Raw genomic sequence first — 72,089 nt, 5'->3', positions numbered from 1 at the left:
TGAATAAGCTCTGTCAGTTCTGGAAATTTGATGTACAGCATGGTGGCTGTACTTAATGTAAAACTGTATACTTCCACTTTGCTAGGAGAGATCGCCAGTGTTCTGAGCACACAAAGAAATACAAAAGATGGTAACTATGTGAGTTGATGGATATGTTAACTACCTTGATTATGCTAATCATTTCACAATGTATACATATACCAAAATATCCCATGTATACACCCTAAATATATACACTTTCCATTTGTCAATCATACCTCCTTAACGTATTAAAAATAAATATGACAATTTAAATTTTTTTTAACGTTTATTTATTTTTGAGACAGAGAGAGACAGAGCATGAACAGGGGAGGGGCAGAGAGAGAGGGAGACACAGAATCTGAAACAGGCTCCGGGCTCTGAGCGGTCAGCAAAGAGCCCGACGCGGGGCTCGAACTCACGGACCACGAGATCATGACCTGAGCTGAAGTCGGACGCTTAACTGACTGAGCCACCCAGGCGCCCCAACAAATATGACAATTTAAAAAAATATGCATATGAAGCCACCTCTCTCCTCTCATATAAGTGGGTGAGATCAGAGGGCTTCTGATCTGAGGGAAATACTTACACCTTATTTGTGAGGAATAAGCTTGGGAATTCCCTGAGCTTGCACCAATGGGTTAACAAGGTTATAAAGAATTAGAAAGCCATAGCATGTACACACGCACGTTTGTGTAAACAAGATTAGGTAAATAAGATTAGGTAAACCGGGCAAAGGCCCCCAGGATAGGACAAAGGTATAGGAATAGGGAATCTCAGGATGAAAACACCCAAGATGAGATAAACAAGATTAGGTATTCATGGCAGAAATGCCCCCCAATTTAGTACTATAGCAGAAAGCTGCTTTCACAGGAAGGAAGGACCAAATTAGGTAAACAGGTAAATAGGGCTATAGACCCCAGTGGGGTGACGTTGCCCAGAGCAGAGCTAATTAGCGAAAGAAAGATGCTTTGCTGACCCTGAGATAGCATGCTCTGTTTTTCTTGTCCCCTAGGCCAGTTTAGGTAAACAGAGGTGGGGCCTCATGTTTGCTGTAAAGAACCTTCCATGTAGCACCAGAATCTTGTTTTGTATTGACCCAAATCCCTAACACCACATATCTCCAAAATCCCCCTTTCCCCACACCCATGAGTTAATGTTCCCGGTTTGATTGTCTCTCTGTACACACCCATCATGCTTGTAAGCCTTCTGATCCTAATAAAAAGGGAGCAAGCACCCTTACTCAGGGCTCTTGTCTCCTCCTGGACATTAGCCTATCTTGCATTTTCAATCCTGTGTCCCACTGTCTTGATGGACAAGAGAGAACTCCAGACCCAGAGTCCACAATACTTATTGAGTCCATGAATTTTGTCACATCTGCTGTGTCTGTTCAGAAGTTGTTTATACATGGTTCCTGGTCCTTTATGTATTCAAATGAGATGTTGCTACTGAAAGACAGCTTGAGAAGAGTAAGATTTTGCTGTATTCACACACACACACAGACACACACACACACACACACACTCACTCACACACAGTGTAGTACATTCCAAATTTAATTATGTAGTCTTGGAATAGTTATTGTGAAGCATTCTGGATAACAAGAGTTTAATTAGGAAACCCATATTGTTACAATAGCTTATAAAGAAGCTAATATTTATTAAGTGCCTATTCTATGCCAAGGACTTGTATATCACACCATATACAACATCTCATTCAGTTCTCATAGCACCAGTCTACATTTCATAAGTGAGAAGAGCAAAATCAGAAAGACTGGCAAACTCACTCAATCTTGCACTCTGAATAACAGACAAAGGGAGGATTTGAACCCAGACCTTAGAATCCTAATGTCCACCTCTGTACCATACCATACTCTTCCCTTATTTCAGTCCTTGCTACAGAAAATTACTGGAATTTAAGTGGCTCTTTAGGTCTGCTTTTGTAAAACCAGGCAGACACATAGCATGAACTTCTTTTCTGAGCGATGACCCTTCCAGACCATGGGATCTCACCCTTATCAGCATTGAATAGGGAATTAGGCTAAATACAGATTAAGTTTTACTTGTGTGTCAGAAGGCTTTGGGTACTTCTTAATGACTAAATCCCTGATTTGCTTTATTTGGCCCATTTTTCTTTTCCTTCTTTACTCTCTCCTAAAAATAAAACCTAAGGCAACGATTCTAGTTACTTGGGTCCTGCTTCTTAACTAAAGGTTTTTATACACAGATATATACCCTTTCCCTGCTCCCTCCCAACAGGAAGCCAATTACTATGGCACATTTGTTTAGCTAAACCTAAATTTGTAAAATGTATTTCTACAAAATAATGGGCTAATTTGTATATAATTTTTGTATTAGATTCAATAAATATTGGCTTATTGGAGAGACCATGCAGGAAGCACATTTATATGAGAAAAGGTCCTGCTCTGCCCTGCCCTCACAAAGCTTAAAATCCCTTATCATCCTTGGTATGAAGAAAAGCCTTTCAAGGAAGTTGGAGATGAAGAAACAGATGAAAGGGACTACATTTGTAATCAAAATGTGAGTAAAAAAATGTATTTTGGCAAACAGCATTGACTACTTTAGAGAGAAATCTTGTTTGCCACTCAGGGAGCCTAAATCTCTTGTTGATATGGGAAATAAAAGGGAACTTGAGAACTAAAAGCAAGAAGTAGTCTATCTGCATGTCCTCTCAGGCCAACATGATCAGGTGCAAGGATATTCCAGCGTCTCTACTTCTTCTGTAAAAGGAAGCAGGTAGAAGTCTCTTAGATTTCTAGAACCAGATATCTTGAAAAAGAGTCACTTATCATGGTTCAAAGTCAGAGGGAGCCCTGGCCTGACCCTTGCTCAGCTCTTGCTAATGGGAAGAAGACAGGGAGTGAAGAGGGGAGATGGTAGACATTAGAAAAGAGGGATATGAGCCAAAGCAAGAAGGAAGAAAGATTAAAATGGTATGTTTGTCACAGAACCCAAAGTAGCCCTGGCATAAAGGCAGAAAGCAAAGAGAGTTCTTCTAAAACTCAAAAACTATCATCTATCTATCTATCTATCTATCTATTTATCTATCTATCTATCTATATAAATCGGAATTTCCAAAGAAGGTATCCTAAAGGCAGCCCTTAGCAGCCAATGAAATAGGCTTGACAGAGCAGTGGGTATGGATCTGTCTCCAGGATCATCAGTGCCCATTTTAATGAAAAACAATATGCAGAAAAATTTTCAACCTCTCATGCTATATACACATAGTTTGGAAGGTTGACATGAGAGAGAGAGAGAGAGAGAGAGAGAGATTAGTGTCTGTGTTTCTATGTTCAGTAATCCTACTGAGCCCCAGCATCTTGTGCATCTTGTGCTAGATACTTGAGATAGAGATAAAAATCAGACACAGGTCTGAGAAACTGTCACAAACAAGAGGAATCTAAGGAGATATGATAACTCATTCTAATGTGGTGTCCTAAATGGGATAATAAAACAGAAGAACATTAGAGGAGAATCAAAATAATCTGAATTAAAGTATAGACTTTAGTTAATAATAAGGTATCCATATTGATCCCTTCATTATGACAAATATACCAAACTAATGTAAGGTGCTAATAATAGGAAAACTGGATGTGGTATATATGGGAACTCTGTACTATCTTCTCAATAATTCTGAAAATCTAAAACTGTTCCAAAAATAAAAAAGCTATTTTTAAAAATTGGATTACACATTGAATGAAACCCAAATCCCTTATCATTACTATCATGATCTGGCCCCTGCCCACCTGTTCCACCTCACCTCGCACATTTCTCCTTTTAGCTCAATAATCTGTTTTGTTGTTGTTGCTGTTTTTTTGGTTTTTTTAAGTAGGCTTCATGCCCAGCATGGAGCCCAACACGGAGGTTGGACTCATGACCCTGAGATTGAGAGCTGAGCTGAGATCAAGAATCGGACACCCAATTGCCTGAGCCATCCAGGCACCTCATTTGTTCAATAATCTTTAGCCAGATCACTCCATCATGTTTTTTCTGTGTCAGGGCCACCACATGTACTTTTATAGCCTCTGGGGATGTTTTTCTCACTGACATCAATCACTCTTCCTCATCACTAGGGTCTCAGTTCAAGTGTCTCCCCCTCAGGAAGAAGCCTCTCCTGAAGTCCCAGTATAAATCATATGCCCCTAACTCTGATACCCTCTCTCTCTCATAACTCTATATGTCTTTGTCTTCACATTTACTATTGGTTGGAATTATCTGTTTACTGAGTGTTTATTTGCTTAATGTCTCTCTCTCTCTCACCACAGTTTGTGTTCCTTTTGGGTAGAAATCATTTCTGTCTTGGTCACCCAATCATTTCTGTCTTGTGCTCCTAACCTAATGCCTGGCCTATGATAAATGTTCAAAAAAATATATGTGGAATCAATTAATTAAATGAGAGAGTGCAGTTCTATTCCAACACCTAAATATTTTCTTTTTTGACATCTTTGTGTACTAAGCACCCAACACATTACCTATCATTCCATTTACATATACTCAGTAACTATTTACTTATTATGCTAGATGTTTGGGATACAAATATAAATCAGAAAAATTCTACTTTCAATGAGGCCACTGATGAATAGAGAAAACTAGAAAGCAAAATGGGCAGTTATAACCCAGTGTGATACATGCTGTGGAAGCCCAGAGGGTGGACATCCAGCCCAGCCTGAAAATTCAGTCTCCTTTCATACAGAAATGCTGAACTTGGAAGCCAACTCTGACACTCATGTTCTGTTTGACTATGGAAAAGTAACTCTATAAATATATGCTTCACTGTCCTTATTTCCAACATGAGAAGTATGGACAAGATAATATCTGAACTCCATTATCTAACATTCTTCAATTCTCAATGAAGTACAGATTTTATGAACCACTCTGAATTTGCACTCCAAGGAGTTGACAACTTCACAGTTCTTTATAAATAGGTCATTTCCCCAAATCTTCTGTTTTCTCCCAAATAATGGGAAATTGTTATGCCCCAAATTTTCAAGTTATTCTCTGATCCAAATATTCTTTTTATGATAATCCTAGATCATATAATGACAGTTCTCATTCCAACGTAAAGTCATCTTAGTGGGCTTATGAATATTCAAGCTAAAACCTAGAGAGGAGTATAAAGGGTGTGACATCAGGAACTTTGCACTTGGTGATTAAGTAGACTCTATGTTGCTCTCATAACAGGGTTCATGGAAGTTTCTCACTGCCAATATGTGAATACAAAATATAAAAATATAAATCAGCTTCTATAAATAAAGATAACTTCAAAAATTTTGGCTTTATTATATTTGCATAAGTACTCCCTATACACTCACTTCATTATTAAAGATCAAGGTACCAAAACATGGCAAAAGGCATAGTTCTAGAATAGGACCTGGCACATAGTCAATACTGAATAACTATTCATTTAACAAATATGAAGTACTATATGAAGGTCTGAAGACAAATGACCTGCAGGAATGTGACGAAGAGAGGTCTAGTCCACATTCACATGCTTCAGAGAGATCTAGAAAATACTCACTGGCTCCCCCAACACAGGGGTCAGCAGTGACCTCAGAAAAACCACTTAAGCTGGCATATTAGGGACCAAATCCAGACTAGAGAGGGCTAAGCAATGAGTGACTGAGGAAGTAGGTATCATTCCTATCAAAACTGCTGTAATGGGAAGAAAGAGATATAGTGGTAGCTGGAGGGGAGATAGAATTTAGGTGGAGAAATGTTTAAGTTGGGGGAGATTTGTGTAAAATAAGTCCCATAGAGATGATGTTAGTGTATATAGAGGCCAGAGAGAGAGGAGATAAGTAGTATCTCCTCTCTCCCTCCTATATATACAAGAATCAATATCAGGAGATAATGAGGAACTGAGTGAGAATAAGCTAAGAAATGCAGAAGGATAGATTGTCCTCAGGCAGGAGAAGCAAGAAAAAGAATTACCAGCTGGATAATATAATAAAACCAAAATTTTTGAAGTTATCTTTATTTATAGAAACTGATTTATATGTTTATATTTTATATTTACATATTGGCAGTGAGAAACTCCATGAACCCTGTTATGAGAGCAACCATTTATACTGTAATGATAAAGAAGGAATTTGAAAAGGATGCACTTAAACAGAGAGGTAGCAGGAACATTTTCTAAGACTGACTAGACTTCTCCAAGGTATTATGTTCTTATTGGATCTGTCCAATCAATAGGTCCAGTGAATTGGATATTCATCTCTCTTCCTTCCAGAAAAATTCTAACAAGCACTTGGAATAGTAGCAAGAAAATTGGGACAGAAAGTATGAAATATAGTTTCAAGTCATGGCTCTATTTATTAAGCCTTCACCTCTGAGTATAACACTATTGTAGCCCTCCTTATCTGTGGGGAATATGTTTCAAGACCCAAAAGGGATGCCTGAAACTGTGGATAGTACTGAATGTTATATATATTGTTTTTCCTATACATACCTGTTAAGTTTAAGTTATAAATTAGATACAACAATAGATTAGTGACAATTATTAATAATAAAATAGAACAATTATAATACCATACTGTAAAAAAAAGTTATGTGAATATGGTCTCTCTCTCTCTCTCAAAATAACTTATTATACTATACTCACCCTTCTTCCTGTGATGCTAACTTATTATACTATACTCACCCTACTCCCATGATAAAATGCCTAGGTGATGACATGAAGTGAGGTAAATGGCATAGACATTGTGACATAGCATTGGGTGGGCTACTACTGACCTTCTGACTATACATCAGAAGGAAGATGATCTTCTTCTGACCAATGTTTATTGAGAATAGGGAGGGTGAAAAATGGCAGCAGAGCAGGAGGGCCCTAGGCTTGCCTCCTCTCAAAGATACAACTAGATAATTATCAAATCCTCCTAAATACCCCCAAAATTGATCTGAAGCCTGGTAGAAACTTCACAATTAAAGGTAGAGAAGAGGCTATACTGAATAAGGTAGGAAGTGCAGAGATATGGTTTTGAAGAGAAACAGATTATGACCTCTGCAGTGTGGAGGGTGCAGTGGTCTCAGAGAAGGGCAGGAGACAGACTAGTACACAGGGGAGTACAAAGGGAAAATGAATCCCCATAGCAATTGGCTTGGAAAGCATGTGGAGTCAGATTTCATGAGTTCTTGTAATCAGCAGGGCTCACAGCCTGGAGTTCTAAAGGTCATTGGGCTTAGCTTGAGGAGAGCCTGGAAGTACTGGGGCTGCTTTTGGAGACAAAGCAGGACAAACAGCCCGTGGACATGTAGCATGGAAATAGAAATCTGAAGAGCACCTAGGGCACTTAGTAGGAAGAGTATTTGCTCATCTCAGAGTATATCCAAGAGGGCCAGTGTGCACGGAGAGAAATCCCCCAGGAAAAAAGGAACTGGCAGGCACCATTTCCCTCACCTCGATATAAACACAGATACCTGTAGGAACTAACTCTGCACCAACATTCACTTCTACCTTGCTTACAGCAAGACTCACCCCCACCCTCCAGTGGAACCAATCTTCCCAGTCATGCTTGCTTCAGTCCCAGCATGTAGGCCCACTCCCCAAGACAACCAGCCCAAATCCCTGCCAACACCACATCTCCTGCCCTGGGAGTTTTGTGGGGCCTTGGTTCCAGTGGCAGTGATGACAGGTCTCATTTCACAAGCAGACCAGAGTTTCACCTAGTTAAAACTCAAAACATTCAGGTCAGGGACCAAACACACTCATAGCAGGCAAAGAAAGCCTTTGTAAACAACTAGCCTGAAGGATAAAGCAACCAGAACAAAACAGCAGAGCATATGCAGCATACATAGAGACACTCCTGGAAGCAAGAGGCCACAGGAAACAGGTACCCTACATGGCAGGGCACCATGAGACCTCTTCTTCATAACGCCATTACCCTCAAGATCCAGAGACATAGCTGTTTCCTAACACAGAGAAGAAGGCATAGAGACTTAGACAAAATGAGAAAACAGAGAAATTTATTGCAAATGAAAGAAAGGACTTAGCCACACCAGAGATCTAAGAGAAACAGATATAAGTAACATGACTGATATAGTATAATCATAAGGATACTTACTGGACTTGAGAAAAGAATGGAAGACATAAGTGAAACCCTTAACACAAAGATAAAAAAGAACCAATCAGAGATGAATATTGCAATAAATGAGATTAGAAACAAGCTTGATGCAATAAACAGCAGGCTGGAAGAAGTAGAGGAACAAATTAATGACCTTGAGGATAGCATAATGGAAAGTAATTAAGCTAAAAAAGAGAGAGAGAGAGAGAAAAGAATTACACAAAATGAGAATAGACTAAGGAAACTCAGTAACTCCATCAAAATAATAACATTCATATTATAGGACTCCTAGAGGAAGAGAGAGAAAAGGGGGCAGAATATGTATTTGAAGAAATAATAGCTGAAAACTTCCCTAATCTGGGCAAGGAAACAGATATCTAGATCTAGGAAACACAGAAACTCCCAACAAAATGTACAAAAGCAGATCAACAATAAACCATATTGTAATTAAATTGGCAACATATAGTGATAATGAAAAAATAATTTAAAGAAAAATAAAGAAAGAAAAAAATTTAAAAGCAGCAAGACAAAAGAATACAGTAACATATGAGGGAAACCCCTAAGGCTATCAGGGGATTTTCATCAGAAACTTTCCAAGCCAGAGGGAATGTCATGATATTTTCAAAGTGCTAAACAGAACATTTATCCTAAAACAGCAGAATACACGTTCTTTTCAAGTGAAAATAGAACATTCTCCAGAATAGATCACATATTAGCCCACAAAACCAGACTTAAAAAATCCGAGAAGATCAAAGTCATATTATTCAACTTTTCTAACTATAACACTATGAAACCAGAAGTCAAAACAAGAAAAAATTTGGGAAGACCACAAATACATGGAGGTGAAATAACATACCATTAAACAACGAATGGGTCAAGCAGGAAATAAAAGAAGAAATAAAAAATGTGCATGGAAACCAATGAAAATGAAAACCCCGTGGTCCAAAACCTTTGGGTTGCAGCAAAAGTAGTTCTAAGAAGGAAGTCTATAGCAATACATGCCTACATCAAGAAGCAAGAAAATCTCAAATAAACAACCTAAGTTTACACTAAAGAAGCTAGAAAAAGAAAAACAAACAAAATCTAAAACCAACAAAAGGAAGAAAATAATAAAGATTAGAGCAGAAATAAATGATATAGAAACAACAACAACAAATAGAACAGATCAATGAAACCAGGAGTTGGTTCTTTGAAAAAAATCAATAAAAATCTATATATCTCTAGCCAGACTGATCACGAAAAAAAGAGAAAGTACTCAATTAATAAAATCACAAATGAGAGAGAATAACGAACACTACAGAAATACAAACACTTGTAAGAGAGTATTATGAAAAACTATATGCCAACATATTAGACAACCTAGAAGAAATGGATAAATTCCTAGAAATAGATAAACTGCCAAAACTGAAATAGGAAGAAATAGGAAATTTGAACCAAACAATAATGAGCAAAGAAATTGAATCAGTTACCAAAAAATTCCCAAAAAACAAAAGTCCACAACCAGATGGCTTCACAGGCAAATTCTACCAACCACTTAAAGAAGAGTTAATATCTATTGTTATCAAACTATTCCAAAAAATAAAAAAGGAAGGAAAACTTCCAAATTCATTCTATGAAGCCAGGGTAACCTGATACCGAAACCAGATAAAGATACGACAAAAAAAGAAAACTACATGCCAATATTTCTGATGAATATATATATTCATAAATCCTCAACAAAATAATAGCAAACCTAATCCAACAATACATTTTAAAAAATCATTCACCACAATCAAGTGGGATTTTTTTCCTAGGTTGCTAGGGTAGTTCAACATTCACACATGAATCAATGTGATACATCAGATCAACAAGAGAAAGGATAAAAACCATAAGAACATTTCAATAGATGCAGAAAAAGCACATCTATTCATGATATAAAAACCTCAACAAAGTACTTCTATAAGGAACATACTCAACATAAAGAAGGCAATATATGAAAAACCCATGGCTGGGATGCCAGAGTTGCTCAGTTGGTTGAGCGTCTAACTTCAGCTCAGATCATGATCTCACAGTTCGTGAGTTCAAGCCCCTCATTGGGCTCACTGCTGTCAGCCTGTCAGTGCAGAGCCCACTTTTGATCCTCTGTCCCCTCTCTCTCTGTCACTCCCTGGCTTGTACTCTCTCCCTCTTAAAAAATAAATCAGGGGCACCTGGGTGGCTCAGTCGGTTAAGCGTCCGACTTCGGCTCAGGTCACGATCTCGTGGTATGTGAGTTCGAGCCCCGCGTCGGGCTCTGTTCTGACAGCTCAGAGCCTGGAGCCTGTTTTGGATTCTGTGTCTCCCTCTCTCACTCTGACCCTCCCCCGTTCATGCTCTGTCTCTCTCTGTCTCAAAAATAAATAAACGTTAAAAAAATTTTTTTTTAAAAATAAATCAAAATAAATTTTAAAAAAATAAATTTTTATTTTTTAAAAATAAATTTTTAAAAAAGAAAAGAAAAATCTCTGGCTAATGGGGAACTTTTCCTTAGTGGGGAAAACTTGGGAGTTTTTCCCTTAAGGTTGAGAACAAGACAAGGATGTCCACTTTCACCACTTTTATTCAACACACTACTGGAAATCTTAGCCACAGCAATCAGACAACAAAAAATAAATCAAAGGCATTTAAATTGGTAATGAAGAAATCAAACTTTCACTATTGCGGATGACATGATACTATATAGAGAAAAGCTGAGAGACTCTACCAAAAATATGCTAGAACTAATGATGAAAGCGGTAAAGTTGCAGGATACAAAATTAATGTAGAGGTATCTGTTGCATTTCTATATATCAATGATGAAGCAGCAGAAAGAGAAATTAAGAAAACAATTCCATTTACAATTGCACCAAAAATAATAAGATACCCAGGAAAAACCTAACCAAAGAGATAAAAGATCTGTACTCTGAAAATTATAAAACACTGATTAAAGTAATTAAAGATTACAGAAAGAAATGGAAAAACATTTCATGTTCTTGGTTTGGAAGACCAAATATTGTTAAAATGTCTGTATTGCCCAAAGCTATCTACACATTTAATGGAATCCCTATCAAAACACCAATAGTATTTTTCATAGAACTGGAACAAACAATCCTAAAACCTGTATGGAACCACAAAAGACCCCGCATAGTTAAAGCAATCTCGAAAAAGAAAAGCAAAGCTGGAGGCATCACAATTCTGGACTTCAAGTTATATTACAAAGCTGTAGTAATCAAAACAGTATGGTACTGGCACAAAAATAGAAAAAATAGATCAATAGAACAGAATAGCAAACACAGAAGTAATGCCACAATTAGATGGTCAGTTACTCTTCAACAAAGCAGGAAAGAATATCCAATGGCAAAAAGAGAATCTTTTCAACCAATAGTATTGGTAAAACTGGAAAGTGACATGCAAAATGATGCAAATGGACCACCTTCTTAAATTATACACAAAAAATGAATTCAAAACAGATGAAAGATCTAACTGTGAGACCTATTTTTATTTTATAAAAATAAAAATACTAGAATGAACACAAGCAGTAACTTCTCTGACATCAGCCATAGCAACTTTTTCCTAGATAGGTCTCCTGAGGCAAGAGAAACAAAAGCAAAAATAAACTATTGGGCCTTCATCAAAATAAAAAAAACTTCTGCACAGGAAGGCAATAATCAACAAAACTAAAAGGCAATCTACAGAATGGAAGAATATATTTGCAAATGACAAATCTGATGAAGGGTTAGTATCCAAAATATATAATGAACTTGTAAAACTCAATACCAAAACACAAGTAATCCAATTCAAAATGGGCAGAAGACATGAACAGACACTTTTCCAAAGAAGATATTCAGAGGGCTAACAGACACATGAAAAGATGCTCAACATCACTCATTATCAAGGAAATGCAAATCAAAATTACAATGAATATCACTTCACACCTGTCAGAATGGCTAAAATTAACAACACAGGAAACAGCAGACGTTGGCAAAGATATGGAGAAAGGTGAACCCTCATACAATGTTGGTGGGAATGGAAACTGATGCAGACAATGCACCAGTTTGGAGATTCCTCAAAAAGTTAAGAATAGAACTACCCTACAACCCAGAAATTGTACAAAAGGGCATTTACCCAAAGAATACAAAAACACTAATTCTAATTCAAAGGGATATATACACCTTTATGTTTATTGAAACATTATTTACAATAGCCAAATTATGGAATCAACCCAAGTGTCCACTGATTGATGAATGGATAAAGAATATGTGGTATATAATGGAATATTAGTCATAAAAAAGAATGAAATCTTGCCATTTGCAATAGCATGATGAAACTAGAGAGTATAATGCTAAGCAAAATAAGAAAGAAAAATACCAAATGATTTCACTCATATATGGAATTTAAGAAACAAAACAAGCAAAGGAAAAAGAGAGGGAAACAAACCAAGAAACAGACTTGTTAAATTATTTATCTATTTTTTTATTTAAAAGAGAGAGAGTGTGCATGGGGGAGAGGGGCTGAGGTAGAGAGAGAGAGAGAGAGAGAGAGAGAGAGAGAGAGAGAGAGAATCCCAAGCAGTCTCCACACTCAGTGTGGAGCCCAATACAGGGCTCAATCCCACAACCCTGGGATCATGAAGTGAGCCAAAATCAAGAGTCAAATGCTCAACTGACAGGTTTTTTTAACTGTGTTAAAAAAAGGTTGCTCTTTTTTTAAAAAACATTTTTCATTTTTTAAAGAAAAAGACTCTTAAATGTAGAGAACAACCAGAGGAGAGATGGGTTGGGGGATGGGTGAAATAGTGATAGGGATTAAGGCGTGCACTTGTGATGAGCACCATGTAATGTGTGGAACTGTTGAATCACTATATTGTACACCTGAAATAATATAACACTGTATGTTAACTAACTGGAATTAAAATAAAAACTTAAACATACAATCCTTAACAATTAAGAAGAATAAACTTTAGATGAATGGCATGAAATCAAGAATTGTATAAATATATAGTAAAATTTTAAAATGTTTTAAATACAAAAAGGTTTATTGAGGATGACTGAAACCTCAGAAATTGAAACTGCAGATAAGGAGGGACTACCGTATCTGAAATAGTAAAAGAATGTTCCTATACAGTGCAGTGCTTGAGCACACAGCAGTGCTCTATGGGAATGGACGCAAATTCCCTACCTGCCTGATAGTGTTGTTATATGGAAAATAAAGTAGTGTTGTGAGAGTGCTTCATTCATCACAAAGTCAAAAAAATCTACATCCAGATAAGGAATTATAGGTTTGTTTGTTTGTTTCCTTAGAAAATCAACATTTCAAAAATTTTTTTAAGCTGAGGGCATTAAAAGTATTAACTTAGAAGACACTAAAGTGTGGGAGGGTAGGATGGAAGGAGAGATGCACTCAATTCTTCTACTGCACATTCAGAGCATACACAAGTGGTTAAAGGGAGAGCAGTAACCTTGAAGCCACCCTGGTAGGCAGGAAGCCCAGCCAATGAGAGAAGCGCCCAAAGGAAGAGCAGCAAGAGTGGCCTTCAGCCAAGTATAGATCTTACTTTCTATTCTGAGCTGTACTTAAAGCTTGCTTCCTCTCTTGGCATATGTCCTATCTTTAATAAAGCAGAAGACAAAGTGGTCTGTGTGAAAAGGAGGCAAACTTTAGGAAACATTATCAATGACCCACCCCTGACCCCCAGCCATGCAGAAACTCAGCTGCCCAGAATTCGCTCATGAATCTGCCTGTGGTTTGCCCAGGACGCTGTACTTCCTATAATCACTCCCACTTTGTTCACTGTCATTCTATAAACAAGGACATCAGTGAGACTGTGTCCCCTCCCACCTGGCTCTTAACCTCCTCTAATATGACTTCTCAAGTTCATCCACTACATAGTTGCTGCCTGGAAAGGTCAGTGCTCAATAAACATTTGATGAATGAATGACTGAGTGAATGAATGATCATTCTATGAGCACAGCCCTGCACTGCATGTGGTGGGTGACGAGACACTTCAGCTTGGTCCTGGCCCACAGGAAATTCGTAACACATGAACAATAACGGGAGCTTGGTGGTTTATCATGAGCTAATATGGTTTGGCTTCCTTAAGACCCTAAGCGGCTCTCATAATCAGTATATTCTGGAGGCAGTTTCAGATCAGTCCAGCAGCTCCTTAAAGCACAGTGTTTGAGGGATGCACATATTCATCCCCTCCCTCCTGATGTCAGAGAAATGTGTCTCTTGGCTGAACAGTGTATGAATGGAATCTATAGTAATAACAGCTAACATTCATTGAGCATGCACTACCCTTATAAGTGCTTCACACAGACATGCATGCAGTCCTTGAAGAGGATTCAGGATTGTTATAATCTCCATTTTATAGATGTGAAAAATAAAACAAAGAGACTCTAAGATATCTGCCCAAGCCATACAGATTGTAAATGGCAGACCCAGGAATCAAATGCAGATAGGCTAATACCAGAGCCTGAACTCTCAGCCAGTAAGTACCCCATACTGCCCTAATGGGAGATAGGAGGAAATAGCAGGATCCTGAGGATAGTGATGCTTGCAGTGGACTTTGGAAATGAGTCAAAGCAAGTACATACTCAAGGATAAATGTTTTTTGCTCAAAGTTACAATATACCATTATTGCAAAATCATACTAAGCTCTTATTATGTACAGGGAACCCTGTTCAGTACAGTGAGATGACAACAATGAGCAACAATTGAGTATCTTCCATGAGTTGACATAAATTTTTGTTAATCTTGACAAAATTCTTGTGAGTATTTTACAGATGAGGTAAGTGAGACTCAGATACTAGACTAGGTCATATTACTGGACTAGGAGAAACAAAATTCTGTCTGACTGTGTAACACCTGAACTCTTCTCCCAGAAGCACATAACTTTTCCAGGATGAGATGTAAGTGTCCGGTTTCCCAAACTAGATTCTTGAGATCCTGATGGTGACACATTGTGATGTCCTGGATCCTATTCCCTGCCCTCATGCCTTCTTGCATGGTCTTCCTTCAGATTAATTACAAGCTAAAACATGACAATTAAGTGAATATCCACACTGTGGTATGGACTAAGGTATCCTCTCTTTTCCATTTCCAGTGAAATTGGCTTAAACATCATTCGCCATAGGATTAGTACCCCACATATTTCCAATATCTACAAGGAATTTGGGTTTCCTCTGAGCATATTAGACTTCTCTGGATCAATCCATTTTTCATGTGAAATAATATCTGGAAGTATGGGGACTTTTGGCACCCATTCAGATACTGGCTTTCCCACATCCCTCCTTTGACCAACTGATAAACTCCCACCCTTGTTTTCTTACTGGATGTTGGAAACATTTCTCCCCACATCCCACTCTAGGATGATAATTGCAAGCTGGGTCTCTTCCAACCCAAAGAAAAAAATTTTAACTTTTAATTTGTCCAGGATAGTGGGTTGAATCCCAGATTTTGTCTTCCAACATTCTTCTTCACACTAGGAGCCAGGTCTCACTTCTGGAACTCTGACATCCAAACAATAAGAAGAAGAAATGTTATCATGGAGGGGAGCCTATCCACTTCATTCTCTCTAAAGTCCTTTCCTCCAGAAAAAGAATGGGAAGCTCTACCAATTGAGCTTAATCACTACTAGGGAAATAAATGACTCAGCTCTCCAGCCTGCTTGCATATTCCCATCCATCCTCAGCCTTCCACATAATTCAAGCCAGATTCTCTTGGCATAAGCACTGTTTCCTAAGAAATATCCATCATCATTCCTCATAGTCAGCAAAGGGTATTTCTTCTCATCAGTCCCAGGATTTTGCTTCTAATGTACTCCCCACTTGGACCTGGATAATACTTTCTTCCATGGCTAAGTCCACCCTCACCACCTGTGACACAATGTCCTCAGTCATTACCAGCATAAGGCTCCACAGACCCAAGTAAAGAGGGAAATTTGTGAGTGTGGTCACCAATCATGTTCTGAGGACTATCTCCTCCCAAAAGTAGATGTGGAAGTCATACTTTTCTCAACTCTCCAGGTTCTCAGATGTCAAAAATTCGACCTCCGGTGGCTAAATCGTACTCATAACATCATCTTCCCTAATCTGAGTTGGGGCTACCAGTGCTGCTATTTTGTTCCAGGCTATTCTCTGAGAATAGACAATACCACTTCTTTCTCCCCTTTGTCTAAAATTAATCTTACTGATTAGGGAATTGGAGAAATTCCTCAGCTCTACCTAAGTAGTTCAAATTCTTATAGGAGAATTGTACCATAAATAATAGTAACCATTCACTTTAATCATCCTTTGGATCAGTCTCTTTACTTTTAAAACATATTCAGAGGTGTTTAATGGGTTGGTTCATGGTTTTTAAAAAAAAATGACATGCAGATAAAAAGAAAACTTTCTTCCTTGGACTCTAAGGAAATTCTACCCCAATTACTGACTTCAAACAATTTTTTTAGCTGAATAGTCTTTGAGAGACATATTTGACATTTTGAGGTTGTAGATGGATTATGTATATGGCGGGACCTCATAGATTTCCTGTCAGTTAGCTTCTTTCCCTGTCTGAAAGACCTTTCAGTATTGTAGTATCTCCATAATATGATGTCTATTCACAATGCACGATCTTTCTCTCCAGTGCCTGAGAATACCTCCTCTTTCATGTTGCAATTGGCCTCTCCCAAGGTATGTTTGCTAATCACGTTCCTCCCAAGATAAGCCCAGTTACCTGAATATTATTGTTCAGTGGTTTGACCTAAGAAAGCATATTTCTCATGGACTTCCTAAGCTCAGCTAGGAGACACTAAATGCAAAGAAAGCATGGGTACAAAGATTCCAGTTTCCAAGATTCTTTCATGCTTACCTTTCTAGAGGATTTCTTGAGCCAAAATATTTGCAAAGTACTGCACATAACTGATTTTCTATCTGAAATATGTAGAGAGATAGAAAGAAGCTGAGGCTATAAAGATACTCTGGAAGTTTTTTCATAAATCCCTCTGAGTTTGGGGTGGTGTTTCAAGGACATGTACGGTCCAGGTGGTTTAATATGTCTTCCCCTATACCCTATACCCCTATACCAAAACTCTTTGGCAGCCATCGTAAGAACATGGCTCTGTCCTAGGATAAGAATTTTGTGAGCTGGATATTGTAAAGTGAAAGTTCATACTGAACTTGAAATGTCCTATTTTATGAAATAGGCTCAAACCTAATATAACTTTCAGCAATAAACTTAGGAGCAAGAGGGAGGGCAGCTGGCTTATGACTCATCTCTTGAAACCTACCTATAGTTTCCATAGTATTAACTGACTTGTTGTTTCTCTTGTTTTCTAATCATACCATCATTCCCCCAGTGTTATCTTTGTTCTTCAATATATTGACTCTGGTGTAGAATGCATTCCCTTTCCTTGATATTACAATATATTCCATCTTACTCCATTAATTCATTACTTAGTAGACAAATACAAAATACAAGTTACAAATTATGTCCCCACCCTAAAAGATGGTGGAGTCCTAACCCTCAATTCCATATTATAATATCGAATAGTGAACATGACCTTATTTGAAAATAGGGACTTTTGGGGTATCTGGGTGGCTCAGGAGGTTAAGCGTCCAACTTCAGCTCAGGTCATGATCTCACGGTCCGTGGGTTCAAGCCCCATGTCGGGTTCTGTGCTGACAGTCCAGAGCCTGGAGCCTGCTTCTGATTCTGCGTCTCCCTCGCTCTATGCCCCTCCCCTGCTCTGTCTCCCTCTCTTTCAAAAATAAACATTTTAAAAAATTTAATGAAAAAGAAGAAAATAGGGACTTTGCAGATGATCAGGTTAAGATGAGGTCATTAGGGTGAGCCCTAATCCAATATGACTGTGTCCTTATAAAAATGAGAAATTTGGGGGCGCCTGGGTGCCAATCCATTAAGCATCCAACTCTGGATTTCAGCTCAGGTCATGATCTTGCAGTTCCTGATGCCAAGCGCTGTGTTGGGCTCTGCACTGACACCACAGAGCCTGCTTAGGATTCTCTCTCTCTCCTCAAAATGAGTAAACAGGTTTCTAAAAATGATAAATTTAAACACAGAGACAGAGACACATAGAAAATGATGGGAAGGCAAAGGGAGATCACCATCTACAAGCCAAAGAATGCCTGGGATTACCAGAAGCCTACAGGCGCAGATTCCACTTGCGATTCCTTTGAATGACCCAACCCTGACAACACCTTGGTTTCAGACTTCTAGTCTCCAGAACTGTGAGACAATAAGTTTCTGTTATTGAAGCCACCCATTTTGTGATACTTTGTTATAGAAGTCCCAGGAAACGAATACAATTATGTAGCAAATTTTACTGAACATTGAGGAACTAGTAAAGGGTTTACGTTGGAGGGGGTGGTTACATGGTCATGATAATAACAACTTAAAGTTAAATATTAGACATTCCCCCTGTTTAAATGTCACTCAATTATTTCCATCATATTAGGCAATAGCTCTTCTTCCCCATCTCACCTCTCCTTTGCTGGGCTTCAGGCACACATTTCTATTCATTAGCTTAGCTGAGGGATGTAGCTGTCCCTCCTGATTTCTGGACACCAACTAAATCCATGGTTTTAGGATCTCAACCTCCACCTTCAAATAGCTAATCAAAGTGTTTCTCTGCCCACTGAGGTACTCTTCTTCATTACCAAGTAGATGTTTCCAGTAAAGACTCCAATCAGTCCTTAAATGCACCTTCTTATCTGGTTGTCTAGGTTTGCTACCCATCTTACAGGCACAGAGACTCTCCCTAAGGTCTGAGGTGCTCACTTTAGAGAATCAAGGTGGCAACAAGGTCCCAGAAGAAGCCTCAGAAGAGATGAAGCCATTTCTCATATTAGGGCTCTGTTCCTACTCATTTCCTTCTCTTCCATTCAGCTGCTTTGTAAATCTCTGTCTTAAATAGCACATCTTTGTTTCTATCAGTCCCCATATCCCTCATGGGACCAATTCTCTGATTATAATTGAGAAAAATGAAACCATACAGCACAGAAGAAGCCCAATGTAATCTCTGAAACTCCTTAGACATTAATTAGAACACATAAGTCAAAACATGACTTGCATTTGCCTTGCACTAGTAGGTTAATACCCTGTGTAATTGTTTTCTTACCACTTTCTTCACTCTCTTTCATTTCCTTTAGTTCTTCACAGCATAAAGGTAGGTTTACAAAGGGTGATTCTTCACTCAATCAACATAATTTTCTTTCCATTTGTTTGGCTGCGGATAAATACTTGTGATTCTCCATTCATTTTCCAGGTTAGAGGCCTCAGAGGTCAATGAGACACCATCCTTTCTACCAAGTCCTATCCCTAATGGAAATCATTCATCTCCTCCTTCTGACATCCACTTCAGATAAAAAAACAATGACTACACATTTGGGATCATGAAGTCATGGTAGTAATCCTGAATTAGGTATCAAAAGTTCTAGGTCTGATTTTCAGCTCTGCAATATATTTTCTGTGTGATTTTTGAGCAAGTTATTTAACCTCTAAGACCTCAATTCCTCTACTTGTACAATTTAGGTAATACCACATAACTTCTTCTTCCAATTCAACATTTTCTTTTGCTTCTCTTCCAGTTTTCTCTGTGTGAATAAATACCATATTTATTCTCTTAGTTCACTGTAGAAACATGTAGAATGAGTTTTGATCCATACTCTACTCCAACTCACTCTTATCCAATTTACTGCCAGGTGCAGTTAAATCTACTTCTCAAACTTTCTGCAAATGGTCCTGCAATTCTACCTTACTTCCAAAAGTGTAGTGCAAGTGGCATAATCTCTTACCTATGTCACTAAGATGTTTTCCCAACTGATACCCCACTATATATATATATATATATATATATATATATATATATACACATATATATATACACACACACACACACATCTTCTTTATTCATTCATCTATCAATGGACATTTACGTTGCTTTCAGAATTTGGTTACTGAAAATAATGCTACAGTAAAGGTGTATGTATCCCTTTGAATTAGTGTTTTCATACTCTTAGGTAAATACCCAGTGGTGCAATTACTGGATCATAGGGTAGTTCTATTTTTAATTTTCTGAGGAACCTCCATTTGTCTTCCACAGTGGCTACACTAGTTTATATTCCCACCAACAGTGCAAAAGGGTTACTTTTCCTCCAAATCCTTACCAACACCTGTTGTGTCTTATGTTGTTGATTTTAGCCATTTTGACAGGTGTGAAGTGATATCTCATTGTGGTACATAGACACAATATATTAATGGTTAATAATATATATAATTATATATATTATATATATAATAATAATAAACAGATTAGCAGTAAATTAGGTTTCTCCCAGGTTGAATGAAAAATAAAATACAGCAAGAAAAAACTTCTTCTGAAGAACCATCTTCTACACCTCACTATGAGTACCTGTTCCTTACTGCTGTTCCTTAACTGGGATCAACAATATTAGTTGCATAAAACATCTAATAACTTAAATGCATACTCTCTGGTAAAAGCAGGACTCAAAAATATAACTTTAACCTAAGACTATAATCACCACATCATTCCATATAGAGTTTAGGATCTATCTGAGGGGAGGAGATTTTTTTCCCAAGAATAGATTCCTTGTCCAATTGCTTACTCACCTGTAAGCAGAGAAGATTACTAACTGGCAGAGACACTATGAAGATAGCCCTGGGCCCACTTAACCATTCATGAGGAAGGCAATGAAAGAGCAAAATGAAATGGAGACAACTGAAAATTTGGGAGGCCAAAGGTAACCCTGAAATTTAAAGTATGCCTTAACTGTTAGCCTCTAGACAACCAGAGTAGACACAAATCTTCCCTTGGGAAAGAGCTACTAAATGATGTAAAGAGATATAAAAGTTTCCTCCCCAGTACTTTCCTAAGTTGGAAGAACATGAAGAGAGAAGGCTCTCCATCCATTCTTCTTTGGCCCAGCCAAAGGAATCTGGCAACTTCATATATGAGCACTTAAAAATCTATGAGAAGTAAGGTTTTTATTGGAGATACTGCATATTAAATATTTGATGCAAGATGTGCAATGACCAGAGGACCCTAATATAATGATGGTAGGAACAGAGAAGTTTCCATATCCCTGTGCTATTCATATTGTGAGGATTTCTTCTCTCTCCTTGCTTCCCAACCTCTGAACTTCTCCCATTGTCCCACACCCACAAACCCTCTACATATACACATACTCAAATTGAGAACAGTTGTGTTACTTGAGTTAGACAAAAAAAGAAACACATCCCTGAAAGCACACTGCCAGGAGAGGTCATTGGTCATGGATATCCAGGAGGCAACAAGATGCTTCTGTGCCATATAGGGTAACTGACTCTCTAGGTTTACCCGAGACTGAGGAGTTTCCCAAGACGTAGGACTTGCAGAGTTAAAACTGATTAAGTCCTAGGCAAATAAGGATAAGTTAGTCATTCTACCATTCTAGGCAAGCTGATGAGCAACTCTAATTTTGATTATCTCAGACTTATGCTTGTGGTCTCAGATACAAGGCATATACTCAGAAGGACCAAATTTCTCTGTGACCAACATGACTGGTATTCTTTGCTCCCTTTACTCTTGGTAAAGCAGAGCCATGCACCAGGCCCTTCTTGTGTGTCTGTTGCAAAATGTTCAGGAAAGAAAAGAATAAGATTATTCAGTGGCTTCTTGTCTCTAAATTACTTTTTATAACCTTCCCGTTCTCACATCCACAGAAACTTGAAGTTGGTGAGAATGCTATGTAGAAACCATATATCCTTATGCTCGCAGAATCAAGATAGACTCAAATAAGGGAATGGCCCTTAGAAAGGCAAAAGAAAATGTTTCTTGGTTGGGGGGAGGGGACAGAGAGATGGTTCCTTTCTCAAATAGATAATGTGAAGGAGTTAGAATAAATTACGTTAGTACACTTCAGAGAAAATATAGTGTCCTGGGAAAATACAGGAAATTGGACAAGAAAGGAAGAAACAAGTCATGAGATGACAATTCTGTAAATTTTCATAAGACAAAGCCAACAACCATCTAAGCCAAATTATATTTTAAAAAAGAAAAACTGACATTCCTGAAGATAACAGTTTTGGGGGCAATGAGGATCAAGACTTTGCAAAAACAAATCACGCCAGACAAACGGTTATTTTTAATTTGGAAATTATGAAGCAGGAGAAGGAAGAACAATAACTGCAATAGATCTTGATTTTTATGAAGTACTTGACATTGTTTAATGAAATCACACTTGAAGCATTCATTGAAATTGTTTCAGATTAAAGTAAAAAGTGCAAAGAAAGATGTGTCGGAAATTGCAAATGGTGAGTGGTTAGATGGTATCAGGTCTGGTGCTGGGTCCAGCTCGGTTTTTGTCTTCATTAATGATATGGTGAAGGCAGCCACAATGACCTAACTAAACCCCTCAGCCTTGCTTAACTGGTGGTGGGAGGGTGAGGAAACTGGTTTGGAGAATTGGTGAAAAACACATTTGTGAGGACAGACTGACTCATCCTTCAGCACCTATTTGACTACAAAAGGTGAGCACTAGCAACACAAGGTCAAGTTTAATTCTGAACCAGTACTTCCGATGGGCTGAGGATCTATAATTCCCACAAGAGCATAGTTGTTTTGTTTGTTTGTTTGTTTGCTTGCTTGCTTGCTTTTTCTTGTTTTGAGTCTATGAGCTCTTCTGGAGAGTTTTGCTATCAGAGAAATAGCTGAGGAGAAATATGAGGTCAAAAAAGGAATTATTTTTTTAAAGGGGGTGGAAATTACCACTAGTTGTTGTTGTTGTTGTTGTTTCCTGATCGGAATAGTGTAGTAGGGAAAACAAATGGAATTTGAGAGAAGAAGGAAAGAATTGCTAGAACAATTTCATTGAGTAGACAAAAGGGTTTGACCCTTTCTAAGAGTTTGGACAGTTTATATGTAGTAATGGGGAATATTTGGGGAGGGTGGCTGGGTAGATAAGTGGGAATGGGGAATGGGAGAGGTCACTTCTCACTGTTCTATTTTCAGGGATGTAGAGCAGTGCTAATAAAGTGGGACTTACAGATAGGCACTGGTCCTCTACCCATTAGATTCTAGCTTTCAATGAAATGAAGACATAAATTGAGGGTGTGTTTAGAAAGTATTATGGCAATTTTTGGAGTGTTTTTATGTCTATTGAACCTAATATTAAAATTTTAGGCTCATATTTTTGCTCTTTGTTTTCTTCTTTTCTGTTTTTTGCACATCAGAATAAATACTCACTGTATTTTACAGAAGTAACAGGTTGGAAATTTTAAAAATTTAGAAACTAAAAATGAGCAACATACTAGAAATAAGAAAGAAAGAAAGAAAGAAAGAAAGAAAGAAAGAAAGAAAGAAAGAAAGAAAGAAAGAAAGAAAGAAAGAAAAAAATTATCTTTCCCACTCACAGTTTGGGAAGCATTGATAGGGCTCAAGGCCATCACCAACTGAAAGTGGGGGTGACAGAAGAGGTGTTGGAAATTTAAGGCTATGGGAGATGTGAAATACTCAAAGAAATGCAACAATAAACACACTATTGTAGTGTGGTTATTAGACAAGCAACATCAGTAGCATCCAAAAACTTGTTAGAAATGCAAATTCTCTAGCTCCACACAAACTCATGGACTCAAACTTAGCAATATGTTTTCATGAAGCCCTCAGAGTGACTCTGATACATACAAACGTTGAGAATCACTAGGCCCAGGAAATGTAGTAGAATTAGTGGGCACAGCACTGACTCCACTGGATTAGAATTCATAAATTTAAAGTGAGTTCAGAAAGCATGGTTCAAATTTTTTCTCCTTCTGACACTTCCATTTTAGGACTTCTGACTTACAGAATTGTAAGATAATAAATTCGTATTATTTTAAGTCTCTAAGTTTGTGCTTATTTGTCACAGCAACAACAGGAAACTAGTACACACTCCTTCTAGGAACCCATACAAATGTACACAGCCTCCCACACTCTTTCTTCTTCACCCACAGTATGGACACAGAGGATCCAGGACAGGACTCCAAGTCCCTGCTGGACAATGGAACTAGAATGGCAGCAGCCTGGGTCCTGGAATCAGTACTTAGGAAACCATCTTTATTAAACTGAAATGTGAGAGAGAATCAAACATCCATTCTTTTAAAACTTCAAGTTTATGTTAGAGGACCTAGCTGAAACTGACTAGTATTAGTGGTGAGATTATGAACGTCATGATGGGAGTGAGAAGCAATGAGGAGTCTGACCATAAGCACACAGAATGCAGCTCTCTCTTTAATTCTGCCATTGCTGTTATGGAAGTCACAAGAGACCTGGTAATATTTATACATAATAAAAACAGCCTTGTTAAGAACTATGACCACATCAAAGGAAAATAATTAGCACATATATTAATGAGGCTCTTTTGTAGTCTTACTGTGAATGGTAATTGTTTGTATCTTAAAACTTCATGCCTTGATAAGAAACAAGATATGAAAACACTAGTCATTCCTAAGCCCCTGATGAAGAGCATGTAAGTTCTCCTCTATGTCTTTACGTGAGACGCTATTGACTATAAGGAAGACAAAAGATTGAAGTTCAAACAAATCAAGTGAACACAGCTGGCTTAAGAGGGTAAGTGTTAATCAATAAATGTATAGGCGCTTTTTTTTTTCTAATCTGTCTTTGGACTTGATTCCTTTTAGACTACCCAGAAAAACGCATATCAATTTGCACCAAGCTACATTTTGTCTGCCTTCTATATTTCCAAAGTTCAGTTTAACCAAAACACTAATTGCTTCTTTGCATTTACACCCACATTGGCCTCATCAATGTATACACCAAAAATCCTAGGAAGCATGGCCATAGAAATGGAAAACAAATTTCATAAATTGGAACACCTGAAGTGTTTATAAGGAAGAGTATCTAAAGACAATGGGGAAAGACTCACATTAAATTCAGTCACTCAAAACCAGATTGTAAATAAATAATAGAAAGTTAAATTGTCAAAAATAATTATGCAGTGGTAGCCTAGATTAAACAAACAAATGGTAGTGATGGTGAGTATGTTTTATTCTGAAATTTTAAAATATTAATGATTGGCACTTAAATAGAGAGAATGCCATTTTACATTTTGATGCCAAAAATTGATTTTAAAATATAAAAAAGACAAAAGGATTCTACACTGAGGTCATTACCAAAGCCCCTTGGGAAGACTAAGATGAAGCTGGGTACTGAGAATATAATAATTCCAGAATATGAGTGGCACACAACAGTAGAAATTTCTTGAAAAGTGACATTTCTTAATCTTCTCTACATCTTCAGCATGATAGTACCTAAAACCAGTTTTCAACAAATACATCTATCTTAATGAAAAGAATGTATGATCATTTTATTCGTACCACTTGGAAATATGGGTTTTCATTCAGTTAGAATGAAAAGTAATTCTCCATGCAAAAAAAAAAGGCAATAAATCCAATAAAAGTCAGTCATTTGCAAAATTGCCCAATTAATTCCACTTTTGAAAGTGACTGACACAATGTAGCTAAACAGTCATCACTAGGCAAGGATAAACAACTGAATGTAAGTAGATTTGCCATGGCCCCACCAAGGTACCAAGTTATGCCATGTCCATTCTCAAATTTATATTTTCCTTTTGTTCCTGTCTAATCATGATGTTCCCTTGCTGAAATTTGAAATAATAACTTACCTTAGCTGAGACTTTGGGGAGAATATTCATTATCAGCTATGGCTAGTTAAAGGACAAAATCATTGATTTTCAAAAGCATTTTGAACTGTGACTAAATTATGTGGTCAGAGCTTGCAATGATTAGCAATAAGTCAGAGAGGGCAATTTTTCTCTTTTAATAGCTGTGCAGTTAGTGATGGTCCACAATGACATTCAGCAGTTGAATCTGTAATAACTCAGAGGTTATAATTTAACAACCCCCCTCCTCCCAGCAATATCACATATAGATACAATCACACTTATTCCATTTTTATGGTATCAGCCCCCTGCTCAAGAATCTCTGCTAGATCTTTCTGATCTATCACATTGCTTTGAGCTGACTTGTGTTTTCCCAAAATTCATATGTTGAAATCCTAACCCCAGTACCTCAGAATGTGACTGTATTTGCAGATGGGGCCTTTAAAGATGTGATTAAGTTAAAAAGAGGCAATGAGAGTGAGCCCTAATTCAACAGGTACCCTTATAAAAGAGGACATTTGGACACATAGGGAAGCACTAGGGTTCAGGCACCCAGAGGAAAGACCACGTGAGGACATGGCAAGAAGGCAGTCATCTACAAGCCAAGGAGAGAAGCCTCAGAAGGAATCAAACATCCTGACACCTTGATCTTGGACTTCTACCTTCAGAACTGTGAGAAAATAAATTTATGTTTTTAAGCCACCTCATCTTTGGTATTCTGTTATGGCAGTCCTAACAAATGCACATCAAATCTAAACTCTTTCTAACATTAAAAATCTTCCCCCAGCCATTTTTTTTAGCCCAAGTTCCCAATTTACCAACATGCACCCTCAGATCTCACCTTACAGCCCTACACATGATATGGGATATCCCATATTTACCTTTTATCTTGAATGCCCCTGTCGGGGAATTTCTCTTATACAATTCACAAAGCCCAAGTCAAGAGTAGCTCAAAGTCTGCTTTAATCCAACCCATGCTTATCTCTTCCTACTCCTAACACTTACCTGGTGTTACCACATTGGAAATTGAACTATTTTGATATCCCAAACACACTCAGTTTTAATGAGAGGCATGAAGGCAGTATAATTAGTGCCTAAAACAGAGGGTAGCATAGAGAGACATTCCAAAACTATTGATTAAATGAATCAAACACTAACAGAGGACTTTATTTTCTTATTTTTCACATGATAATTTTTATATTTGTTAATTTAGTCAACTAGTTAAGAAATAGTTAATGAGTTTTTCATGTTTCTAGTTCTCTATGAGGCATTGAAGATACAGAGATAAATGATATAAATTTGGTCCTCTGGCTTACAGATAGGGAAAATGATTAATTAGGGTTAAAATGTCTGGTAATGCTCTTTTCTCCTATTCTGTGCACAATTTCTTTTCATAATTTCTTGCATGGTGAAGTACATAGGCAATCTAAATCTTAGCAATTTACTTGCTAAGTAATTGAGGAAGATGATAGCAAATACTGATCAGAGTCCTATATTCTTCAGATAGGCTGCAGCCCTCCCCAGATGCCCAAGTGCCTGGGAAGCTCACCACAGCTCTTTCCTACTTCTGGAAATGCCTGCACCACACTACACAAGGGAGGGTCCGAAAATTAACATTCAAGTATTGATAACTCTGAAAAAGACAGCCAAGCCTCTTTCCTCTGCAAAAGGTAATGCCCCAATCAGAGATAGCATGACCAAACCTGGGCTACTTCCCAGGTAGACCATAAAAATTCCAGTCTAAGTCTTATATTTCAGCTGGATAACTTTGAGAAAATTATTAATGGTGTTGCTTTAAGTGTCGGAAGTATCCTGTTTGGATAATAAATTGTATGGTTAACCTAGGCAGAGGCAATTTACCCTTGGGAAGGTTATAGGACCATGATCACCCTTTAAACAAATATGAGTAGTCAGGCTTGTTTTATCTGTACTAGTTGTAGTGACTTAAGAGAATATAGCAGACTCTCTTGGGCTCTTTTATAGGCCACAACTGCCATAGCTTCCTTTTGGTCATTGACACTCCTAGTTCCAGAGCTTACTTTCATATCATTTCTTCCACCCAGGTCTTCCTAGCCATTCAGTAGACTCAGTGGGTATAGTGTCACTTCTCCTCTTGTCCCACTTTTCCCCCATCTCTGTCTAGTACCTGCTTTCATGCTTACCCCCTGAGTCTGTTTTTTGAACCAGTTGGACCCACAAGCTATCCTAGGTCCCACCCATTTTCCTCAGTGAGGTCAAGGTAGCCCCCAGAGGCATATATTCATTGACTCATTCAATAAATGAATTGTACCATGTGTGAGGCTTTATTCTGAGGCAGAGAAGTAAGAGGGATAACTAAATTAGCAGCTCACATGACTTGAGGGTCACTGACTGTACTAGGCTGTAGTAGGGGTAGGACTATTACATTTAACACTCTCAAGAGCACTAGGAGTAAGTATTGTACTGACACTATTGTACTAGGAAAAAATTCAGAGACATAGAGGTTGGTTGCCTTACTTGCCCAAGATCATTTGGAGAGGAAGGCTTAACTCAGTACAACAACAGGTCTGTTGACTTCGGCCCCACTGCTCTGAATTTGTTTGCTATAATTCTTCTCTGAGGGAAGTGTACGTGCAGTGGTACCCTGGGAGTGGGGGCAATGGGGGAGGGGGCTGGGGACCCTCTTGTGGAGCCCTTTAGGATTGGGAGCTGAGTAGTTTAGGGAAGCAGCTCAGTCTTTGGAATCAATGAGGGACAGAAGGAAATCCAGAGTGAGGAAAGGAAATGAACAGGCCTGGTTTCATTTAAGACTAGATCTAGGTCCCCAAAGTGAAAGTAATGAGGACAGGGTTCAGATAGGGTTGCCAAATAAAATGCCATATGCCTAGTTAAATTTGAGTTTCAGTTAAACAATGTTATATATGTGTGTATGTAAATATATTTTATGATTGATTTTGTTTCTTCTTGTTTTGATTTGTTGTTGTTGTTATTGTTGTTAAATTTGGCAACACTGCTTTCAAGTCTTCTTCTGGATGTTTATTCCTCGGATCAGAAAGTAGAAGGGACTCAGGGAAGAGCCCCACCTAGAATGTAATAGACATTTGGTAAGAGTGTTGCCCCTGTGTCATCCCGAAAAAACCTGGGGGTTTGGGACAAAGAATAAAGCTGACAGGCTATAGGAGGATCAGAAGGCATTTAAACACAGCTTACCCCACAGTCTGAAATGTGCTTTCTCTTCCCACCTAATCCATATTTAAAAATCAAATTTCCAAGGTAAACCCAAATACAAAATACCTGCTTATTAATTAGCTCCTGCTTAGATAGATTTAATGCGTAAATCCCAATGTGGGCCAAAACCAGATAATCCCACAAAGTACATTAAGCATGACCTTGTTTCCAATGCAGTAACTCCTTATAAAATAAAACCCATATTCCTTAGCATAATATCCAAGGCTGACCTCAAACTACCTTTTCAGACTCAACTCTCTCCACAAAGCCCTGAAGTTCTGTCAAATACAAAGTACCTTGGAGTACAGTCAATGAGTGACAGCCTTGAGTCTGCCTATGCTGTTCTTCTCCCCAGTATCTTTGGAGATGGATCTGTAGATATCCAAAGTCAGAGAGGCAATAGTTCCCTACCCTTGCCTTCTAACTTATCATGCCACCAAAATACCTATTGCATACACTGGAATTACAATTACTCTATATGGCCAGTGTCACCAATTGAGTTCTCAAGAAAGTAGACACTGATATGGAGTTAAGAGTGCAAAGATTTATTGATCAGTAGTATTTGTGAAAGTAAAAGGGAAGAAGCAGGATCAGGAAGGCAGAGCTGTCAAGGAGATGCCAATCTAATGATGCTTTGCCAGCGTAATAGGGAACTCCAGAACAAAACTTGCCTATCAGAGAAATCCCAAAATGGGCATAAATGGCTAGGCCCTTGTACCACTGCCTTCTTTAGCCTGTGGCCAATATCCAAACAAAGAATGGTGTGACCACAGTCAGAACTGAGGCAGACCCTGACAAAGCTAATAATTAGAAGCTGGCAACTAATCATACTCCATGGCTGAGGAAAGAGTCCTTTTTTTTTTTAAGGGAGACCCTAAGAGGTACATCTTCCATGGCTACCACAGCTGGGAAGAGATTCCCAGGCAAGGCTAGTCCTAGAAATTACTTAAGAGACATTTATTTATTTATTTTTATGTTTATTTATTTATTTTGAAAGAGAGATAGAGCACAAGCAGTGGAGGGGCAGAGAGAGAGAGGGAGAGAGAGAATCCCAACCAGGCCCTATGTTCAGTGCAGAGCCTGACACAGGGTTCGATCTCACGACTGTGAGATCAGGACCTGAGCTAAAATCAAGACTCAGATGCTTAATTCACTGAGCCACCCAGGTGCCCCAACTTCAGAGACATTTTAGTCTGAACTATTCCCTAAAACTTTGGCATGACACCTGATTTCTGCCATTCAAGAGTTATCCATTTTAGGATATTAAAGATCTTTGAAATTTATGAGATTCTCAATATATTTCCTAAAATACATATACATTTCTAGACTAAACTATTAGCACAAGTAAACAGAAAAAAATAATGACAATTGTAGCAGTACTCAATGATAACTAATGCCATGGATGTCATGGTTTGACAGCCCAGGATAGAAGTCCTGGATAAAAGAAGGAATAGTTCATTGAAAGCAAGAACTCGTAAGAACTAAGCAATGGATGACCTACTGTTTGAGTTCAGGAATGAAAAAGGAAAAGGAGGAAGTTCAAAAGAGGCAAAACAATATGGGCCCCTTTTTGAGCATGCTTCTAACCTATACCAGGAACATTAAGATTCCTTATTAGGTTACCCAGTGACCCAAGTTAGCCCTGTGGAAGAATGCAGCTGGAGAGGAAACTCTTTCAATCTGGAGAGTCTATTGCTGTGAGGTAGGACTTTTTGGAAGGAGCTTTAACTTGAGCTGTTAAAGCTGAATGGGCATCTAGAGTTCTCTGGCTCCTGCTGGGGCAGGCAATATCTCTCATGGAGGCTCCTGAAGCCCCCAGAGAGCCCTTATGCATCAGCCTTAAAGCAAGCCTTACTTTCCTGGAGGCCAAAAGGAGCCTCATTAATATAGTTTCTCAACAACTACTTAGTCAGTGCTGACTGTGTGTCGGGCACCATGCTATGCTTTGAGGATACAGTGAGAGATGGGACAGAATCCCTACGTTAACAAAACTTCCCAGTCAGAGACCAAGAAGCAAATGCTCAATTTCAGTCAACCATAAAGAGTGCTACTAAATGTGTGAGAAGGGGATTGTGTGGGGTCTTCCAGGAGGGCGTGAAAGCCTGCCAGAGAGTTCAGAGGAACTGGCCTCAGAGAGGGAAATTCAGAACTAGATTCTATAATTTTGTAAAATTTGGCCAGAAGAATGAGAAAGGTTTATGGGCACAGGGTATATCCAAAGACAAGAAGATGAAGTATAACATATTTGGGAACTGCCAAGAAATATGTTGAAAATGAAGAAAAGAGGCTGAGAATTAAAAGAGAAGAAATTGAGAAGCATTAAGAAATGTAGCTGGAGTGCCAGATAAGAACCAGATCAGGAAGGGCATAGTCTTATGCTAAGGAATTTTTATTTTATCCTGGAGGCAATAGGGTGTCACTAAGTGATCAGTGCAATGCCTAGCACATAGTCAGCACTCAGTATTAGTAATTATTCAATCATTCATTCAACAAATGCTTACTGACCACTTAAAGGACTATGTGCCAGATATCTTTCTACACTGGGATTTAAAAAAAATAGTGAATAAAATCTGACATTAAATATTCTTTCTTGGAGATGCACATTATCTAGTGGGAGAGTCAAACATCAGTAAAAAATAACACACTATATAATATTGCAACTGCACCGGTGCTATGAGAGAGACATGCATGATGCTGTAAGGTTTCTGTGAGGAAATGGCAATGCCCGGAGGTCTCAAAGAAGAGCAGCTACAACTAAGGAAAGCAGGTTAGGGATACAAAGAGAGTTCCAAGCAATGAGGAAAACTTGAGCAAACACCTTGAGGAAGGATGTTGCATGGCTTGACTGAGAGAATGAAATGTCAGGTGCCCTGAACCCCCAAATCTCAAGGGAGTATAGAGAGAGGTAAAGCTGAAGAAATGGGAAGAAGTCTTCCCATGAACAGACTTGTGTGCAGTGATCAGGACTTTAGTCTTCCATGTGTGAGTAACAGGAAGCAAGGGATGTTTTTAATTCAGGTTCTAGAAGAGATGCAGGAGATCCATTATTGAAATTTGGCTTCTGAAATGATTTGTCTTATTGCAGTATGGAGACTGGAGTAAGGGAAACATGAACTTTTGAGGACACTAGCTTTGAGACTGGAAGTAGAGGATGGTAACCTGTACCATGATGATGGCAGTGAAGATCAGATTTGCAGACCTGGGTATCAAACTAACAGGACTTTCATTGATGAGAGAGGTTTCTGTCTTATATAACTGGGTGGATGGTGCTGTCATTTACCAAGATGGGAACTCTGGGCCCTTCCGGTGGAAAACGAGTTCAGTCCACAACATGTCAAGATTTAGCTGTTATTGAGAGAGCTAAGTACAAATGTCAATTAGGCACTGAGTTCTGAGATCAGATATATATATAGAGAGAGTGTAGGTAGTAATTGATACTGTAAATGGATGAGCTAACCTAGAGAGGAAGTATAAAATGAACTGAGCAGATGTGGCTTATGCAAATGGTCACACTGACTGAAGTATAAAGAATGGATTGGAATGAGCAAGACTCTAAGACAAGTTTAAAGGATGTTAAACTTATGAGAAATGTGATGAAGACGATTATGATGATGATGACATCATATAAAATAATGGCAGTGTGGGCAAGGAAAAGTAAACTGACATGAAAGATGAACAGATACATTTGACAGAATATGAACAGGAATGGGAAGAGAAGAGACCCATGGTGACCTAAGACTTGTTTCTGGGACACCTGAGTGAGTGATGTTGTCATTCACTATGAAATGAGTTTGATAAATGAGTTTAGACAAAGTCAAATGTGAATATTTTTAACACCAGGAATAATGCAAGTAAGCAATTGGATTTTGAGTCTGTAGCTCTCCTTGGGTCAGGAGATACAGCACCACCCTAAAGATATACATCAAGAAGTTATCTATCATTTATATCAAGGTGGAATATGAATCTATTTATTTATTTATTCATTCTGTGATTGCTATTGAGTATTCTACTGTGTTTTAATCGTGGGATCTGCTAAGATGATTCAATGAATATGTGGTGAGAAAAGAGATGGAAATAGAGGTAACACCTTAGACACCACCAATATTTAAAACATAAGTGGAGGAGGCAAGAGAAAAAGCTAAGAAGTGACCCAATTCCATTCAATGTAGTAGATATTTCACAGTTATAATTTAAACTGCATATAAAATACTATTTTTTAAGTACCTGGTCTAATTCCCATATTTTATTTTGCTTTGTTTTCTGAAACACTTCAAACATATAGAGAATTACAGAAAATAACAATAAATTTTTTTATACCTACTGCCCAAATCTATCAAATTCTAACAAAATGGAGGATAGTATAGCAGGTAAAAACACAAATTTCACAACCAGATTACGCAGTGTCAAATCCCACTTCCTCCATTAACTTACTCTCAGGTAGTCTAGATCTGGTTATTTAATTTCTGTGTTTGGCACAGAGTAAGTGCCCATACTTGTTAGCCTTCTTGGTTTCTTTTTTTTGTTTGTTTTTTTTTTTACTTCTTTCTCCCACCCCCATTATTTTGCAATACATTCTTCAGTTTGCCTTTATTTTTTTTTTTACAGTTTTATTTATTTATTTTGAGAAAGAGAAAGAGAGCACATACACGATCACACAGGGGAGAGGCAGAGAGAGAGGGAGAGAAAGAATCCCAGGCAGGCTCTATACTGATATTCCCAAAGTGGGCCTCAATCTCATAAATCACTAGATCATGACTTGAGCCAAAATCAAGAGTTGGACACTTAACCAACTGAGCCACCCAGGCACCCCAACATTCTTCAGATTGTTCTTAAAGAAATAAAACAAAACCGAAGTTTCCAAACTCATTGCCTTCCCACTCCTCTCAGGAATTAACCACTATCTTGATTTTATTGTTGATCCTCTTATGGCGTTTTATCTTACATCTGTATGCATTCATAGATAGAATAGAACATGGTTTCAAATATTTTCAGATGCACACAAATGACATTGTTTACATATCATTCTGTAATTTGCTTTATTTATCTACATTCATTTATTTGTCTACGTTCATTTATCTACATTCATTTTTTTAATATGGTTATATTGTGTTTTGTAGTTCAATTTAATTGATTTTTAACTCTGGTATATTACTCCATTTCACAAATATACCACAATGTATTTATCAGTTATCCTATTTGTGGACACATATGTCAATAACTTTTTCATATTTATAAACAACACTTCCATGTCTTTCCTTTATGATCAGGAGCAAGACAGGGATGTCCACTCTCAGCACTGTTATTTAACAGAGTACTGGAAGTCCTTAGCCATGGCAATCAGACAACAACAACAACAACAACAACAATAACAAAAAAGGCATCCAAATCACAAGGAAGAAGTCAAACTTTCACTATTTGCAGATGACATGGTACTCTATATAGAAAACCCAAAGACACCACCAAATAATTGCTAGAACTGATACACAAATTCAGTAGTCATAGGATACAAATTCAATATACAGAAATCTGTTGCATTTCTATACACCAATAATGAAGCAGCAGAAAGAGAAATCAAGGAATGAATCCTATTTATAATTGCACCAAAAATCATAAGATACCCAGGAATAAACCTAAGCAAAGAGAATGTATTCTTGCCATTTGCAACAGTGTGGATGGATCTAGAGTGTATTATGCTAAATGAAATAAGTCAGTCAGAGAAATACATACCATGTGATTTCACTCATCTGTGGAATTTAAGAAACAAAACAGATGAACATAAGGGAAAAAGAAAAAGAGAGAGAGGCAAACTATAAAACAGATTGTTAACTATAGAGGACAAACAGGGTTGCTGGAGAGGGGGTGGGCAGGGAATGGGTTAAATGGGTGTTGAGGATTAAGGAGGACACTTGTGATGAGCACTGGGTGTTGTATGTAAATGATGATTCACTAAATTCTACTCCCGAAACTGGTATTGCACTATATGTCAATTAGCTGGAATTTAAAGAAAAACTTGAAACAAACAAACAAATGAATAAGTAAAATAAAAATAAAAAAGAAGAAAAACCTCAAGTCAACAACACACTTAACAACTCAAGGAACTAGAACAATAAAAAAAAACAAAGCCCAAAGCTAGAAGGAAATAATAATAAAGATTAATAACAATAATAATATAATAAAGATTAGAATAGAGTTAAAGACAATAGAGAATAGAGAAGCAATAGAGAATATCAATAAAACTGAGAGTTGATTCTTTGAAAAGATCAACAAAATTGAAAAAACTTTAGCTGGATTAAGAAAAGAAAAAAGGCTTAAATAACTAAAATCAGAAATAAAAAAAAATGAAAGAGGAGACATTACTACCAATGTTACGGAAGTAAAAAGAATTTTAAAAGTGTGTTATAACAATTACATGACAAAGAATTGGATAACCTGATGTATAGGACAAAATCTGAGAAACATGTGACCTACCAAAATTAAACTATGAAGAAACAGGAAATCCAAATAGACCTATGACTAATAAGGATAGAATCCTATCAAAAACGTCTCGACAAGAAAAATCTCAAAAGTCAATGATTTCACTGGTTTAAAGAAGAATTATCACCAATCCTGCTCAAACTCTTAGAAGAAAATAAAAAGGAGGGAATATCTCTTAACTCATTGTCTGAGGCTAGCATTACTGAAACCAAAGACACAAAGAGACACTACAAGAAAAAAAAAAAACTACAGACCAATAACCTTATGAATATTGATGCAAAAATTTTAAAAAATACTAGGAAACTGAATCTCGCAGCATATTTTAAAAATTATATACCAAGACCCAGTGAGATTTATTCTTGGAATGTAAGGACAGTTTAATAAACAAAAATCAATACATGTAAGACACCACATTAGCCAAATGAAGGGGGATAAAAAGCATATGATCATCTCAACTGATGCTGTAGAAGTATTTGACAAAATGATAAGGGTGATATTATAACAGATCCTATAAAAATTAAAATAGAAATAAGGAAATATTTTGAACAACTTCATGCCTATAAATTTTACAACTTTAGATCAAATGGACAAATCTGTGAAAAGCACAAACTATGAAAGCTCATTCAGGGAGAAATAGACAACAAGAATAGCTCTACACCTATTTTTTAAATTAATTTATAGTTATAAATCCTTCCACAAAGAAAAGATTAGTCCCAGATGATTTTGCCCACTGGAAATTTTGCTAAACATTCAACAAAAATGCAATGCCAATTCTATACAAAATTTTTAAAAAATAGAAGAGGAGGGAGTCCTTCTCCACATACTCTATGAGTATTACCCTGATTGAAGGAGAGGAAAAAAACGAAAAACAATAGAAAAAAAAAACAGAAAATCCCATCTCAATATTCCTCATGAACATAGACACAAAAATCTTTAACAAAATGTAAGCAAATTGAATTCAGTATATAATTTTTTTTTCTTTTTTTTTTCTTCAACGTTTTATTTTATTTTTGGGACAGAGAGAGACAGAGCATGAACGGGGGAGGGGCAGAGAGAGAGGGGGACACAGAATCGGAAACTGGCTCCAGGCTCCGAGCCATCAGCCCAGAGCCTGATGCGGGGCTCGAACTCACGGACCGCGAGATCGTGACCTGGCTGAAGTCGGACGCTTAACCGACTGCGCCACCCAGGCACCCCTGAATTCAGTATATAAAAAAGGTATACATGATTACCAAATGTCCCCCCCTCCCTGCCCCAGGAATACAATGCTCATTTAGTATTCAAAAATCAGGGGCGCCTGGGTGGCGCAGTCGGTTAAGCGTCCGACTTCAGCCAGGTCACGATCTCACGGTCTGTGAGTTCGAGCCCCGCGTCAGGCTCTGGGCTGATAGCTCGGAGGCTGGAGCCTGTTTCTGATTCTGTGTCTCCCTCTCTCTCTGTCCCTCCCCCGTTCATGCTCTGTCTCTCTCTGTCCCCAAAATAAATTAAAAAAAAAAAAAAAAAATCAATGTAATTTTCAATTAGTACACTAAGGGAGAAAAAAACAAACGGCAATTACAATGATTGCAAGTAAAAAGCTTGTCAAAATTCAACATTCATTCATAAGAAAAGCTTTCAGGAAACAAAGAATAGATGGAAACTTCCTCAACCTGATGAAAGACATTTACCCAGAACCTAAACCTATAATCATTACTAATTGCAAAATAGTGAATGGTTTTCCTCCTAAGATCAAGAAGGAGGCATGTGTGTCTGTTCTTACCACATTTATTCCAGATTGTATTGGAGGATGAAGAGGCCACATGTAGACACATTAGTACATAATCCTACCTGAGCTATTTGCCAGTATCAACTGCCATCCATGTGACTGACTCAACTTGCATGTCTAACCCAATTAAACCTTTATATTTTTAATGTTTATTTTTTTATTTTTGAGAGAGAGAGAGAAAGAGAGACAGAAAGACAGAGAGAGAGAGAGAGAGAGAGAGAGAGAGAGAGAGAGAGAGAGAGAGGCAGAGAGAGTAGACACAGAATCCAAAGCAGGCTCCAGGCTCTGAGCTGTCAACACAGCCCCTGATGTGGGGTTCGAACCCACCAAACATGAGATCATGACCTGAAACGAAGTCAGATGCTCAACCAACTGAGTTACCCAGGTGCCCCTTAAACCTTTAGGTGTCTCCAGTCCCAGTCACCATTTGGTAGCAACCTCATGGTCAACTCCAAGGAAGAATCACCCAACTGAGCCAAGTCTCTCCATAGAAATGCAAGAGAAATTAAAACAAAAGTGTTGTTTTAAGCCACTAAATTTTGAGGTAGTTTGTAACCCAGCAATTGACAACTAAAATAAAACTATCTATAATAGCAAAAACAAATCAAACTATATTACTTGGAATAAACTTAATGAAATCTCCTGAGTATTGCTGAGACATTAAAGAAGCACGGACATGTTGCAGTTTCCTGTCTGTAGGCAGCCAGCAAGTGCTAAAAAATGCAGCCTCTCTTTGTCATGTTCCCAATAGGTGAACCAGTCTGTGGGAGACTTTTGCAATTAACAGATTGTTCTTTCTGAAGTCAGCTTCTAGAACAACAGTCTATCCCCATTTCCCTGCCCAAGGAAAGATTCTCCAAAGATTCTCACATTTTACTTACGGAGAGATTTGCAATCTTTCTTCGTTCCAAGGAGATGAAAGGAGGCTCTAGAGTTTTCTCTACACTACAGAAAGACTATATAAAAAAAATCTATGCCCTTTAATAAAATGATTTCTATTCTCTGATCTAAATTCAATTCCTAGGAGTTCAGTCTACTGGGAACATTAACACTGCCCAGAGCTGACTCAAGTCAGCATTGTGTGAGACGTGTCAGGAAATAATGGTCAGCCACCAAGCAGCCCAGAAATGCTACGTGGTGTAGTTAGTACCTCAGACACACTGCCACCTTCAGATGTATCATTGTTTGAATGCATCACTGTTGTTCAGCACTTACTCTGTGATGAAAACCTTGGTATATACCTTATTTAATTCTTTACAGAATACCTTTTTCTTTTCCTTTCAAATTCCAAAGTTGCAGATTCCCAACCATGCTAAGAAGGTATTTTTAGTCCCATTTTTTCATACAGGAAAACTGATTCATAGAATCTAGGATCTATGTTCTATCTGAATTTGAAGTTTTTGCCTGGGTCACCTCCACTTTGCTTTTGCTTGCTATTATCCCTGTTTGCTTACTTATCTGTGTCTCCCATTAGACTGTGAGATTCAGTTCAAAGACTATGCCTTAATAATTTTTATATCTCTAGGAAATAGCATAGTGCTTAGCTCTTAATCATTATCCACAAAATGGCATTTAAAATTTGGATTAGAAATTATATCATACATATCTTAGTGTAAGTGTTATCTCCCTTAACCAGGCTGTCAGATCCAGGAAGGAAGGGGTCACATTTTACGCACCTTTGTATCCTCTGTGTCTAGTGTGATGGCTGGGACACAGTAAATATTTCATAGTAGAATAAACGACAGATTTAAGTTCACCCAATTGCCTTGGCCTTCACATAACTGGCTGTGGAATTCCCAAAACAGCTATAGACAGCAGTAAGGGTATTAATGAAATAAGATTCTGTGAATAATTTAGTAATTAACATTGCCTACATTTGCATCCATTTGCATAATACTTCTTAGCTTATGAAATGCTTCCACATCCATTTTCTAACATGAACTTCACAATATTCCTGTGAGGTACACAAAGCAAATGTTATCAGCATTTTATAGATGAGATGCTGTCTTGCCTAATGATACAGGACTAGAAAATGGTGACACTGGATATAATACTCAGGTTTCCTGTCTTCCTATGTAGAGTTCTTCCCACTGGATCACCTTTCACCAACGTGAATAACCGAACATTGATTTTGGAATCCAACCATTTATAGCTGTGAGCTGGCAGTCGGGTCTTAAATTTTTGAACTTCAGTATCCTCATTTGTAAAATTGGAATAGTTATTCTTCACCTGCCTCCCCTAACATGAGTCCTATTTATTAAAATGTTCATTATTAATATTAATGTATAAAAATATAGTTGAATATATTAATTTGATAATATAACGAAATTATAATATAGAATAATATAAATGTTATTGAAAGAATCATTTTTTTATTTTTATTAAAAAGAAGATAAAATAATAAGTGAATACAGTGTGAAAGTACTAAAATTCTGGATATAACTATCAGGAAGAAATAAAGAAATCTTCCCAGAAAGAAGCAGAGAGGTTTCACAAGTGATGTCTTTCCTGAATTCTGCTCCTTGTCAACTTCCTGAGCCTGGGAGTTCAATGAGGTCAAGCCATCTGCGATCCCAAAACAGCCCTTATCAATAATTTAGGGAGCCTCCAGCATCAGGCCTGGCCAACTCTTTCTGCCCTGCAGTCTAGGATTTGAGCTGCATTGCTGCTGCTCTAATCTACCTCTTCACTAACACATTAAGAATGCCTTTGGCAATTGTGTAGATTTATGTAAACTACCTCATTAATCCAAAAGGGGGAGCTGTTTTGGACAGTTGTCAGTGAGATTTCGAACTACCAGACAAAAGTCACATTTATACGCTAGTCACCAGCATGACGTCTGGATTAACAATATACTGCTTTAGGATATTATAGACAAGTGTCAGATAGTTTTTCTAGCTCAAGTCTAGTTCTAGACAAAATTTTATTAACCTCTTAGGGTTTTCAGGGTGCTCAAATCTAATTTGCAAGAACACATGAAGTCAACAGGTCTGTGAAAATGTCAGAAATACCTTGCTGAGGACAAATGCCCATGGGTCAAGGGGTGAGTCTGAGTCCACTTGAATTTCCCACTATCTCCAACATAAATTCTCAACTCCAGGGGCGCCTGGGTGGCTCAGTCGGTTGGGCGGCCCACTTCGGCTCAGGTCATGATTTCGCAGTCCGTGAGTTCAAGCCCCGCGCCGGGCTCTGTGCTAACAGCTCGGAGCCTGGAGCCTGTTTCAGATTCTGTGTCTCCCTCTCTCTGACCCTCCCCCGTTCATGCTCTGTCTCTCTCTCTCTGTCTCAAAAATAAATAAACATTAAAAAATAAATAAATAAATAAATTCTCAACTCCAGCCAACAGCACTGCCCACTGACTTTCAGCACCTTCCCACTTTCCTGTGGCTGTGATTATGCTCACTCAAACCATACACCTAGAATATCTTTCCAGCTCCTCTCTGACCATAAAAATAATGGCTGCCATCTATTATTATCCAACAAGGTACATCGACCCCACATTTAAGTCCCTGAAAGATTTTTGTCTCCATTTTACAGATGAAGAAACAGAGGCTCAACAAAGTTAAGCATTGTATTCAAAATATACAACTAGTGATAGAACTAGGATTTAAACTCTGGTCTGTTTATTTAACTCAAACCCATGCTCTTCCCACTGTGCTTCTTCTCTCAAGACCAGCTCAAAGTCCACCTCCTCCAGAAAATCTTCTTTGAGTATACAACTCTGAAGAACCTCACACTTCCTTCTTCCCTACGCATTGGCTATTCAGCACATTTTTCTGGTGGTGAATCTTGGTCTTTAATGGTCTCTTCTACTAAACCATGAAATTATTGAGGACAGGACATCCTCTTGTTATTTCTAGTGCATCTTACCCATTACCCACTATTTTTTATCGCATCAAAATGAAAATTTTTGGTGAAGACGAACATCCTATTTTATTTTTGCATACTTTAGATGTCTTCAGCAGTGCCATGTACATAGTAGACAACTGGATGTTGGCGTGAATTTAAATTGGATGCAGACTAACTGTCCATTTGAAAGATGAAAGAAACTAGGATGCAAAGAGGTTAAGAGCCCAAATCCTTACATAAATTTTCTGACAGTTAGGTCTCTTGATTCACTAACCAATAGATTTTTCCATTATACCTAAAGTGACCATTTAATTTATTGCCCAGACCAGGACATTTTTTATTTAAAAAAAAATTTTTTTTAATGTTTATTGTATTCATTTCTGAGACAGAGACATCATGAGTGGGGGAGGGGCAGAGAGAGAGGGAGACACAGAATCAGAAGCAGCCTCCAGGCTCTGAGCTGTCAGCTGAGCCTGACACGGGGCTTGAACTCATGAACCATGAGATCATGACCTGAGCCAAAGTCGGTCGCTCAACCAACTGAGCCACCCAGGCACCCCAAGACCAGGATGTTTTTAAAAGCCAAAGAGAACAGTATTAAAAATGATTCTGGGACAATAGACGGAAAACAGGAAGTATTATCACCTAATTATTTATCACTATCTACCAATGGCAGTAACAGCTGCATATGATTATACATAGTGCTTACAATGTAACAACTAGTATTCTGAGATTATAAGTATTAGCTATTCATATAGATATATATAACATTATATATGTGTGTGTGTGTGTGTGTGTGTGTGTATATATATATATATATATATATAAACAATTTTTTTAATTCCATAAAAAAGTACCATTGTACAGATGAGGAAATTGAGGAACAAAGAAAACAAGTGACTTGCCTAAAGACACACATCTAATAGATATTGGAGCTAAGATTTCTCACTGGGTCTCTCCTCCTCTGGACCTCAGTTTTGCACCTAAAATCCATGGATTTTAGACTACTTTTTCTAGAAGTCTACTAGCATGAGATACTCCCTTGATGGTGGATATGGTTTTACTTCAGGGTTTAGCATGGCTAGCCCCTGATGGGTACCAAGAGAAAAAATTCATCTTAGTCTGAGTCCATGGGGCAATTCTCCTTGACTCTTGAGGGCCTTGATGACAATAGGCCAGCTTACTCACAACAGCCTGTGAGATGGGTACGGCATCTCCAATTTCAGATGGGAAAGGAGAAACTCTGGAAGGTTAAGTGACTTACCCAAAGTCCCATGGTTAGTCTATGGAAGAGCCAGAATTGAGACCTTGTCTATCTAACTCTAAAGCTGTGATCATTGTACTCCAGCAATCTGACACAGAAATGTCACACTAATTATCAAACAAAGCTTGTTTTTTTCAGCATCTATAGTTTCATGACTCAGTAGCTCTATGGCTCAGAAGTACAAGCATTAGGGGTGCCTGGGTGGCTCAGTCAGTTAAGCATCTGACTCTTGATTTCAGCTCAGGTCATGATCTCACAGTTCATGAGTTTGAGCCCCACATGGATCTCTTCACTGTCAGCATGGAGTCTGCTTAGGATTCTCTCTCTCCCTCTCCCTTGCTTGTGTGCTCTCTCTCTCTCTCTCTTTAAAAATAAATAAACATTAAAAATAAAGAAGAATTAGCATCTAGTAAGAAAAAGAAGCATTATTGTGGGGGTTGGGCATAAGGTAAGAAGAGAATCCCATTCAATTCAAACAACTTTACTTCCTATCCCCTTCCTACTGCTCACACATACTTAGAAACTAGATATAACCATGGTGTTTATGAAGACAACACAAAAGTATAATGCTAAATTTCTGAGGCTCCACGGTTGCCAAGGAAACAATAACTTCTCACTCACAGGGAAGCTTCTTGGAGGGACATGACTCAGAGATGCTAGGAATTGATGTCTTTACAGAGAAACTGTCTATATGAAGCACACAGGGACATCACTATACACCTCTCCCACTTGAATTTCCCAAAGTACATCTCTATATCCCAACTACTCTTGTTGCATTAATGCTGGGATATCAACATTTCTACTGCTTTTCAGTTTGCTGAGGACCGTGGGTCCCAGCCCAATCTGGTTCTTTTAGAATTCTTCTCCAATATTAGCAATAGGCACCAGAACCAGCACACAAAGGGCACTTTGGGGGATAAGCAGGGCCTTCAGACACAGACCCTGAACTACCTCTCTCAGCCCACCTTAGACCTTATTCCATTCCTGATGTTCTTTGTTGTTGGCTTCTCACTCCAATGCCCATTTATGTTCCAGTTCCCTTTCTGCTCTGACCTGCAACATCTGTTCCACTTGTGGATGTCTCTGTCTTCCCTCACCCTGGTATTCTGCAAGCCAGCCTTTCAAGATAACAGTGTTCTCCCAGCCTCTGCTTTCATTCCAACTCTCAGAAACTTATCTCCTGTGGTCTAGCCTTCCAGGTAACCCTTACCCTTTTCCCAGTAGCCAGATGCCTACTGCCATGGGCTAGACTCAACTCATAGATAGGACCTTAATAGTCACAGTTTCAGTTCTCAGCCTGATGATATCCTCCCCCTCTACATCTCATTAGGTGGACAGTAAGCTCTTGCTGGAAAACCACATGGTCAGAGTGCTCCCTGTCAACCACCACTGCACTGCTCTATCAAGAGTGTCTCTTCATTGGTGTTGGACCTGCCTTCCAGGCTGCACAGAGCTGGACCCCCTCCCTGTCCCAAGAAGCTCCTTAGAAGGGGTACAGGCCACTCTCAATCTCCCTGCATCAGGTCCTCCCCTCTGGCCATTTTCCACATGACCATACACCATTCCTGTCAGTGTATGGACAGTGCTCTATTTCTTCACTATGACTTTGGCTACTTGAAAGGAATGGCCACATAACATTCATAAAACAACACTAGAACTCTGTGCTCCATTCCTCCTGAGGTTTGGTTACAGATATCCTCACTGACACTCTTCCCACTGGCCTCAAGTACTGACTTATGTTTTCAGGCTTCCTTGTCCCTCCTTTTTTTCAGTGCTATCTATATTAGAAATCTTAAACATAGTCCTTTACATGCCTACATTTCTACTTTCCACAGGGAAACAGTATCTTGTCCTATCCATCCCCTCTCCTAACAATATTCCTTCAGATTCAAAGAACACTTAGTGAGTGCTAAGAGCATTTTCAACTCCTGGCTTTACTAGGAGTTCCTGGATTAGACACTCCCAATTCTTCCATCAAGCACCTGCTGCTGAACATTGCCTTGGAGGGAAAAGAGTTCCTTCTCTTCTGTATAAGAGTATCTACTTAACTCCGTTTTTAAACCAGGCCAACTATCCCCCAAATCCCATGGACTCCTCCACAGTAGCCAATAAAAATGAATCTGGACATCCCAGCACCATTGGTGGCAAGTGTCTCTGAAGTTTCCCTTCACTTTTCTCCTTCTCTCTCACCTCTGGAACTACTATTCACCTCCCTGACTTCCACAATCCATAATCTGTCCCATACTAGTCACGCCTCAGAATGAAACCCAGATTTGCTTTTTGGCATTGTTCCAGGTATGACTTCTCTTAATAGGTGTATGTTTGCTCATCTCACAGTGTTAGCTGATCTGCCCAGAGACCTGCACAGTTTGAACTGAGGAAGCACCAGTATACATCCTATGCACTGCATCAAGGTTTTAAAAACCCTGCTAAATATATCAGATCCACTTTAGCTATAACCCCAAAGGAAAGAGCTTATGGGGAGGGGGGTGGTTAAGCCCAGCAGGGATTCTTTTGGTCAATGGAACTTCTCACTAAATCTCCAGCTATCGTTCCAAGTTGATGCTCTTGTCTGATTTCCAGACAGATAAGCCGATTTCTGAAGCCTAACACACAGAAGCAAAACACCGACTATACAGCCAGAATTACTAAACTCCTTCATGGTCAGCCTCGAAGGAGCTACTGCCGACGCTCCAGCTGTCTCTTCAGCACACAGGCCAGAAAGGACTAACAACCACTTAATGAAACCTCATCCTGGCCAAACGTAACGTCATCTCATTCGCTATGCATAAATTAGTTACACCTAATGAAATTTTGGCTAGAAATTTTCATTTTCATTTTTAGAGATTATGACCACCTAACCACAAAAAAAAAATACAGCATTTTAAACAAATCTCCTATAATAGTTTATGCATCCATTGCACAGAAGACTGATTAGATATAGACCATGTTTGATGGAATTAGCATCTAATCATAAGACCCTATCCCAAAATATACAGCTGAAAACACAGATGGGAGAGTAAGAGTCTACGGAAAGACAAAATGAAAGCAGAGCCTTGATGTCTCCAGTTTTATCCTTAGAAAGCACATGTTGTTACAATTTTTAGTCACCAATGGAATGCAGTCTTGTCTAAAAGAAAAAAAATACATATATATGTGTGTATATATATGTGTATATAAACTAGTTAGCAATATATGTTAACTAAATATATTTATTAACTAGTTGTTAAATAGTCATATATGCTAACTAAATATATCTGTGTATACTTAGTTAATATATATAATTAACTAAAACTTGAGCCATCCTAGGCACTTAGGTCTTTTCTCCAAGACAGTGCAGGCTACAGGGCAAATGCCCTAACCGGGCACGAAGGCTCAACAAATGAGCTTTGTGTCCTTTGTTCATCACTTCCCCCTTCCACCCTTTAGGCTGACCCTGTGCTGAGCACCTCATCACTCTTCAACACAACTAAACTTCAGTATAACTAAATCCACATGTCTGGGCCAGACCCAACCATCCTGCATACAAGGTGTCCCATTTTTCCCCTTCCCAATTTTTCCCAGTTATGAATGCCTGACTGCAATCCCTCCTCACTCAGGAAAACTTACAAAATAAATTCAGCTCTCCAACTTCCCCCTTATCTTCCACCCGTTCCGTATACAGCCTACATCAGTATATTAGAAATCAAATCTCTCCTTCTTTAACACATTCTCTTGGATCATTGTCTCATTTAACTCCTGCATCTCCTAATGTAAGACCAATCTCACTCACTATCAAAGAGTTAGTCAGTCATTTCACACCCATTAGGATAGCTACTATCAGAAAAACATAATAACAAGTGATTATGAGGAGTGGAGAAATTAGAACCCTTGTGCACTGTTGGTGGGAATGTAATAGAGTACAACCACTGTGGAAAACAGTATGTCTATTCCTCAAAAAATTAAAAATAGAAACACCATATGAACCAGTAATTCCACTTCTGGGTATATATCTAAAATGAGTGAAAGCAGGGTCTCAAAGAGATAGTTGTACACCCATGTTCATAGCAACATTATTCACAACAGCTAAAATATGGAAGCAACCCAAGTGTCCATCAATGGAGTGAATGAATAAGCAAAATGTGGTATATATGTGCAATGAGTATCATTTAGCCTTAAAAAGAAAGGAAATTCTGACACATGCTACAATATAGATAAAACTTGATGACATTATACTAAATGAAATAAGCTAGTGACAAAAAGATAAATATTGTAGGACTCCACTTAAATGAAGTACTTAGGGTAATCAGATTTATACAGACAGAAAGAATGGTAGGGACGGGGGAGGGGAGAATGGTAAGTTATTGGTCAATCACGATGGAGTTTCAGTCTTGCAAAATAAAAGGAGTTCTGGGGCTAGATGGCGGTGGCAGTTGCACAGTCCTGTGAATGTACTTAATGTCACTAACCTCTACACTTTAAAATGGTTAAGATGGCAAATTTTATGTCATGTGTACTTTACCACAACAGCAAAAAAAGAAAAAAAGAGAGAGAGAGAGAAAAGACTCAGGCAGAAGGAAAAAAAAACTAGCATTCTTAAGGTCTCCTGTGCTAGGTAACTTCCATAGGTTATCTTTTTTATCTTTGTAACAACCTTTCTTTTAACTCCATTTTTCAAATGAGTAAATGAAGCTGAGGCTGAGAAGGTCAGTAATTTTTCCTAGGTTTTCCAACTAGCAAGAAATGCAGATATGAAGATAGGCCTACCTGACCTACAACCACTGCTCATATATTACTCTTGAACATTCCTTCATCACTTCACCTATAGCTTAACCCCCTGGAGACAGAGGAATGTACCTTAAATGTTGGTTTCTCCTCATTAGCATAGCCAAATCTAAAGTAAGTGCTTTTTTTTTTCAGTGCAAAAATATGATTTTACTAATTCATGGGGATAGGACCCATGGGCAGAAAGACCTGCCCTTGGGTTGTGAAGAGTGACTGATTATATACTATAGAGTTGGGGGAGGTAAAGACAAAAGAGAGGATTCCAAAAGGACTTTCATATGCTAAAGAGGACTAGTAAGATACTGGAGGCCCAGCTATTGCCTGGCTCAGGTTGTTTTTTTTTTTAGCAAAGCATTAACATTAAGACAGTAGGGAGTTCCTGGAGGAATGTTTTACTCTGTCTATGTCAAGTATTTGTCAATGGGCTGCAGGTTATAAAAAAAATTAATTTTATTTATATTTTTGTTTTGACTTTGTTTCCCACCTCACCATGGAGGGGAATGTGATGTTAGGGCTCCAGAAAATTGAGTCTGTGGGTTTCTAGAGGTTAGGCTATTGGTAAGATTGCCTTTTTCCTACAATTTATTCAGACATTCTTAAGTGTTTCTTGAATTGATTCTCTTCTCTGCTTCCTGAGAGAGTGAAAGGACCAGAACAAGAGAATGCCTTGGTGTCATTTTCACCTGAGGTTACTGGACTTGACTCAGGACAAACCTGTGATCAGCCAGACTGCCTGGATGTGCCCTTTTCCACTGCGATCTATGATCTGACAAAAAGAATCTATTTTAGGATTTTCCACGTCCGCTCTGATTCTGAGTAATGCCTGAGACTTGTTATCTAGCAATTAAGCAAGAATAGATGGGAAATTGTATTTACATTTTCCACACTGTTGAGCTTTCTATACCTAACCCTGAATACTTAATACTGTGCTGAGTTATGATTCATCAGGGAGTGATGGTTTTATTTATAAAAAACAAAGCTTAACTCTCAGTAGGATGGTTATCTTTAAAGAGAAAAGAGAATAGAACATGCATTTTAAAATTGCCAACGATGAAAATGAAAAATAAATGATTTCCATTACTGAAAGCGAGACTTTTCAGAGCATTCTTCTCTTGCTTCTCAACCTTTACCAAAATAGTAACAGTAGTACTAATTTCCCATTTTCATTTGACTTGTTATCCATTCGGAAAACCCTTACCCTAACAGTCATATGCCCAAAGTCTAGTCTTCCTTCAAGGTTCAGCTCCGTTCATTCTTCCATGAAGACTTCTCTGACCAACTCCCCATCTCCCTTCCTTCCTGAGCCCACCTCCTGCCATCTAGCTTGTCTAGCAGTCTGCACGCTAGTCATCGCTCTTCATTTTTATCATGCTATTTATTTACACTTCACATCTTCCCTCCAAACTGTGTAAGACTTCAGAGTAAGAGATATTATTTCTCTGAACCATTGCCCAAATGATATGTAGTCAGTCAGTATGTATTGTTGACATATATTGCATGTATTGTGTTTATTATGCTTTACTTATGTATATATAGAACTTAAAGTTTAAATATATCCAATTTCTTTTAGAATATAGGGCAGAAGAAGGTCTACAGTTATTGTCAGTAATGTGGTTTTCAAAAGGCTGCCAGTTTTACTTGGGAGAACTATTTATGGTGAAATGTCCTCTAATGTATTTATATCAATGGACCCAAAAGAAGCTGGGACAAGCACAGACAAGGGTGAACAGGATGTGGTGGTTCCTGGGAATGCTGGTAGATTCCATTTTTAAGGCTCTTCTAATGCTAAGGGCATGTACTTTGAGGACATGTGGCTACCTGATTAAAATTAACTCCCCAGAGACTAGCAGATGAAAGCAATATTTAATTATCAGTGCTTAACTTCCTTGCCATCTTCTAGATAACAACAAAAAAAATCTGTTTCTATTAAATTCTGATTCTAGTACAGTGCTTCTCAACATAGTTTCACTTTAGAATCATCTGGAGTGATATGGAAAAACACAGATTCCCAAGCCCTACCTCCAGAGATTTGGATGCAATTGGTCTGGGCATCGTATCTGTTAAAAGTTCCCAAAGTGATTTTAAAGTGCATCTAGAATTAAGAACCACTAATATAGTGTTTGATGTATTGATTCCTCACTCTGAAATGATCCTAAAAGTAAAAATCAAGATTCCATGCCCCTACAGAAAAATCAGTATGTATTCCACTGAAACAGAAAGGGTATAATAGTAAAAGATACAGTATGGGATTGGTAAATGTCCAATGACATTTCCAAATGTCTGGGTACCTTAGATCTTAGGCAGAGCCACACTGTAGTTGCTAGGATCAATACCTAGCAAATAACCCAGAAAAGACCTCTCTGCTAGAAGGATGACAGTCACTACCCTCTGACACATCACTAGGCATTTCAGTCTTCATTGCTTCTGAGAGATGGGAAGTTGAAGCCATGTAAAACCAGTTCTTGTCAAAAGAGAAAAGGCCATTTCTAGTGTCAAGTATTCCCTTGAGCAATGGGAACAAGTTCAAAATTGGGAGAAGAAATACAGACAGATAAAGTGACTTTATGAGCAAGCACAGATTTGTGGTTGACCAGACAATCATCAGAAGTAGCAGAAGCGTTCCCTAACTGCAACATGGAGGTAAATCAAAGTCCCTAAGGATAGAATGAAATCTTCCAGAAAGAAGAATAGGCTGTTCTCTAGTTGCATGATATGAATCACCCTTTAGAGTTGGAATCCATTAACAGTTGACTTGGTTACAAGAGATCTGTTGGTGATAAGGGAAAAACATACAGTGTATTCAAAATGGTGCATTCTGTAGCTGAAATGATTAAAAGGAACATATTTCAACTCAAACGTATACAAGATGGGGGGACTTTTAAGATATGTAATAGCAGCACTTCCCATGGCAGTCAAAAGTCCACCAGACCACATATCCTGTGCTGTAAAATTGCCTCTACATAGCCCCCAAGCACCTAAAATTCAGCCAGTGAAAGACTGAGCCCAACATACCTTCTATATTGTCAGTCTTTAGTGGTAGCACTTTTCAGCAGCCTATGCTACAAGCCTTAAGCTTACCTTGATTCTTTGTCCTTCCCCCTTTTTTCCATCCATGTCCAATTGCTTAACAAGTTTTACCAGTTTTCTCTCTTTTTATCTCCAGTACTATAGCCTAGTTCAAGTTAGGCCTTTATCATTGCTTATCTACTTTTTAAAAAAATTTTTTAAATGTTTTATTTATTTTTGAGAGAGAGAGAGAGAGAGAGAGCATGAGTGGGTGAGGGGCAGAGCGAGAGAGGGACACAGAATCCAAAGCAGGTTCCAGGCTCTGAGCTGTCAGCACAGAGCCCAAAGCAGGCCCCAAACTCAAAAGCTGGGAGATCATGACCGAAGTGGGATGCTCAACTGTCTGAGGCCCCCAGGCACCCCTATCATTGCTTATCTAGATCATGTGTTGTCCAACCACAACCCTTGGACCAAATCTTGCCCTCAACCTGTTTTTATAAATAAAAGTTTTATTGGATGACAGCTACACCCATTCACTTACAGATTGTCTAGGACTGCTTCCAAGCTATAATAACAGAGTTGAGTAGCTGCAACACAGACTATATATGGCCCAGAGAGGCAAAAATATTTACTAGCCAACCCTTTACATAAAAAGCTTGCTAATGCCTGGTCTATGTCATTGTGCCCCTACATCCAAACCATCCCTCCCACTGCTAATGGAATAGTCTTTCAAAAACACAACTCCAGTCATGTTCCTCCATAGCTTAAAAGCATTTAATGGCTCCTCATTAAAATTAAGATCCAAATTGTCAGCCTGGCATTCAAGATCCTTCACTATATCTTCTCACCCAGTCCCAGTCTCCCTCAGCTCCTTTATTCTTCTCTGGACTAGGCACAGTAGCTTTCTTTCCTGGGGAAATGTATGCTCCAATTTGACATGAAGGTCATGTAAGCATGTTTCAATCCAAAGAGGGCTTATTAGGTCATCATTTCAATAAAGCAAACTCTGCCTTAAAGAAATGTACTTTCCAGTTTATTTTACTCTATCATAAAATGGCCCAGCTAGGGAAGGGGATCAGAAGGCTTTAACAGAGGTAGACATTAAATGGAAGGAGTTCATCATATTAGAGATTAGGGGAGGGCTTCCAGAGGCAATCCTTTGAACAAAGTTACATAGTTATTCAAAAAAAGGTGGGGGGTCAAGGAAGGCAAGGTATGTATGAAAACAAGAAGTTTGCTGCAGTGAATAATCCCAGATGAGATAGAGAGGGAGTTAATGCCATTGTACAGACTTGCTGTATATCTATTATCAGCCAAACTTCTGATGATGGTAGGTTCTTAGAAATTACCCCACATATGAAAAACCAATCCATGATTGCTAAGCAGGGAAATGTCAGGATTAGATTTTCTTTATAATAAAGGAAACTGGTGACAGTGAGAAATAAGTGGGAAAAAAGACAACAACAAATAATCCAGTATGGACATACTTTTAATAGCCCAGTGAAAAATGAAAAATTTTGAACTTGGGTAGTGGCAGTTGAGACCAAAAATGAAATGAGCAATTAAGTGGGTTTGGGAACTCTGGAGAAAGGAATGAATACTGAATCTAAGGCTTCTAGTTTATGCAGTTAGCTGACTGGATAGTGAGACTTGTAGTTAAAATCAGGATTCAAGAGAAGGAGCTGGTCTGGAAGGCAAGTGGCAGGTGCAGATCATAAGTTTAGTTTATATATGTTAAGTTATGTGCTTAACTTAAGCTGGAGATTATCTAGGTGGATCTACCAAAGATTCAGTTAAAAATGTGTACCTGTCCATCCAATGAAAACCTGAGGCTAGAGACTAAAATATCATCATAATATACTATAGATGCTCATCGCGGATAGTTGAGACAAATGAGCATCAAGAGTAAATGCTTCTTGTGACTGAATTCTTACCTAAAAGTGAAAGTGAAATAAAGTGTGGGAGTGGCAGAAACCCTGAGGGGATGGAAACATGTTATCTTGGCTTCAAGGTTCCCCAAGAGGGAAGTCATGAGCATCTAGGTCCATGTTGGTTCCATGGGCCACAGAAAAAGAAATTGTAAGCTAATCAGAGAAATAAGAATTCTGACTGTCTCTACCAGAAATGGAACCGAAGGGAATGACACCACTCAGAAATTAACTTCAGAATGTTTTTGAAAATAACCTACAAATAAAGAAAAGGGAGAGGTATCTTATGAGGAAATGTTGAGAGAGGATTATTCCTGAGTATGTCAAAGTCCTAATTAACTGGATATGAGTAATTCTGGGAAGCCGAAGAGATGCAAAATACCCACATGTGATGAAAAGGTGGCTGTAATTACACTCATCCTTCTGGGGCCATCCTAGCTTTGCTAAAATAGGACCAGGAAGCAGACTAGTGAGGTCTATCTTCAAGAATAAAAGCTGAGAGCAGAAGACGGAAGTTCCTATGGTCATATCAAGGGAGTGAGGATCTAAAAACCAAGGGGACCATGACATTGAGAACTTTGCTACTTCATCTTCATCTTCCCTTCTCATTTTGGCTTTCCTTTGCCTCTTTTCTGCAGAAATCAGCAGTAAAGCCCTTATAACGTAAGCCTATCAGTTTACTTAAGGGTGCAATAAAGAAGGAAGGAGGTATTAGCAGACAATTGTGGTCCACATGTCAGTCTGAAGAGGAGGAACCCAAAGAGATCAATTGACAGGGATAGCCATTAAAGGAGAGAAATGCAGGCTGAATTTCTAGGTTTTACATCAAAGAAAGAAAGGAGCTCCTGAAATGTCAGCCTGTACCTCAGAAGATGCCAACAAAGAGCTCTCATTTTATCTCAGATTTTTAAAGAGCATATTATGGAAGGTACCAAAAGGGAAATGCATCTAAGGACAAATATAGTGTGTTACGTCTTTATCAGGAAGGCTGGAATTCAGAAACCACTAAAATTTCTAGAGACAATCAAAGGGAGTAATGAAGGGGTTCACCATGAGATGATGGTCAGATGCTAGATGGTCAGATGATGCTAGATCCAACACTCAGTGTAAATGGTAGTGACAGGATAGAATTAAGGCATGATACTCAGTCATTCTGGCTTCCTCTTCTCCATGAAGAATGATCTAAATTCCTTCATTCAATAAACATTCATCAATCATGTATTAATCATTCATTAACATAAACTACTACATTAGATATTCAAATAAACACACAACCTGTGCACTTCAGAAGGCTCACAGTCCAAGGAGACTAAAGCCAAGTGAAGATGGGGCCCCAGACAAAAATTAAGTCATGTGAGAGCACATGGACACTGTCAGGCCCAGTCAAATCCCCAGACCCTAAAGTGTGGTATAGACCCACTGCTCATATCTCTTGAGGCACAGAAGGGAATGAGAGAGATGCCCAAAGACTGGAAATGAACAAATGCAGTCACAAAAAGAAACAAATACATCGGCTTCATCAACAGAAGACCCAAAGCATGCTATCTTTAGACTCTGGCCAGCTGGCAGGGCCTACCAGGCTAACAAGGCCAGAGGCTGCATCTTTGTTGTTTTCTGATTCTCTACTGCTGCTTCCTCCTTTGTGCAGACTCCTAGAAAAAAAATCAGTCTTCCTTGTAAAGCAATAAGACACTGTGGAAATAACGCAGGCTTTAGCAGTCAGACCAGCCTCCACACCCATCCTTCACTTGTTATCTGTATGAACTTGGCTAAATTCTTCAACCTTCCTGAAAGTTTCTTCATCTATAAAATAGTTTCTTCATCTATAAAAAAAAATGGAATAAAAGTTCTGCATTCACGAGTTTGTCGTAAAGATTCACTGAGAAAATATATTTACTATTTAGTTCAGTGTCTGGCAAATAATGGCTGTTGAATAAATAGTATTAATTATTATTCCTATTATCCTTTTGCCTGCGATACAAGCATACTCCCTTTACCAACTTCTTTCCAGTCTAGTCCCTTGCTGTTTGACTAGGAATTCATATAGAAATGTTTTCCATGGAAGCTACAGCATCTCTCAGCCAGCACACTGACTCAGGAGATGGCTGTTTGGTGGGAAGCTGACAAAGCTCTCGGTGCCTGAACACCTTTGTACTCCACTCCTCTTGCACACTGCCCTCTGCTGACCAAAGACAGTCCCTGCAATTGACCTTTCAGGTCCTAAGAGTCAAAATACAAGAGAGATCCTAACTCCGACTGACTTCTAGAATTAGTTGTTGATCATTTATAGTCATATACAAATGAAGGAGATGATCACCAAGAGCCAAAATGGACTCACTAAGAAAATATCTCCTGCTAAACTACCATCATTCTTTTATGATGGCATTATTAGTCTGATTATCAGAACATGCATTAAATAGTATTGCCATACAATACTTGCCAAATGTTTCCTAATAAGCTTGCAGAAAAGATGTAGAGCTATTAGCTGAAATAAAAATCAGACAGGAGACTCCACGACATGACTGAATAATCAAACCATAGAATTTATGTTAATGAATCTTGAAGGTTTCTCCAAGGCTCCATCAACCATCCTATCCCACTCAACATTTTTATAAATGACATGAAAGAAGATAAAAGACATATTGTATTTTCCAATGACACAACATTGGGCTGAACAGCTCATGTGATAGAGACTTCACCTTCCAAATAATCTCACAAAACTCATGTTAAGAAATAATTACTGGGGTGCCTGGGTGGCTCAGTCAGTTAAGGAAATGAGTCTTGGTTTTGGCTCTCTCCCTCTCTCTCTGCCCCTTATCTATTCACACTGTCTCTGTCTCTCTCAAAATAAATCAATAAACTGAAAGAAAGAAAGAAAGAAAGAAAGAAAGAAAGAAAGAAAGAAAGAAAGAATTGCTGAGTTTCTCCTATGTTCCAAGCACTAAAGACAGACTGACAAACAAGAACTCTATCTTCATAGAATAAATGGCTCGTGGAAATTTAGATTTTTATTTGGAATCATCTAAATTAAAATACTGAAAATAGTCATTTCTTAAAATACAAAACACACCTATTGAAATATATATTCCACAAACTACTAGTCTAAATCAACAATATTTATTCAATGACTAAAATAATTCTTTAATCAACATCATAGGTGAAAGTCACAGAAGAATTCAAATAAAAGTGAAAGTTGCAAAGAAGTCTGTCCTAGTTGGATCATATATGGGTAATTGTGAAATGTACAGAGATCTATGTTGACAGACTAAAAAGTGGCCACAGGTTATGACCAGAAAGGCTCTAGACCTCTTGCCACAGAAAGAACACACTTAAAAGCAAAACCAAACATGTTTGTTGCATCAGAGACACGAAAACTAAGGAAGGAGACAATGTGTAGGGCGGGTGTGTGCATGTGTGTGTGCCCGCACGCGTGCACATGAATGGGAATATTTATGGTAATACATTAAGGAGCAAAGTGGCTTTTTTCAAACACTGAAGACATGTCATGTTATTCACTATGGTGGACTGCTGTCGATAGATACAGTTTTTCCTACAAGCATGCTCTCCTTTCATTATATCTTCTCGTTATAGAATCCTCTTTCCTTTTGGCAAACCTGTTCTATATGGTCCAGATAGATATGCCAGATTCTCACCCCTCCAAGCAACCCCCTTCCCCTTTTGGGGTGCCATAAGACCCAAACCTGATCAGAGCCTCCATTGGATTTTTGCTAGTAATATTAGGCAAAAGGTGTTCCTGTTTCTTTGAGATTGCCACTTTAAGGCTCTTCTAAGCCAAGAGCTACCAAGGATCATCTTTCCCACCACTTGAAAAGAGCCCAACAGAGAAGAAAGTTAACAGAAAAAAACAACTCAGATTTAAAGAGATGAATTGCTGTGACATGGTTTGAGTACTTATAGTCACCTTACCTGATGTTAGACCAATCACTAGGCCTTTTTAACAAATTATCTTTTTTTTCAAGCACTTTCAGGAGGTTCTATTATTTACCCTAAGGGGCTCCTGGGTGGCTCAGCCGGTTAAGAGCCCGACTCTTGATTTCAGCTCATGTCATGTTCCCAGGGTTGTGGGATCAAGCCCTGTGTGGGGCTCCATGCTGAGCATGGAGCTTGCTTAAGATTCTCACCCTCTCCTTCTGCCCCTCTCCCCCACATGTGATCTCTCTCTCTCTCTCTCTCTCTCTCTCTCTCTCTCTCTCTCTTTCCTTCTAAAATAAAATTTAAGGGACTCCTGGGTGGCTCAGTCGGTTGAGCGTCTGACTTCAGCTTAGGTCATGATCTTGCAGTTCGTGGATTTAAAGCCTCGCGTCGGGCTCTGTGCTGACAGCTCAGAGCCTGGAGCCTGCTTCGGGTTCTGTGTCTCCCTCTCTCTCTGTTCCTCTCCTTCTCACGCTCTCTCTCTCTCTCTCAAAAATAAAGATTTAAAAAATTTTTTAAATAAACAAAATTAAAAAAAAATCCTCACCATCACTTTCACTAAACATTAAGTGCTTTATGAACTGTGTCTTCCTTACTCATCTTTGTAACCCAGTGCCAAGCAAAGCTGTTGGCATACAGTAAGTACTCAATAATCGTGGATTCAATTAAGTGACCCAGAGTTTCAAGGAGTCTGAATTTTTTCTCTATTAAGGCCATCTTCCTAAAGATTGCATTCTTTAATTCATACCCAAAATTCGTATGTTGAAACCTAATCCTCAATGTGATGGTATTTGCAGGTAGGACGTTTGGGGAGTTAATTAGGTTATGAGGCTGGAGCCCTCATAAATGGGATTAGTGCCCTGATAAGAGGCCACAGAAAGCTCTTCTTCCCCTTCTGCCCAGTGAGAATATAGTGAGAAGACAGTCATCTGTGAACTAGAAAGCAGGTTTTCATCAGCCACCAGATTGACTTTCTAGCCACCACCACAGTGAAAACTAAATGGTGTTTAAGTCACCCAGGTTGTGGTAGTTTGTTACAGCACCCTAAATTAAGACAAACATGGTTCAACATCAGCAACCAATCTACCACGGACAGCCTCTGTAGAGATGAGACTGTGAACCTCTGAGGGTGGGCACCTGGGGAAAGCATCCTGTATGTGGGTTCCTTCTTGGCCAGACTCTATGATTCTAGCTGATATGTACCCCCTCTGCCACTAAAAATGCCTTTGATGATGTTTTCTATACATTTTCATTGAAATTAATTCACCTTTTGGCCTTTTCTTTGTCTGCTTTATACTTTAAGGTCTATGAAACAGTAATTACTGGAAAAGGTTAGCATAAGGCAAGCTGAAAGAAAACTGAAGAAGCAGCATTGAGAATAGGGGAGTTAGCATCTCAGCTCAGGTTGAGATTCAGAATGATTAACAGACAAGGTGACTTAGGCTTCCTCTCTGTTAAATAGGCCCATTATCTATCAAAGAGATAGCATGTAGAGCTATTTAAAATATGAATAAATACAGAACAATATTTAGCTATATGTTTGAGGACTGCCTGAAGGAGTAATTACATGAGGAAAAAGGTAAAAGGTGGGGAAAACATAAACATAAAATGGAATATCCGAGTGTAGTGCTGTCAAGGACCAAATGTGTGATTTACTGATCTCTAGGTAGATACCACTGTATCAGTCACATACTTTCATATTAAATGATCTCTGTAATCAGAACATCTCAAGTTTAAATGAATTAAATCCTTTAATTTCAATATCTTGTCAATTTAGTATTTGGCTATTACATTTTTAACTTGGACATAGCTAGACATATAAATTTAAATCTGAAAACAAAGCAAAGGTCAAAGATTCATTATAAAATGAAGCCATGAGGCATTTTGACCACCAAAACTGAGACTTTGAGTAGAAATTAGAAAATGTGGTCCTGAATAATGATAGTTCCCTCCACACTGGTTTAATGGTTCTGCATAGAAAGTAATTATCAGAAATGATCCTCATGGACCACTGTTGAAGTTCTTAATCCGTTTAGCAGCTTCTTTATGTGTGATTTACACTTTCCTTTGCAGCTGTAGCAAACACCTTTTTTTTTTCTGGTCTTTGGGAAATTATTTTGCTACAGTAGGTAATACTAACTCAGACAATGCTATTCCATTACTAATGTAATTTGTGATGTATGCTGCAGCTAAATCCTGCCACTTTTTCTGTAGGACAAAGTTGACTCATATCTACACAGATAAAATAATGGCCCATGTCCTCATAGAAATAAGTGAATCACTGTGATATTTCAATATACACTGAGAGGCATCTATTCTTTCTTTACCTGACCATCCAGAATCCCGAAAGACATGCACAGGCCAGAGATGGCAGGGCAGAGAAAGGAAGAGAGGCAGTGAGCTTGGATGAGGGAGACAATGGAGGAAGGAAGGAGACATATTGCAAAGTGTAACAGTCTGAGCATCTAATTTCTAGAAGAAAACAATCTCAACTTCTAGAATAAAGCCAGTATTGTTATCACCTACTCTTCTATTCTGAAAAGGAAGACAAACATGCTTACAGGGAAGAAAAAAATGATGCCATTAGATTTAATTCTACATTCTGACCAGTCCTTTTCTGTTACATCTCATATCCAATCATGTGAGAATGTCAGTAAAAACAATCTTAGGTAAAAGGGAAGGTACAAGACGAAAATTTATGTAAGACTGAGTGCATTACTTATTTCTTTTGCAAAGCTGTCTTATTGTTCTACTGTTCTTTGAATAAAAAACAAAAAGGCCTTCAGATACCAGCAAAGAAATGTCGCTTTCACTACTATTTTCTTAGCAATATGGAAAATATTTAGAGGAATAACATGTACATACAAAAATAACTCATGAGTCAAAAATCATCCCCATGGGAAATACTTTTAAAAGTATATAATTAACTGCAAACAAAGGCGAATGAAGGACACCTTTCAAAGGGAGCCATTTCCACAGGGTTGAATTAGTTCGCTTTTCTTTCTTTTCCAAATACAAAATGACTTTCTTTGATCCTCCTCCCACACACTAGTTCAGGTAAACCAGGCAGTATGAAGCTTTTTAAATACTGAGATAAAATATTTCAAAGGTCATATAGCCATCGGAAAACGGTCCTTTAACATTTTACAACTATTTAGAGATTTTGCACAGACGTTCACTAATTTTACAATTTTTGATCGTCGGCATTTCCTAAAATTGAAACCTAGAAGATTAGAAAATGCTGAATGCGTTGCTATCTTGTCCTCGGCATCAGCAACCATGTGTAAGACATAGCTAAGGGGAGATGTCAAATTCCAATCTGAGAGATAGCAAAGGAAGTTATCATTTTGCCTAATCTTAAAATAGGGACTGAATTCAGCAAAAATAATTCTGGCAAAGTGAAATGATAATTAGTTCACTATATGAAGAGTAAATTAATTAACACAGTAAATGAGTCTCCCTTTTACGATACAGGAGCACAGTGTTCAGAGGAGGGTCCTGAGATCATTCCACCCTTGACTTGCCTCTTCTTGGCACTGTCTATACAGCAGATGTGCCCAGAGAACACCATTACTCTCAGGCCATTACCAACACTGCCAACTCGGCGTCAGCAATAATGTCTTCTCTTTTTGGAATTGACAAAGCATTACCTTGATAATTCTGGGGTATGTGTCAAAGACTTGAGTTGAGTCAACAAATAAGCAGAAGAATGTTACACATACAAGTATGTATTGTCATAGATGCTTCAGTGCTATCATCACTAAATCTGACCCCACATTAGAAGTACACAGATGGGGCGCCTGGGTGGCACAGTCGGTTAAGCGTCCGACTTCAGCCAGGTCACGATCTCGCGGTCCGTGAGTTCGAGCCCCGCGTCAGGCTCTGGGCTGATGGCTCGGAGCCTGGAGCCTGTTTCCGATTCTGTGTCTCCCTCTCTCTCTGCCCCTCCCCTGTTCATGCTCTGTCTCTCTCTGTCCCAAAAATAAATAAAAAACATTGAAAAAAAATTAAAAAAAAAAAAGAAGTACACAGAGATCTTGGGGCACGGGAGTGGCTCAGTTGGTTAAGCGTCTGACTTAAGCCTAGGTCATGATCTCATTGTTCTCCAGTTCCAACCCCACGTAGGGCTCTGTGCTGACAGCTCAGAGCTTGGAACCTGTTTCGGATTCTGTGTCTCCTTGTCTCTCTCTCTCTCTCTCTCTCTCTCTCTCTCTCTCTCTGCCCCTCCTCCACTCACACCTTTTTTTTTCTCTCTCAAATAAACTTTAAAAAAGAAGTACACAGAGATATTTACAAATGCAGATTCCAAGGTCCTGCTCCAGAATCTAGCTTTTTCAAGTTACTAAAGCTGAAGAGAGTAGGAATGGGGGAACATATGAGGCTTTCTTGTGTTCAAAACCATAGGATTAGGGGCACCTGGGTGGCTCAGTCAGTTGAGTGTCCAACTTCGGCTCAGGTCATGATCTCACAACTTGTGAGTTCAAGCCCCGCATCGGGCTCTGTGCTGACAGCTCGGAGCCTGGAGCCTGCTTTGGATTCTGTGTCTCCCTCTCTCTCTCTGCCCCTAACCCACTCACATTCTGTCTCTGTCTCTCTCAAAAATAAATAAACATTAAAAAATTTTTTTAAAAACAAAACCATAGGACAAGCAAGAGGCTGGAAGCATCCAAGTCTCCTAACACCAAAGATATTTAGTTACTTACTGTCTTCTCTGTGCTGTATCGCCTGACTTTCTCTGAAATTAAGTAACGGGGTTACATGATTTCTGGATCCTCCTCCTCCTGCTTCTATTTCAATTGCTTTCACTAGCAATTAGCACAAATCCACCCTCCTTACCGTGGCCTAGAGGCTGGGCCTGCTTCATAACATGTGGCCCACACAGTCACAATTAGAAGGGACCATGCTTGCTCAAATTCTTTGTTGTCATCATCTTGAAATCTTTAAGAGTTTTTCATAAAGGGTGCCTGTATTTTCATTTTGCACCAGACCCCACAAATTATGCAGCCAGTCATGCCTAGAGGGGCCCCATGATCTGGTCCCAGCCTACTTCAATTCATCTCCTTCTGCTCTCCTCTTCCTTCACCGCACCGGAGGCACCCTGGCTTGATTTCTGTCCCTCACACATGCTGAATTCATTTCCATCTCTGAGGCTTTGCACGTGCATGGGAGCACTTGGTCACCGCCTCAGAGGCCTGGCCTCACCATCATTGGAGCTTACTCCCACCACTGCTTATTGCATTAACTATTTTATTTTCTTCAAAGAACCTATGAGCAATTAAAGCCACCTCAGTCCTTTACACCTTAGCATACGTGCTTATTGCCTATTTCTCTACTACTGGGATATAAACTTCTTGCAGGCAGGGATTTTATCTGTCTCACTCCCTGCTGTATCTCCAGCTCCCAGAAAGCTGATAGATGCCTGACACAGAGCAGGTATGCAATACCTTACCAAAGACAAGCTGGTTCAGATCCCCTGTGTGCCAGTGTATACTTTCCAAAACTTCTGTCACATTAACAGTATGCTAGGAGCAATTCGGAAGCTCTGTGACAGATCTGAAGAGCCTAGAGTTGAGTCAAATGCAGAAACTACTATGTACCTTCAGTCATTTCCCAGGGATCAGCCTCAATTTCCGTCATTTCCTAAGCTATTATTTCCAATTATTATAAAGAGCCTAAGGATGAAAATTAGGGAAAGGACAATATCAGCATATGGAAGAAGATTTCCACTCAGGAAGTATACAGGTTGCCTTATGAATGATGATTTTCCTACCACTGGGACAGTCCAAGCAGAGGCCCAATAGGCACTTGTCAGGAGGCAGCAGGAAGACTGTTTCTTCTTTAAAATTTTTTAAAGGTTTATTTATTTTTGAGAGAGAGAGAGCGCGCGCACGCTCAAGCAGGGGAGGAGCAGACAGAGAGAAACACAGAATCCAAAGCAGGCTCCGAGCTATCAGCACAGAGCCCAATGTGGGGCTCAAACTCACAGACTGTGAGATCATAACCTGAGCGGAAGTTGGATGCCCAACCAACTGAGCTACCCAGGCACCCCACAGGAAGACTGTTTCTACTGGTAAGTAGAGTTTTCCTAAGTCTCTTACAATTCTGAAGTTTTGTATTTTCGAAGCTTGAGAAACCCTGCAATGTCAGATACATCTATATAGATTGTAACACTCAGGGTGGGGGCATTTCATAGCATATGCCAGTAATAAGCCACCATGCAATTATCCCTACTCTCTATAAAACACAATATAACCACATAAATATAATAAGTGGCAAAACTACGAAGAAGTATGTCCTAGATCAGTATCTAATAAGCCCCAAACAATTTAGAAATGCCAGGTCAAGGCATAAAGCTTAGCCTGTAAGATTACATGAGGTCTCCCACATTTATTAATTACACATTTATGTCTCAGGACTCTACCATTCTCTGGCCAATGCCAAAACAATGACAATGTGCTTAGGGGTGTTTACAAAAAGACAGATGGCAGAACTAAAAAGGGGGCCTCTGACTTTGACTGCCACCCTGCCGTGTAGGACAGAATGAAGAGAAAGTGCTACTTGAACTCCAGTCTTTTAATCACATTGATCTTTCCTAGTAACAAGAAGGAAATGTGTCCCAATCAATTTCTTAGGAAGTGAGCAACCAGGTTATCAATGTCTTCCTGGAGGGACTGGAGCAGAGAGCTGGAAAGACTAAAGAAGGTATAAGAAGCCGAGATGAGACAACATCTCCTGAAGTCCTGTAGATTTCCTATAGATTTTAAAATACATTAAAATGTATTTCAAAGTCTCAATAATATAAGCTAATTAGGGAAAAAAGAAGGCCAAACACAGGAAGGCTGAATTATGGTAAATTTCAAAGAACTCAAGACAATTGTATAAAGCTCATTAGGAGCTTTGTTTCAAAAACAACCACAACAAATAATTTCCAAGTTTGAAAAGCCAGTTTCCTTGAATAGATAAAGAGACCCTGACAATTTTACATGCTATTAATTTGGTAAGCAAATCTGTTCCCCACACATTGAACAAGAATGACTGCAGATTTCAAATCAATGGGCACTGAATTAATGGCATCCCTGCATAGGACATTTCTATGCTCTTTCATGCCAGACAATTCTGGAGTCAACACTATATTCAAGCACCAACTGCTACCCAGAAATCTGAACCATGAAATCCCTAGTAACACCTACAAAAGCACTTGAAACTAGTAGTTTCGATTAGGCAATGTGCTCTCTCCATGATAGCTTTCTCTCAGACATTTCTCCTGTTACAGTCATGACAGAGAGTATATTTCTTTTAATGTTTATTTTCTTTTTTTGAGAGGGAGAGAGAGAGAGACAGACTGTAAGCAGGGGAGGGGCAAAGACAGAGGGAGACACAGAATCCAAAGTAGGCTCCAGGCTCTGAGATATCAACACAGAGCCCGGTGCAGGCTCAAAGTCACAAACCGTGAGATTATGACCTGAGCCAAAATCTGATGCCTAACCACTTAGCTTAAGTGACTAAGCCACCCAGTAGCCCCAGAGAGTATATTTAAAATATAATTAGAATATTCATACATTACTGACGAATCCTCGAAAAGCTTGGATCCCAAATGTTGACAAATGAATTAAAGTCAAAGATGACCTTCCAGAAAGGCAGAAAGGCAGAAAGGCAGTAAGGACTAGCAGAAAGAGACTGGACTTTGAAGCCAACCTACTTGAATGCCAACTCTGCAATTAGCTCAGGGGGAGAGGGTGGACAGAGTTTTCATCTGGTGACTGAGGGAAGGATTCTGTCCTGAAGGGGGTTTAGGAGCACCAAATTGAATAAGAAAGGTAAGGGGCAGGGGATCTCCTCAAACTTATTACAGAGTTTGTAATTAATATTGCAGCTTTTTAAAAAAGCATCTTCAAAAAAGAACATAAGAGCTGTAGAGGACCACAAGAATCACTTCATGTGATGCTTCCGTGTAACAGGTGAAAATCTGAGTCTTGCTTGGCCTGACTGCCACATCCTTCTCCACCTGAGGCCAAGTCTTAAGGACAAAGCCTTCCTTAAGCAGCAAAGCTAAAAGAAAACCACTTAGAGCAAAGTCTTACACTACGCAGACCATCCTACTGGATAAGAAAAATAATGGCTCTGGGGCACCTAGGTGGCTCAGTCTGACTTCAGCTCAGGTCATGGTCTCACAGTTCGTGAGCTCGAGCCCCACAAGTTTGAGCCCCGCGAATTCAAGCCTGGCATCAGGCTCTGTGCTAACAAAGAGCTCAGAGCCTGGAGGCTGCTTCAAATTCGGAGTCTCCCTCTCTCTTTCTCCCCCTTCCCTGCTCATGCTCTTTCTCTCAAAAATAAATGAATGTTAAAAAAAATTTTCTTTTCGGGGCGCCTGGGTGGCGCAGTCGGTTAAGCGTCCGACTTCAGCCAGGTCACGATCTCGCGGTCCGTGAGTTCGAGCCCCGCGTCAGGCTCTGGGCTGATGGCTCAGAGCCTGGAGCCTGTTTCCGATTCTGTGTCTCCCTCTCTCTCTGCCCCTCCCCCGTTCATGCTCTGTCTCTCTCTCTGTCCCAAAAATAAATAAATAAATAAAAAAAAACGTTGAAAAAAAAAATTTTCTTTTCAAAATAATGGCTCTATTTGTTGAGCATCCACCAGGTGTGGACACTGTGCTAGACATCTTACCTTACCCACCCTTCTGTGACCATTCACAGCAGCCCTGCCTTGACAGACAAGGAAGCTGCCACTAGCAAGTGTCAGTTATGTCCTCAGGGCCACAGAGCTGGTACCAGGCAGAATCTGGAATCAAATCGATGTCCGCTTTTGCTGGGAACCCTGCACTTTCCAAGTAAAGAGGTGGAAGAGAAAGTAGGGAACCTTGAAAAGAGTAAATTCTGCAGGAAGTGACAGCAACCCCGACAGGCTCTCCCAAGGAGAGAAATGCAATGCTGCTGGCACAGGTTATGTAAGCCTGGCTCGTTGGAGACGCGCTGGAGCATTGCGGGCACAGACTGCCAGGCGGATGCCTAGGAATCATTACCTTTAAAAAAAAACTTTTCTTCATTTAAAAAAAATCGCCACCCTGCTCAATGCAGAGGGGGAAAAACAGGCAATATCGAGTTTTCAGAAAATCTAAATTGGAAATCAGCCAATCCAGCTCCAGGAGCAAAGGGAAACAGTTTGCTGCAGAGGATTCAATAATGAAATTCTGTGTGCATTTGGGCTGGACTGTATGGGGAAAAGCAAATGGAACAAGGTCAGAGTCCTTAGCCCTAAAATCAGCTGTAATAATTGGACAGTGGGGCTTACAGTGAATACAAGTTCTATAAAACAGCCACTTGACTGGGAATGGGAGAGAAATTTTGCCACAGAAAAAAAGAAGGGAACACACAAACACATTAAAGAATCCACAGCTATTTTCACCTTGGGACCACTTCTCCATTTGGAATTGTTCTTCCAGCGGCAAATCTAACATGGTACAGAGTTGTGCTACAGAAAACATTTGTCTAATCGGGATTTTGTTATTGGTCCCATCTGTTTAACAGGATTGCTCATCACCTCCAAGTTAACTAAAATCTGTTTGTTATCAACAAATTACGTAAGAGCCTGGTAAATATTTTATGAATAGAACTGTAAATATTTCCTTCTCTGTTCACAGGAAAAAGTGATATTTACCCATGCCTTCCACTCCTTTAGGCTGCTTGATCATCCCTTGTAGGTGATCAAGAGGACATTTTCAGGGTTGCTATGGCTCACCATGAAGGGCACAGAAATTTCCAGGCTCCAGGGCACACAGTCTCCCTTAAGTCAAAAGGTCCAATAAATAGGGGAGAACCATTTCCCACCGAGATATTAGTTTAATAGAACAAAAGAAAATCCAAGAGGAAAATCAGTATTGCCTTCAGAGATCATATAGCATGGCCAAAAGAACATAGATTTGAGAGCCAGAGAGAGGTTGGTTTGAGCCCTAGCTCTGTCACCTACCTACTCACTCTGTGGCCTTGGGAAAATTACTTCATCTCTTGTAGTCTCAATTTCTACACTGGGTTTTTATCATCTGGCAAGCAAGGTGCCTATGTGGGGCACATAGTAATAAAAAGCATAGTGATGCTAACAGCAGCTCTTATCTCAACACATTCTACTTGCCTTCTTCCAACCTCCTCCCTTCTTTTAAACTTCTTTCAATGTGTTTCCTGTATTGGGTGGAAAAACCATCTAACCTCTGAAGTGTCTTCCAACTCTGAGGTTCCAGACAAGGCACCTACCATAACAAGGGCATATGGTAGAAGAAGTGACATCTTAGAAGGTGTGTCCAGATTGTGTCTTTGCACAGTGTGGTATGGAGTCCTTGTGCCTTCAGTGCACGAATGGAGAAACACATGGACAGAAAAAAAATCCAAGATGCGACCTAGACTTACAATGAACAGCTGTGTGACTTCAATCTAGCCCTATAAGAATCTAGGTTTGGGCATCAGCCCTGGAAAGACAGCAGAGGAAGAGTGAGACCAAATGAGGCACAGGATACCCATCCCTGAGTAGAAAAGGCAAGTCCACATTTTCAGCTACGAGGAACCTTTCTGCCTGTACCAGAAGTTAAACCCACAGTACTTGAATATCAGCAATGGCTGGGTTCTCACCACTCAGCCTCACCAGCATGCAGTTTTCCTTCCCACCCCCAGGCCTGTGCTCTGCCTTTCTACTTGCTAGGGCTGCCTTGGCATTTGCAACACTTTTTAGCACATATTTAAAATTCTTTTGCTGGTTTCTTTAGGATCCCTGCAGTTTGGAGCAAGCTGAGAGAGGCCAGGGTCCAGTCACCGCTCCCTGGTATGGAACAATCCTGGGAAGGCTCTGTCAATAACTGGCACCTTCAGGAGACCCACTCTCCATCCTCTGGCTGTTTTTACACAGTTCTCAGCTGGTCAGTAGTAATACCATTGGTTAGAAATGCCTGGGGTACTTAACCTGGCCCCACTGAGCTTCCCACAAACATCTCCCCTTTCCAAGACAATATTACAACTGGACCAATCCCTGTAGTTCTTATTATTACTGCAAGATGCCCTTCAGCAGCAACCATCAGGAAACTTTGAAAAATAGAGGCTTATTACTTACAAGTTCTGGAAATAGCACAGTACACCTGGGGCCACACAACAAGGTCATTGAGAGAGAGAGCGTGTGCATACAGGCCAGAGCTCTGCTTTTACTGAGTCCAGGGTAGAGGCCTAAGGTTTTGCAGGCTCATTCTTTCTTGGTGAATTTAAAACACAAGAATGGGAATGTAAAGTGTGGGAAGAGGCCAGGAGGGGGGCGGCAAATGGTCAGTTACCAAGATCTCTAAAACAAAGGAACCTGGGTGGGGGGCCTGTGACCTGGCCCTTCACCTAGTCCCCCAGATGTCAGTGTGTTTATTTCAGATAGGTGTCTTTTAAATGGATGCCTCTTTGATTTTTTTTTTAATGTTTATTTATTTTTGAGAGAGAGAGACAGAGTGTGAGTGGGGGAGGATCAGAAAAAGAGGGAGACACAGAATCCGAAGCAGGCTCCACGCTCTGAGCTGTCAGCACAGAGCCCAATGTGGGGCTCAAACTCACAAACCGCAAGATCATGACCTGAGCCGAAGTCAGACACTTAACCAGTTGAGCGACCCAGGTGCCCCCAGTGGATGCTTCTTTGAAATGGATGCCTCAGCAATCGAAGTTTAAGTTAGGCGCTTGCACTACAAAAAAATCTGTCCAGGTTCATACTGCACAGGCTTACATGGATTCCCCCAAGTCCACACAACATAGCACCTGATGACAGATACGCCAGAGTATCCCGGGTCCCACAACCCCTCTTACCCAGTTGAGAGGGAAGTGTCCTGAAGGGCCAGCACCACAGACCCATCCATCTCCTCTCAGTTCTGTTTTCCACACAGAGAAAGTCTGGCTGGTTAATGTTCTGCAGCACCTCTGCCTCCTTTCACAGGGATCGGATTCTTTCACTCTGATTCCTGGACCCACCTCTCTGAGGGTGTAGAGGAGAGATCAAAGGCTAAGGGAACCCTGGGCTGCTCCTTCCTAGCCCAGACAAAGATGCATGAGTGTGCATGTGTGTGTGCAGGTGGATAAGGTAGAGGAGCATTCAGCCCCTAATATTGTTGTGCATACCCAGAGTCAGGGAAACTATATGGTAGACGCAGGATAATCTTCCAGAGAATTCCATGTGCTCAAAGTCTTAAAGCTCCTTAGTGACTGGCCTCTTATGGCCTAAGGGACATGTGTAGACATGGAAGGTTTGTAGATTCAGACCCATCCCCTTCTCCCCACTAAATTGAACAATAGGACACTGGAAACTTGTGCACGGTTTGCTCATTGTCCTCATCTTCTCAAGATTGAAATAATTTGTGATTTATAGTCAATCCACACAGAACTGTCTCTCAGGAGTCACTGAATGACCTCAGAGTCCCAAGGCCTCATGCAGGTAACTATTTAACAGGAGTTTGGGAGACCACACCAGAGTCTTCCCTTCCCACTATCTTTCTTGCCAACTTGAAAACTTCTCCATAGAATTCTACCTGGGTTTGATGCTCCGACCAGACCTCAGGGTGTTGGAAAGGTCTTTTATCCAATAATTTACAGGTGGCTCTAGTTACTTCCTTCATCTCACTTTCCTCTAACCTTATCTTCACCACAGAGCATCCAACAAACAAATTAAATTTACTAGCACAAACCCACCTGCATCGGGCCACCCCAAAGGAAGTAACCAGCTTGGCCCTGTGAGGTAAAAGCTGTTTTCTCAAGCACAGCTCATCCCTCTGGGACTTGCACATCCCTTGGGAATTTGATCTAGGCCTTTGGGGACCATGGTGAAATGTAGTCATGTTTAACTACTCCCCACACCATTATTTACCACAAGGTAGCATTCCCACAAATCGTATCTCCCAGAAGGATTTCCAGTGAGATAGCACCTCATGCCAGTCAGAGTAGCTAAAGTGAACAAATTGGTAGACTATAGATACTAGAGAGGATGTGGAGAAAAGGGAACCCTCTTGCACTGGTGGTGGGAATGCAAACTGGTGCAGCTGCTCTGGAAAACAGTGTGGAGATTCCTCAAAAAATTAAAAATAGATCTACCCTATGAGCCAGCAATAGCACTGCTAGGAATTTGCCCAAGAGATACAGGAGTGCTGATGCATAGGGGCACTTGTACCCCAATGTTTACAGCAGCACTTTCAACAAAAGCCAAATTATGGAAAGAGCCTAAATGTCCATCAACTGATGAATGGATAAAGAAGACATGGTTTGTATATAAATGGAGTACTACTTGGCAATGAGAAAGAATGAAATCTGGCCATTTGTAGCAACGTGGATGGAACTAGAGAGTGTTATGCTAAGTGAAATAAGTCAGGTGGAGAAAGACAGATATCATGTGTTTTCACTCGTATGTGGATCCTGAAAAACTTAACAGAAGACCAGCGGGGAGGGGATGGGAGAAAAAAAAAGTTACAGAGAGGGAAAGAGGCAAACCATAAGAGACTCATAAATATTGAGAACAAACTGAGGATTGATGGGGGGTGGGGAAGAGGAGAAAATGGGTAATGGACACTGAGGAGGGCACCTGTTGGGATGAGCACTGGGTGTTGTATGGAAACCAACTTGACAAAAAAATTACACATATTAAAAAAAAAAAAAAAAGAAAGAAAATCCAGTTGTTCCATCCCTGCCTTGCCTAGCCCATGGAAGCCAGAAGCCTTTATTTCAAGGTGAGAAGTGGAGCAGTTAATATACTGTATTCTTCGGAGGTTTTTTTAAAAATTTAATGTTTATTTATTTTTGAGAGAGACACACACAGGGCACAAGCGGGGAAGAGGCAGAGAGAAGGAGACACAGAATCGGAAGCAGGCTTCAGGCTCTGAGCTGTCAGCACAGAGTGCGACACAGGGCTCAAACCCACGAACCATGAGATCATGACCTGAGCTGAAGCCAGATGCTTAACTGACTGAACCACCCAGGTGCCCCTATTCTTTGGAGTTTTAGAGGCAGCACCCATCCTCTACCAAAAAGCATGGGCTCCAATTGCTAATCTGCTCCATATCCAGGGCATGCATTGAAATCCTCAAAATCACTAATTATATTCTGTGCAAATCATGATCCTTTGTACCAGTTTTGGGGCCTGCTTATTTTCAATGAAACCAGCAGGGCCCAAATGCTGTCTTTCTAGGAAAGCTCTATGTAAAAGGGGGAAAAAATAGAAGGGAGAACTATTCTTGCCTTGGAACTCAGAGACTTGGATGTTAGTCCCAGTTTTGACATTTATGGGTTCAGTGGACTTCTATTCATCTGCATCTACTTCCTCAATTCTAAAATGAAATATTTGGTATGATATTCTCAGGGCCCTTTCTAGTCCCAAACAATGCTAAGTTACTTCACCCAAAGAGTCATCTTCCCTTGGGCTCTCAAAGCTTCTGCCTACTCAAAAGCAAAAAGTTAAGCCTTGGGCCTGCAGAGGACCAAAGAAGACAGAGAATAGAAGCTGGGATGTATAGGACACTGTTTGCCAAAATACATTCCAGAAAACACCATTTCCCTGGAAAATAAATAGGTGCTGCTATCTTTTCTTTTAAAAGTGCTCTATGCTCAGAAATAATTTAGAAAATATTTAGTTAAACAAATGGCTTCCTCTGTAGGTCTTCTCATAGCAAGATGCTAATATGAATTGTAGATCTTCCAGTACAGCATGTATATATCTCAAAGTTACATTTTGAAGAAATCACTTTGGGAAATGTTAATCTAAGAAAAACTACAACCATCAACAGAGTTGGTAGCAAACAGGGCAAGATACCCCTGGTGATAACATCTGAAGTTAGATAGGCATTATAAATGAAATAGTAACAGCTATGGATTGCTTCTGCAGTGAAAATTTGAACATATGGGAACCTAGTTCTTTTCTTCAGTGTTTACTGAGTGGGCATGCACTGGGTAGAAGACAGTATGTATTTGTGTGCATGTGTGTGCATGTGTGGGGTGTATGTGTGTGTGCTTGTGCATGCACGTGCACGTGCGCTCCCGCGTTAAGGGTAGGGAGTAGGGGAAAATATAGTGAAAGAGAAATGCTTATCTGAAGCCTCAAAACATAATCCAGTGAGGTAATCAAAGTTAATCATATAAAACTATGTAGGGTAACAGTCTATGCAGTCAAAACAATGTAAGAATGTGGATAAGGGAGAGCTGGAGTAGTCAGAAGACTTGTGGAGAGTCTAGATACAGACTGGTCTATTCCAAATTTAATTAGTATAGACCATATTATAATCTGACACAACTGAACATTTACAAGTTGAGAGCTGGCAAATATTTCTTAGCACCAATATTGGATAATTGAAGGGCCACAATAAAATGTAGAATTACTTTTCTCTGCCTCGAGCCAATGGCAATGTATGGTCATTTCTCACTACCTCTTTAATGTATAATTCTTCCTCCTACCATTTACGTTAATCCTACTATCTGTCCTCTGCTTTTCTTTGATTTATGTTAATGAATTACCATTTCAATTTGTTGCTAGTATCTTAAGAGGTCTAAGGAAAATGCCATGCACCTCACCTATTAATTGTTCTTTTCCATTGAGGATTTTCTGCTTTCATGTGAGCTCACTGCAAGCCATACTCATGGGGAGTGTGCTCATGGACATTCACCCCACTTAAAACTGAGATGAAACCTCCAACATATATTGGGGAAAGGAGATAGTTGGCCATTCACCTTTTCCATACCTATCATGCCAGAGAGCTCCATATGCTCTCTTTGCATAGCATTTACCTGGGTGGGTGAGCACTGAGAATGCAACCTGGCAAATTTCAGTAAGTCAAGAGATAGGAGGGGAGGAGAGATAAAGGCAAGGGAGGGGAGGGGAGGGGACCAAAGGAAAAGAAAGGAAAAGAACATAATGCTCAATCAACTGCTGTGATAACTGTTCTTCAAAATGACTCCCCCAGTGAATTGCACCTCCTTGTATTCACTTCCTTTTGTAGTTTCTTCTCACAATGAATTTTATCCAGCCCTGTATAACCAATAGAATGTACCAAGAATGATACTATGTAACTTTTGAAGCCTGTTCACATAAGGCCTTGAAGCTTCTGCCTTGGTCTCTGGGAACAATCACTCCTGAAATGCTCATTCTA

Source organism: Prionailurus bengalensis, chromosome A3 (genome assembly GCF_016509475.1).
Source record: "Prionailurus bengalensis isolate Pbe53 chromosome A3, Fcat_Pben_1.1_paternal_pri, whole genome shotgun sequence".
In the NCBI taxonomy this organism is placed as follows: domain Eukaryota; kingdom Metazoa; phylum Chordata; class Mammalia; order Carnivora; family Felidae; genus Prionailurus; species Prionailurus bengalensis.
This window is presented reverse-complemented; position numbering follows the sequence as displayed.